Source organism: Gossypium hirsutum, chromosome D08 (genome assembly GCF_007990345.1).
Source record: "Gossypium hirsutum isolate 1008001.06 chromosome D08, Gossypium_hirsutum_v2.1, whole genome shotgun sequence".
In the NCBI taxonomy this organism is placed as follows: domain Eukaryota; kingdom Viridiplantae; phylum Streptophyta; class Magnoliopsida; order Malvales; family Malvaceae; genus Gossypium; species Gossypium hirsutum.
In genome coordinates this window covers 34,956,889-35,028,977 of record NC_053444.1, presented here as the reverse complement: position 1 = coordinate 35,028,977, position 72,089 = coordinate 34,956,889, and the positions used below count along the sequence as shown (strand labels likewise).

The following is a 72,089-nucleotide window of genomic DNA, read 5'->3' as shown; positions in this document are numbered from 1 at the left end:
CCTAGCTTAGTAAGAAATATTCACTATATTCAACACTTACAACAAGTGATTCTAAATATATCACACACTCGTGACAATTTCCTCACCTTTGTACCTCGAAAACTAATACTCTCACCTTTAAATTCACCCTTGTGAACTTCGCAAGTAAAATCACTATACAACTATTTTTACTAAATGCACTCATAAAATAGAGTTCCTCACTTGAAGAGATTAAAAGTTATATCTCTTTGTACCATATCATATACAAGTCTCTCAATTATATAGAATATTTTGAAACTTGCTAACTTAAAGGAGATCTATCGCAATCCCTATAAAATAGAAATAATATAAGTTGAATACAATAGAATAATAATAAACAAGGACTCTTGACAACTAAGAATACAACATTTCAATTTAATTCAGTCCAATATCCACTGTAATACCCAATTTTAGCCCGGGCTCACATATGGAAACATAATTTTCGAGGATATACAATCTTAGATATGATATGCAATCTTAGATATGATATATGCAATCTTAGATATGATATATACAATCTTAGAAGATATGATTTTGTAATCTTAAAGATTTAATTTGTAGATACCCTTTAATCTTAGCCGTTGATGTAATTGATCTGTACCGTTGGATTTTGGGAGGCTCAACTATAAATATAGGCCTCTCCCTTTATTGTTAAGAAAGAAAAGATGGAGAAATAAAAAAAGAGAACGATTGACAGTTTTTTAAAGGTGGCATACTTTTTTTTCTTTCGATTATTTTTTACTTATTTACGATTTTAAAAAAGGGAGAAGGTGATACCACTGCAAATTTTATTTATTTATTTATTTAGCCCCTCCGCCTTTTAATGTTTTTGTAATTAAGTTTTTTTATTTTTAAATTTACCCCTTTATTTATTTTCGATTTCAATTCGATCCTGATTGGACGACGCCGTTTAGGGAAATAGGGAAAATTTCCCTTCCGGTCCCTCCATGTAATATGCGCGTTCAATTTGGTCCTTCAGTTCCATTTATGTATAGATTTGCCTCAGAGTTTTTATTTACAGTTCAAATTAGTCTTTTTTCATTTTCTTTATTTTTTATTAATTAGTTTTTTTATTCTTTTTTTTATATTTTTTTATTTTTTAAAAAAATATATGTATATATATTTTTCATATACGCATATTTATTTTTTGTAGTATAATATAATTATTTTATTTTTTATTTATATGTAATTATTTTTTATAACCTATATGTATATATTTATTTTAGCATGTATACATATTAATATTTTTAACCAATATATATATGAATATATATTTATTTTTTTAAAATACAAATATATGTTTTTTTTTATACACTTTATAATTTATATTTTTCCTTTTATTTTCACAAATGCATCATATATGTATAAGTTTCATAGCCCAAAATTTATTTGTAAATTGTATGTATATTTTTAATCTTCATAATTTCCATGTGTATATTATATGTCTTCTGATTTTATTTATTTTGCTTTCCTTATTCATGGTATAATTGTGTTTACATTTAATCTTTTGCATGACATGGATTATTGCTTTTTATTTCGTTTATTTATTTGTTTATATTATTTTTATGCCATTAATGTATTTATTATTGTTGTATTTATTATAATAGCATTTGTATGTATAGTATAACATGACATCATCTTTTACTCAAATTTAAAAATAGAATATTTCCAAGATCGAGATAATGCTCGTATTTAGGATTTTCAAGGGAATCGAGCCCTAACGTGTTGGGTTCCGATTTTCTTCGTTAAATCTAAGAATCGAGCATTTCTCTTTAATCAAAAAAATAAGAACTCATTATTGGGAATTCAACACGTTGTGTCCTAACGTATTGGATGTGACGCATTGATTTCTCGAAATGAATATTATTTCTAAAAAAGAATAAAGGAAATATTCCGAGTTTGAGATTTTAAAGGAATTGTGCCCTAATGTATTGGGCCACGATTTTTTAAATCTTGGATAAATGGATATTCTTTTAATATTTTCATTGTACGAGTATTCTGACCTAATTCATTTTGGAGGAAATTAGAATGTTGTGCCCTAACGCATTGGGTGTGGCATTTTTCTTCTCTAAAATGAGAAGGGTCTTAATACGTAACGTTTTAAGTTTTTAAAGATTATATTTTTAAAATTTTCGACCTTAAGACACTAATTAATTAATTAGGTACCAATTTTGGGCGTTACGAGGGTGCTAATCCTTCCTCGTACGTAACTGACTCCCGGACTTGTTTTTTCTAAAATACGTAGACCAAAATCATTTTAGGTGACCCAATCACACCTTAATAAAAGATTGGTGGCGACTCCGAATTTTCATTTTTTAAAAGTCAACAACCTAAAAATTTTGTTTTTCAAAAAAAATAGTTTCAACAGCTTGGCGACTCCGCTGGGGACTTTTTTTTAAAAAAATAAGAGAGTCGAGCCACAAAGTTGATTAATTTTTGTCTTAGGGTCGAGAAAATATTTTTTAAAAAAACTCATGACATCCTTTTTCATTCATTATCCTCGTGGTTAAATATTGTTTGCATTCTACATTTCATGAGTTGAACAATTTTACCCTATTAAGTGGGAGTGAGAAGCTATGCAATCGTGAGGTTTTCACCTCCGTATCGGATAGTGGATCACTTTCGGGATACATCGGTATCTATGCCTTCATGAGATTTTCATCTCCGTATAGTCATAGGGAAAATGTGTCCCCCTGAACCGAACTTGATCTATATGAGCCTATAATGGGTGAGGTTCAAGGAATCTGCTGGTTCGAGTACCTTTTACTTTAGAGCCAAACCGCATATAATGAGCCTTAGAAGCTTGCCTTAGGTAGAACTACACTAAACCCCAGTAGATGTCCTAATAGACGTTTTACTCTTCCTTGATTGTATGCTTGTATTGGATATTGACTCTTGTGTTTTATTTTGTTTGCATGACATGACATTTCATTTCATCATAAAAGGCGTCAGTTCAGATTCGATTGCTAGATAGAAAGCTTGACATGGAAAAAGGGTTTCTTGATAAAGTGGAGGACAATGCGGCTGTCCGAACTTGGTTTGAAACAACGCAACAAGAAAAGGGTGATAGCTTGGCCAATGGGTATGTATCAGAATTATGGGATTTTACTCGCATCAGTGTAACTCAAAACAATTTGCAGGAGTTGAAAGAAATTTGGGATCAGTGGAATAATGAGGTTAGGCAGTTATTTTACAGCAATTATGGGGACTTGCCTTATTTGCTTGATGTGAAGGTAGACAAACATTTGTTTCGAGCCCTCGCCCAGTTTTGGAATCCTACTTACAGTTGCTTTACGTTTGGGAATGTCGATTTGGTACCTACGATAGAGGAGTATGTGGCTTTACTCCGATGTTCAAAGTTTCAAGTGGATAGAGTTTACTCGAGAGCGGTAAATGTGCCAACCTTCTCAAAGAAGCTGATAGGTATAACAGGGATGAGTGAGCAGTGGGCCGCTGCACGAGTTAAGCAAAAAGGGGACAACAAGTGCATTCCTTGGAGGAGCTTGAAGGATGCAATTCTCACCCACCCAGACGTAAAAAAGAGGTTAGATATCTTCGCTTTAAGTATATACGGCTTGGTTGTCTTCCCTAAAGCCTTGGGGCATGTGGACGAAGCAGTCACCGATTTATTCGATCGACTTAATAAGAAGGTTACACCGATTTCGGCAATTTTGGCAGAAACCTTCAGGTTATTGAGTGCATGTCGAAAGACGGGTGAGGGTAGATTTATCGGATGTGCGCAGCTTCTACTCGTATGGTTTCACAGTCACTTTTGGAAGGTGGATAAAGTTTCGTATCGGGTCTTTTTTGAAAATTATTCACCACTAAAAGAGATAGTTGCTACGCCGAGGAGGGATGACATCTCGGAGGAAAAATGGATGGCAATTCTTCAAAATCTTCAAGAGGAAGATGTTGAGTGGAGAGCTCCTTGGTTGCTTCCAGATGAGATCCTATATAGGTGTGGTAATTTCGATTGGGTACCTTTATTGGGTATTTGGGGAGCTGTCGGATATGCCCCATTATTGGTGCTAAGGCAATATAGGTCAAGGTAATTTATACCTGCGACCCAAGGGATAGCTGATTGTGAATTTTCATACAAAGATGATGGTTATAGAAAGAAGATTCAAGAAATGTCCAATGCGTGGAAACAGACTCGCCGAATGAAGAGGTTAGCCGTGGGGCTGATAACAACTCCTGAGTATTATGGATGGTGGGCTAGGAGGATTAATGATAACACACCTAAGTTAAATAATGAGGACGACCAGTCAATAGAAGAGCATTTGCGAGTCATCCCTTCGGAATTGGAAATTGTAAGACAAGATTTTGAGAGGAAGAACGCGGATTTGGAGAAAATGATAGAGCAAATGAAGGAGGAAAGACAAACTTGAGTTTGGACATAGACGTTCAGAAGCTTGAGAATGAGAGGTTGAAGAAAGAGAAAAACAAGGCTGATAAGGAACTGGGCAGTTTAAAGACGGATTATAAAAAGTTGCGTTTGTCAATAAGAACCGCTGGGCTGGGAAAGACGTCAGAACAGTGGCGAGCAGAAATCCAAGAAGAAAAGGACAAGGCCGATAGATGGGAACAGAGATTTCAAGAGATGCAAAGGCGAAATGAGGCTTTAGAAAAGAATTTGTCAGAAAGCCAGAAGGAAAAGGGCGAATTAAAGGATAGGGTGGTTGTGTTGGAAAGATCTCTTCGTCAGTATCGAAGTCGAAACTCTACGATAGAATTGAAAGCAAGCTTGAGCAAGATTGACGAAATGAAGAAAAGAATTGAAGAGCTAGAGACGGTGTTGCAAAATTGTGAGATTCAGATCAAGCACTTAAAAGCAAACGAAAGTCGTAATAATGGACAGCTTCACCACTTTCAGAGTCAAGTTAGGAGCAGAGATCATCTCATGGAGGAAGCTGTGGTCCAGATTCGAGAAGTAGCTGATTACGTTCAGACTTTAGCAGTACAGGCTGACATGCTGAGTGTGAAGTATGAATTAGAATCGGATCGGGGGCAAGAATTAGCTTTGTTACTTAGGAAGATTAGAGTTCTGGGTACTAGGGTAAAGTCTTATTTGTAATTCGCTTTATGTAAAGAAATTTTCTTTCTAGTAAGGTTTTCTTATATGGAATTGAATCAAAATTGATGTCTTTTTGCATTCATGCATTGCATTACTTCATATGCATTTAAAAACATTAAAAGATTCTAATTAATTTAAGTCACTCCTCAGTTAATCTGGAAACCAACCAATCAACCGAACACCGTTATAGTACCCGAGCAAAGTCAGGAGGCATAGACCAAAGATTGGAGAGAATAGAGCAAATGCAAATACAGATGCAAGAGCAATTGACTGAATTTCAACAAGAAATGAGGAATCAGATGCTAGAATTCCAAATAAATATGAGCCAGCTAACCCAGTTATGGGGTAAAGGGAAAAGCCCAGCGGCTCACTTTGGGGATGATAATGAAGACCCTATATATTCCCTAGATTTTACCTTGATAAGTGTTCAGGCCCAACCAGACACATGTCCACAAGAGGCACTCTTTCCTATAAGATCCCGACAATATTTGACTGGTACATCGACACCAGTGTATCGCCTGACAGACTCAAAATCCAATCCTGTTGCTCTTGACAATTCATTAGAAATAAAACAGGCGAAGGTAGAGCACCCAGGTACTATAAAAGCCTCAAGGAAGAAAGGGAATAAGGGGACAAATGAAGGCAGATATAACAAGGGCCACTCAAGACCAATCGCTGTGGGCTGGCTAAAGACAGAAACTACCAGACATCAAGGCCATTTAAAGCAAGAATCATATATGAAGCCAGGTACTGAAAAACTCCAGTTCATGCCAATTCCAATGCCGTACAAGGAGTTGTATCAAAGCATATTCGATGCACATGTTGTTCCTCCTTTACATGTGAAGCCTCCACAGCCTCTGTATCCTAAATGGTACGACGCAGGTGCACAATACGATTATCATGCGGGAATTACGGGGCACTCAATAGAGAATTGCATTGCCTTCAAAAAGCTAATTGAAAAATTCATTAACATGGGTATTGTCAAGTTTGATGACTCATCTAATGTAGGAAATTTGCTACCCAATCATGATTGATAATGGTATGAATGCAATATATAAATAGGTGTTGAGAAGTGTTCACATACGAAGACACAATTGAAAAGGGACCTTATTAGATGTCTGCCCTTATAAAATATGGGAGTGTTCTAAGTAATTGGATTGCGGAAGAAGTCTCTGTAGTCTTTAGAGCTTGTTTAGAGTAATGTTCAGAACATTCTTGTTGTTTTTCGCCTAAAAACGATAGGAATTCCTTTGTGAAATAGGCTCATGTCTGAACATCATTATTCTAATAAAATACATCTTTGCATTTGAGCCAATATTCTTTCATTCTTTGCGAGTAATTATTCTTTCATTCTTTTGGATTTTCTTCCACATCATTCTTTCGTTCATAATTATATTGTACAAATAATCATTCGTAAATTCACACATTCTTTTGTACATTCTTTTACAATTACTATGGGTCCTCAGATATCAATGACATGAGTGACACTGCTACTGACTCAGAATCTCCTTCTGAGCGAGACATGTGTTTATAGGGATCTCATAACTTTGAAGATGTCATAGATCGTAGCCTATTTCTGGACCTGTTAAGGATGGTAGAACAAGTCGGAAAATGGATCTCACCCTACAAAGAATTATCAGGATACTTGACTTCTCCTTATGTGGGGCATGAAGGTCATTTGGTCAATCTCGCCAAAAGAATCTGACGGTCATCATTTCATCTTCGTGATCGTCAATTACTTTACTAAATGTGTGGAAGCTACTTCGTATGTCAATTCTTGAAGAATCATATGGAACGGCAAAAGGATCATATCTAACAATGTACTAAATTTGAACAACAGTACAATATCAAAAGTTTGTAGTCTGTTCACGATTAATGCCATATTGCCCAAAGAAAAGATGGCAAAAAAAAACTCTACCGGGGCAATAACTTTCTCTTGGGCCCATCGTGGTTTTGCCTATTGAAGACAAGATTCTTTCACTCTGAGTTTTTAGATCTAATTGAAGAGGAATGTTCAAAGTTATCCATCATGGTCAAATGCGCCAAAAGAAAATGATGCGAGCTCACAAAAAAGGTCCGCCCTAGAGAACTCCTTGAGAAGGACCTGGTATTGACGAGGATCTTTCCCATACAAAAAGAATTTTATCCAAGATGGGAAGGGCCTTATGTTGAAGGCCTTATCTGGAAAAATGTCAATTTTGATCAGAAGGGATAACAAGGACATGCCTAATCCTATGAGTTCAGATTCAATCAAAATTATTTTAAAAAGAAAAAGAAAAAGAAAAGAAGAAAGAAAATGGAGAGGCCAAGGTGAAAACCCGCAAAGGGCGCCTTGAGACCAAAGGGGATTTGAGTTGAAAACCCGAAAAGGGCGACTCAAATATTGATTAGAATGGGGCAAGAGGTGATCAGAGCAGTTCAAATTTTGACCAGATGGGGGCATGTGGTGATCTAGTTATACCCGAACCAACGGAAAAGAGTAGACAACATCTTGAGGCATCGACAGAGTACTGTAGATCTCTCAAACACATGTCAAACTCAGAAGGGTCTTCAGAAAGTTTGTACAGAGAAATTCAAGCTGCGATATCTGGGGCACCCAATTTTCATAATATTTATATTGAATACTTCATTCATTTCTAATATACATATTCCCAATTGATTTCTTTGTTATCCTTCTTAATTATTGTTGATAATTTATTCCTTTCGAGCTATGCTCAGAACCAACTTTATTCTTATCCATTGTTATGACCTTTTTGCAAGCATGTTGCATCGGAATAATGATTAATGGACTAATAAAACTTTCACAATGGAAGTTTTGCATATTACTCTGGAAGTTTCCAGATAATATAGGAACCTGAAACAGGACTATTGTTTAGAACGCACCATGTTTAAGGTTGAAAATCTGAAAAAGGAGGAGTCTAAATTAGGACTTTCTCTTTGGATTTTGTTGTCAAAAACATTGAACAAAATGACAAGATGTCATGTGGATAAATAAGCAAATAATGATCACCAGACAATAGGAAAAGGTTTCCTCGAGGAAGAAAGCCTTCATTTGTGCATGAGCCTTTGGTATGATACCCTGGGAATGGTGTAAAAGACTAGAAAGATTTAGATCCTGTATCCTTGAATTGTGACAGGAGAGGATTGAAGAAAAGCTATATATATCCACCCTCGGGTTACAGTGGGAAAATGATGGTACAAATTTTGCGTCCTAGTGGATTGAACTTTGAGGTTTACAGTGGGGGCAATCTGACTAAATAAAGACGTCAGCTGAGCGAAGGCATTATAGCGCGTCAGTGATAAAACCTTAATAAATGTCGAGCAATGATAACTTAAGCGATAAAGAAAGATCGTTATATAAAAGAAATGAAAAAATGACATTTTGCATTCATGCAAACATCATTCATACATACTTAGTTAGGAGCATTTGACTCATTCTGATCATAACATCCTAATCACTAGGCATAATTAGGTTTATAAAATGAATTATACAGGTCATGTTTCCCAAAGAACAAACCGGTGAAACACTAAGCCTTGTCTCCCTGAGCAACAGCGGAGTAGGTTGAGATCGTAGATCTTATCTCCCTAAGCAGTAGTGGAGTAGATCGAGGACGGTAAATCTTATCTTTCCAAGATAGTGGGAAGCAAATTTAAGCCACCAAGCCTTGTCTCCCTGAGTAGCAGCGGAGTAGGTTGAAGATTGTAGATCTTATCTCCCTAAGCAGTAGTGGAGCAGAACAAAGATGGCAAATCTTATCTTTCCAAGATAGTGGGAAGCAGATTTAAGCCACCAAGCCTTGTCTCCATGAGCAGCAGCGGAGTAGGTTGAAGATTGTAGATCTTATCTCCCTAAGCAGTAGTGGAGCAGATCGAAGACGGCAAATCTTATCTTTCCTAGATAGTGGGAAGCAGATTTAAGCCAACAAGTCTTATCCTCCTGAAGTGGTAGTGGAGCAGATTAAAGCTACAAGTCTTATCTCCCTGAAGTTGCAGTGGAGTAGATTGAAGCACGAATTCCTATACCTCTGAAGATGCAGTAGGATGGATGTGGCTGCTTGAAGAAGAAGAGCAACAAGATCCAGCGTGACCGAGCAAAAATTGGCCATTTCTAAAGTCTTTGCTCCGTTCCTGTTACACGATAACGAGCAAAGAGGGGCAGCTGTAATACCCAATTTTAGCCCGGGCTCACATATGGAAACATAATTTTCGAGGATATACAATCTTAGATATGATATGCAATCTTAGATATGATATATGCAATCTTAGATATGATATATACAATCTTAGAAGATATGATTTTGTAATCTTAAAGATTTAATTTGTAGATACCCTTTAATCTTAGCCGTTGATGTAATTGATCTGTACCGTTGGATTTTGGGAGGCTCAACTATAAATATAAGCCTCTCCCTTCATTGTTAAGAAAGAAAAGATGGAGAAATAAAAAAAGAGAACGATTGACAGTTTTTTAAAGGTGGCATACTTTTTTTTCTTTCGATTATTTTTTACTTATTTACGATTTTAAAAAAGAGAGAAGGTGATACCACTGCAAATTTTATTTATTTATTTATTTAGCCCCTCCGCCTTTTAATGTTTTTGTAATTAAGTTTTTTTATTTTTAAATTTACCCCTTTATTTATTTTCGATTTCAATTCGATCCTGATTGGACGACGCCGTTTAGGGAAATAGGGAAAATTTCCCTTCCGGTCCCTCCATGTAATATGCGCGTTCAATTTGGTCCTTCAATTCCATTTATGTATAGATTTGCCTCAGAGTTTTTATTTACAGTTCAAATTAGTCTTTTTTCATTTTCTTTATTTTTTATTAATTAGTTTTTTTATTCTTTTTTTTATATTTTGTTTTTTTTTTTAAAAATATATGTATATATATTTTTCATATACGCATATTTATTTTTTGTAGTATAATATAATTATTTTATTTTTTTATTTATATGTAATTATTTTTTATAACCTATATGTATATATTTATTTTAGTATGTATACATATTAATATTTTTAACCAATATATATATGAATATATATTTATTTTTTTAAAATGCAAATATTTGTTTTTTTATACACTTTATAATTTATATTTTTCCTTTTATTTTCACAAATGCATCATATATGTATAAGTTTCATAGCCCAAAATTTATTTGTAAATTGTATGTATATTTTTAATCTTCATAATTTCCATGTGTATATTATATGTCTTCTGATTTTTATTTATTTTGCTTTCCTTATTCATGGTATAATTGTGTTTACATTTAATATTTTGCATGACATGGATTATTACTTTTTATTTCGTTTATTTATTTGTTTATATTATTTTTATGCCATTAATGTATTTATTATTATAGCATTTGTATGTATAGTATAACATGACATCATCTTTTACTCAAATTTAAAAATAGAATATTTCCAAGATCGAGATAATGCTCGTATTTAGGATTTTCAAGGGAATCGAGCCCTAACATGTTGGGTTCCTATTTTCTTCGTTAAATCTAAGAATCGAGCATTTCTCTTTAATCAAAAAAATAAGAACTCATTATTGGGAATTCAACACGTTGTGTCCTAACGTATTGGATGTGACGCATTGATTTCTCGAAATGAATATTTTTTCTAAAAAAGAATAAATGAAATATTCCGAGTTTGGGATTTTAAAGGAATTGTGCCCTAACGTATTGGGACGCGATTTCTTAAATCTTTGATAAATGGATATTCTTTTAATATTTTCATTATACGAGTATTCTGACCTAATTCATTTTGGAGAAAATTAGAATATTGTGCCCTAACGCATTGGGTGTGGCATTTTTCTTCTCTGAAATGAGAAGGGTCTTAATACGTAACGTTTTAAGTTTTTAAAGATTATATTTTTAAAATTTTCGACCTTAAGACACTAATTAATTAATTAGGTACCAATTTTGGGCGTTACGAGGGTGCTAATCCTTCCTCGTACGTAACTGACTCCCGGACCCGTTTTTTCTAAAATTCGTAAACCAAAATCATTTTAGGTGACCCAATCACACCTTAATAAAAGATTGGTGGCGACTCCCAATTTTTATTTTTTAAAAGTCGACAACCTAAAAATTTTGTTTTTCAAAAATAATAGTTTCGACATCCACAATCCAAGGACTTAAATAAAACTGATCTGATCTGATCTGATCCGATCCGATCTTCCAATTATGTTTCCCTTAGTGATATAATCTTCATTGATAGATTAGATGCAATTCATATAATCAACATACCTCATATTCTATTTTAATAAATTGTCAACAGTACAAATATACAAATTGCATAAACTATCGTAATTATTCAGGAAACGAGCACTCCCTCAAGCACTCTTTTATACTATCCATATTTTTCAACTTATATATTCATTGCATAACTAAATTGATTAGACTTAAAATAATGATATAAATATTAAAAGGTAAAGCACTAGCATTGTTTTTTCAGATTTGAACTTTGGATTAAGATGAACAACATTTATTATATCCATGTTCATTATTTATCATTGACTTTGAAAAGTTTAACGGTGAATTAGCAAGGATTACATGCCCTTTTTCACCTTTTGATTGTGGTTGACAACCTGTAATCAGAGGGCGACCATGCCATAATATCACATTCAAAGTTGTGGGTCATCTTCTGTCCTATGGCTCCATCTTCATGGGTATTTTATGTCATCTGGTTTTACAAAATCGTTAGTATGATTCACTGCCTTTAGTTTTCAAAATTGGAGTTTTCGTTTAGGTAACGTTGAATCAAATCAAGTGAAAACATTTTAAGTTAATCGAATTGGTGAGTCATATTTTATCATCCTAACTCAATTTGAATTCTTTTTGAATCAAGTGAAATGAAATTTAAGTCAAGTCGAGTTGAATCGAGTGAAATTAAAAAATTAAACATGTCAAATTAAAATCTTCTTACAGTGTAACTAATTACATATTATAGCATATAAATTTGAAACAATATATATTTGAAAACTTTTAAAAGCAAAATAAAAAAAAATACTTCCTAAATCATTAATTAACTTAGGTAAGTTCCCAAAATTATTATTCTAGAAAATTTTACTTTTTAACCCTTTTTATATATTTTTTGAAATTTTTATAATTTCTTTAAAAAAATATAAAATTTTATAAATATTTTGAATTTTGAAAATTTGAAAATTATTTTGAATTTTTTTAAAAATTTTTATTGATAGATACAGATTTGCTCATTGATGGGCGTTGAAACCACCAAATATAAATTCCTACAACAAATAACAATAATTAGCAGTATAAAGCAGTAGGGTTGAATCCACAGGGACTGCTTATCTAATTTCGTCTTTTTTCATGACCAGAATCGTTGTCGCGGTCACAGTCGTGCCCACGACTTATGTGTAGAAATGCTGAAAATAAAAAATGGGGGTTTAAATTGATTAAGATAATAAAATAAGGAAATACGAAAAATAAAATAAAAATATGTTCAAAAATGCAAAAATAAATTTAAGAAAATAAAATAAAAGGATAAATAATTTTTTTTAGCTTAACCTTATCCTCGGTGTACTCCAATCTTGAATCAATTCTGGAAATAGATTTTCCCTTTCAAGCAATAAGCTGGTTATAGCGACCAAGAACGTCCCGACCGCCATTTTTTTCCTTATATATTTAATCTCAGTACGACCTACAAACTGACTTTTGCCAAATTTCTAACTGCGATACACATGTTTGCAATTTAAAATTTAAACAGTTTTGCGATCTAAAAAGCCCAACTCGAATCAACAACCTCAACCGCGTGGGTAGTTTAAATCTGATCTCTATCTCTCTTGACAGAATCGAACTGGCTTTTCCCACCTAGACACACCAATTTTTTCACGAGAATTCAAACATAGCACGACCAATTCATCTTCCCAACTGTACACCAAACAACTCCAACCCAACGTGCACTTTTTGAATCAAAGCTGAATCAACTTTAAGGGGCGAATTTGTATTATCCCATATATCGGAGAGATAGAAAATATTGCGCTGAGAGGCTTTTTGAGTGGGTTCGTATCTTCTGATTGTTTTTTTAGAGCAATTTTTGGACTAAAGCTAAAAAGGGTTTAGTTAATCATGAAGAAAATCATGCTTTGAAAATGGATTTGTTGAATTGTGGAAGATGGAAAGGGAAAGGGCCTTGAAAAGTAATTAAACTAAGAGAAGGTTAAAAGTAAAAAAAAATGAAAGAATAGAATAAAGGAGTGACACAGGAAAGGGAAAGAAAATAAGGAATTTGATTATTCCAAAAGCCAAGTATGTTCAATTGGTTGTAGCCACTAGGTATTTATACACACTTTTAGTGGTCAAATTTAGCTAGATTTTTCCTAAATATTATCACTAAATAATTCTAAATTTAAAAATCAAATTTAAACTAGAATTTAAACTAATTACAGAGTTGTAACAATATAAAAAATCTTTCAATCTTTATCCAACCACTTTTAAAAAAAATCTTCAACCCTTCAATCTTTATCCAGTCATCTTTAAATCTTCAATTTTTCAATCAAGCCCTACTTTTTGCTTTTGTTCCAATTTAGCCCCTATTAGTAAGACTTTGAATTCAGCACACCAACTTCATTCCTGATAAGAAAAATCTAAATTTAATAACATTTTATTTGATAATTAGCCAAAAATAAATATATAAAAAAATACGAATTTATCTTGCTATCAAATTCCCCATACTTAGCCGATGCTTGTCCTCGAGCATGATATCCACTAAAAATAATTTGTCAATCCACTTCAAAATCAAAACCTCCTTTCCTAGTCAAGCATACATCAAACAATTAGGTGAATGAAAAATAAACAATTGCTAATCTCAATAATAAGCATGGTATAAAATCTCAAGCAGTATGTCAAACTCAACTATTTCACTAAATTTAGGCTCAATCAAACATGCGGAACGGTCATACCCAATATATATTTTTATTTATATCTATATACATTTTTTTTTCAAACGTAGTCAAGTCTTTTGACGCGAAGTGAGATAACAACCAAGCACCTCACCTTGGTTACTCAACCCGACACATTCTCTTTATTTATTTTTAACGAATTCAAGACATAATCAAACCTTTTGACGCGAAATGAGATGGCAACCCAAGCACCTCATCCCGGTTACTCAATTTCATATGCCCTAATTGATTTATTTTAAGGTAGCTCAATTAGCGGAATGTTACAAGCTTCGGCTTGTCACCAAACCTTTTAACGCGAAATGAGATGACAACCCAAGCACCTCATCCCGGTTACTCAACTTGGTCACATTTCCGAATCTTCACTCTTAACCAAGCTATTAGCAAACTTTTTTTTAACTGAGTACTTTCATTAGGCAAGTTCAACAAAACCAACAATTTTCATGAAATATTGACTAAGGCATCACATTTTCAATTCTACAAAATATTCATTGATCAAGCTAGCAATAGTTATTCATGATTCACCACTTATTTAAATAAACTAAACATAAGAATTAGAGGTTTATTTCTGAAACGAATTAAGAAATTATTCTTAGCAAAACACATGCAAAAAGAAAGTATGGCACGATCCTACGAACCCCCTACTTAGCCCGCATTGCCCAATGTACAAATTAAAATAATGATAAATAGAAGGGTCAAGTGTACTCCCCGTGTATATTCAATGGGTCGGAAGACGATGGGAGGGATCACTTTGTAGCATGTTGAGAATGCTTGAGATGTTGGCTTTCATTGTTTCGAGGCGAGCTTCAATGCGATGAAGTCGTTCATCTACAGTAGAAGGTGGTTTCCCCTCGTTTTCTCTAGTAGCCGGATCGTGTCTTCGTCAAAAGACTTTATTGCTTCGAGCAATTCGTGTACCTGAAATATAAAGCGAGAAAATGTATTAAAAAATTCAAAATTAAATTAAGTAAATAAAGATAAATATGGGTTACGTTTTGTTTAACATCATTTTAAAAAAGGTTTAGTTAATCATGAAGAAAATCATGTTTTGAAAATGGATTTGTTGAATTGTGGAAGATGGAAAAGGGAAGGGCCTTGAAAAGTAATTAAACCAAGAGAAGGTTGAAAGTAAATAACAAAAATTGAAAGAACAGAATAGAGGAGTGACGCGGGAAGGGGAAAGAAAATAAGGAGTTTGATTATTCCAAAAGCTAAGAGCATGTTTGGTTGGGTGTAATGGCTAATCCATTACACCCCGATTCGGTGGCCCCACCCAATACGCTGTTTGGTTCACCGTTTACCAAATCGGAGGTTTTGCTATTCCTTGCCTATTCCCTCAGCAGCTGTAATAGGTATTCCTGACTTTTAGTTTGTAAAAGCTATTCACCGTTTTGTTCTTTAATTTTGAGACCAAAATAGCCTGCCTTCTTCTCCCCAAAAATTTCCCGTCGATTTCATATCCTCAAATCAAGCCAAATCGATTCACCTTCACGTTTTCACATCTTCTTCCAGCTAAAGGGCTTCACCATTCTTCCGCTTCTTGCAGCGACTGAGAAACAGTAGCGGGAAGAGAGGTAATCTTTTTCTGCCCTCCCTTCCCGCTACTGTTTCTCAGTCGCTGCAAGAGGTAAACTTAAAACTGATTTTTGCCCTCAACTCCATCTTCTCATACGTTTTTGCTCTTTATTTTATCAGGACCCAAAAATTTCATCACTTTCACAGATTTGAACTTCCAGCACCGCCGCCTGCGCCTCTACTACCAGTGAGAATACCTTGTCTCCTTTCCTTTAATTTCTACTCTTCAGATGTTTATCTATGTTTCCCGATTAGTGTTTTTAATTTATTTAGTTTAAAATTTCGATTTAGTTCATTCCATTATTTGAAATTGAGTTAGAATTTTCTTCTAAAGGCTGGGACTGATCTAATTTGCTTTTCGTCACCTGATCAAAAGAGCAAAATTCTCTGAGGGACAAGGTTTTAGTAACATAAAAGTAGAAATAATGTTAAAATTCCTGGCATGCATAGTCATATATCATTTAAGTTTCATCTTAGGCCCTAAAGAATGTTAGGTCCTCTCCTCTGACATGCTAAATTATTTCCATTTGATCAACTAGCATAGATGATAAATGCTAAATTATTTCCATTTAAGTTTGAATGAATTGCTTCTATTTTGCTTGTTTGTATTCATGTTACTTTGGTTATCATTTGTTTTGCTTATCCTTTGTTATATTTGTAACACCCCGAACCCGAAACCGACACCGGAGTCGAACACGAGGTGTTAACTGACTTTAACCCCTTATAAAATTTATTTTCTAGACACTGCCCAATCTGTGTACTAGTCGTTTTAGAAATCATATCTTGAGTTTCGTAACTCGAAAATCAGTTTCGTAATTTTTCCTAGAAACTAGACTCATGTGCCCATCTATGTATTTTTTTCTAGAATTTTTGGTCGGGCCAATTAGTACAGTTTATTAGTCAAAGTCTCCCATGTTGCAGGGGTCGACTACACTGACCTTTGCCCATTACGACTTGGATATCTCCCTGCACGGGGCTTCAATACTGATTCCGTTTGTTTCTATGAAAACTAGACTCAGAGAGGAATCTGTACATATATGGTACGACCCCTAATTATCTCTGGTTAATTTATAATGAATTTCCAAAGTCGGAGCAGGGAATCCAGAAACCGTTCTGGCCCTGTCCCACAAAAATCTGATTATCTCTTAATATACTGCCCATATGATCTTTTCGTTACTTCCTCATGAAAACAGACTCATCGAGCTTCGATTACATAATTTATTCATCAATTAATTCCACTCCTACTATTTTTAGTGATTTTTCAATCTCATGACACTGCTGCTGCCAGCATCTGTTACGAAAGTAACTAGGTCCATTTCATGCCTACCCTTGATCCAACTCAATCGAACATTCGTGCCATTTTCGCATGGCTTAAAGTTTACATGCCAAAGTTCAAACACAACGTAATAGCCTATACATGCCAAAATGTTCTTCTAAGCCAACTAAGAAGAAAGTACCAAAACTTGCTATCCGGTGTGATGACTTCGATGACGGCCTGACCCCGCAAAAATAGATGAGTCCAAGCAACCTATAATGGGTGACAAGGAAACACCGAGTGAGTTTATAACTCAGTAAGTCATAAGCAATGCACTACCATCCATCAATAACATTATCACAAGAGGAAACAAAATGGAACGAGGCAATTTACTCCATCCATACCGAACCATACCATAGTTTCTCCAACCTATCGATTCAGTTTCATATCAATTCATGCATTCACATTCCATATACTCATCAATAGGACATTGAAGCATTTTCATAAATCAATTTATTTTCGTTACAATCAAATGACTAAACGGCCTTTCACCCATCCTACGATAAATTTTATGTACGACTTCAAGTATATTTGTCACATAGGTTCAAACTTACCGAGCTCAACACCAAGTATAAGCATAGCACCTATTAGCCATGTACTCAAGACACTTACCCGATCCGCTGTCCGCGATCGACTCAATAGTGTCGCACACATAGTGTCCATAATGATTCACGAATGTATATTGAGTCTGCACACTCAGTGCTATATAATCAACTCGCACACTTAGTGCTACGTAATCAAATCGCACACTTAGTGCTACATAGTCAAACTCGCACACTTAGTGCCGCATGGTCAATTCGCACACTTAGTGCATCATATTCATTTCGCACACTTAGTGCAACATAGTCAAATCGCACACTTAGTGCTGTACAATTTAATCCCGCGCACTTAGCGCCAATCTCATGGTCATAAATGGTTATACCCGCACGTTTAGTGCCGAGATCAACAACTCAGTACATCTTACCTCTTTTCTTTTCATTCAACAATTTCATCATCACATACGTACATGCATATATATATGTATATTTATTCATTCCATTCAGCATCAATACATAAACATTATGACCATTTGAAATAATACCAACTACATGCTTAATGACTTACCTTGTGTTGGGTAAGACGGTTCCAACTCGGCTACTCAGTGATCTTTTCTTTGCCTTTGCTTGATTCTCCTCCTTTAGCTCCTTGAGCTTAATCAATAATTCACTAGTTTAACCATCTTGTTAAACATTCATAATTCAATTACACATGCTTATGTATGTTTGTATATTCGGCAACCATCCTCACTAATTACTCATGTTGATGGCCGAATGGATGTATGTGTGTACAATGTCAACTATAGCATCATGTAATTCCACATATGACTACATTTCTTAAGTTCCACATCTTAATGCCCATTATACATAATCAAATTTAACATCATATATATATTTACTCATGTGGCCGAATATACATACTCCCATATAATATCAAGTACTCACTTTAAGTATATTGCCGAATATACTTAATCATACACACACCTAACCAAAATAATTTCTAAAATCTTTATATCATTTATAATACATCTAATTATCCTTTTTCACATTATCAACTCAAATCACATACATTATTTACTATAACATCTTTACATTCGGCATTGGTGTCAACCATAGTAGCCGATTCTTCCTACTTTGTACCCATGCATCTATTAATCCTTAGTTGGTTCAAACACTTCACACACTAGGATTCATCAAATTTTTAACAAGAAATAAAATCTCTAATCCTCAAACTACCATGGCCGAACCTTCATGGAGTTGCTAAGACTCCTCATTTCTACTTCTCACACACTCTCACATCCAAACCCTTTTATTAAACACCCAAAGTCAACCATCTCCTTACCTCATCACCAAAGACATCAAAATACCAACCAAGAACGTAACATTCATGGCCGAATGTCATCTCCATCATTTAACAAAGTTTGAACCATGGCTAGGTAGATTTTGAACTTACAACTTAAAATATACATGAATCTCAAAGAATAACATTAAACATACCTCAATCTAGTTACATGCATGGCCAAACTTCCTCCTAATCCTCTTCCTTAGGATTTTCGGTCAAAAGAGGTTGAAAAAGGATGAACAAAACCTTTCTTTTCCTTCCTTTAGCTCACGGCAATGGGGTGTATGCATGAGACCATTATTATTTTTTTTCTTTTTTTTTTCATCACCCTTCCTTTCATTATTTAATTATCATGCTTATTATTTTATTTTCCTTACCATACATCACTAACACAACATGTTGGTGACATGTTTCCACCCATAGCATGGCCGGCCACTACATATTAGGGAGGGGGAATTTGACATGCAAGTCCCATTTTTCTTCCACATGCACTAATAGGTCATCATGCATTGACCTATCACATTTTAAAATTTTCTCATATAAGTCCTATTGACTAAATTCACATGCAATCGACTAAATCGAAGCTTGAAATTTTCACACATTTATGATTACATATTCTAGACAATAAACATCACATTCAAACCTTTCGGTGACTCGGTTTAGCGGTCCCAAAACCACTTCCCGACTAGGGTCAATTTTGGGCTGTCACAATATTGTATCATAATTCATACATTATGTCGTTTACGTCGATTCGATATATGCCTTACATGTTCATTGCAAGACAGAATCTGTTCCCCGTTTACTATTCGGTTTTGTTTGAAACATATTTGTACCATGGGGTTGCAACGAATATTCTATTTTCGTGTTTAAACCGTTTGCAACAATGCTTTCATTAGAGCAAGTTTTCATGTCTGCTGATAGAGAACAATTTGTAATGCTTTCACTTGATGACTTGTTTATACCGTTGCTCGTACAAATCGTATATCGGTTTTATCTTATCATCTAGTATAGGTTTCAGCTTCTTCTATTGCAGCTTTTAGTTGCATGACCTTAGTCTAGGCCTATAGGGTTCTCACTTTTGTGGCATATTAGGCATGTTTTTTTCAATAGGCTGTTAATTTTCGAACCCAGATGAAGTTGGAAGCTATGAAGCTTTCTACATGTTCACTATGACACTGCACTATGGTCAATTAGAACCCAATTCTGCTTCTTTGCTTGCTTTATATGCAGCTTGAAATCGCAATCAAGTTTTTGTCGTAAAGCTGCACCATGTTCATTCTTGTAGAATCAAACCTCTGTTCAATAGGCCTAGATGATTATCCTTTGTTGCAATGTTATGTCTTAAGGTTTATGTATGCTATCTGGTTTGCTTATCCCATGCAAAAACATGGCCTTATTACATTTCGCAGCATGGGATTCACATTCTGTTGCTTGTTCATGGATTATACTACCTGTTTTTCAACCCGATTCTTATCATTTTCGTTCTTGCATCAATAATCAAATCAATCTGTTAACATGCTCAGAACCTTTTCAATGCCTCACTATGGGGTTGAAATTAATGCATAGATATCTTCTGCCTTAGCTTGATGAATACAAGGTTTGCTTAGGTCAATATATTCCCTAATGACGCAATAAATATTGCGTAACTAAGCTCTGCATGATTATTTAATTGGTTATTATTAATTAACAGCCGACTCTCTCTTTTTCTTGTAAATGTTTAATGGCAGTTGGTTAAGAACATCAAATTGGCATTAAAAATGCGGTAGAAATTTGCTTAAAAAAATCAGGTTATGGTGGTCAGACCAAACTAGTGTTCCACAAGAAGGTAATTCCTCTTCACTTATCTTTTATATCTTGCTCGGTGTTTAGTTATATAACCAAAATATCTAGAATTCTTATGTTGAATCTTCTGATACTAGTTAGTAAAGGATGTTTAGTTATTGCTATTTCTCGATACACCGAGAGAGGATCTAATATCTTATGCTGCATCTTCTGGTACTAGTTAGTAAGGAGTGTTAACTCATTTTTTCATTCTGATCATTGCTATTTCTCAAGACTCCTAGCATGTTATATAATATTAATGGCATTGTATGGTTTGAATAGGCCAAGACCACCAAGAAGATTGTGCTGAGGCTGCAATGCCAGGGTTGCAAGCATGTATCCCAGCATCCAATCAAGGTTTGTGCATTAAGAAAAACCCTTTGTTGACCAATGTGTTTGCTTGATGAGCTAATGTGTTGGTGTTTGTGTCTTGTGTTGTTGCAGAGGTGCAAGCATTTTGAAATTGGTGGCGACAAGAAAGGGAAGGGATCATCTCTTTTCTAAATGGTGTTTATTCATTTCATGTCATGTCATGTTGTTGGGAACTTTTTAAGACAGTATGGAATTCTAGTTTTTCTAATGTATTGTTTTCTGAGGGATATGGTGTTCTTTAAGCACTTAATAGGTAATGGCATCGTTTGATCTATTGTCGCCATTTGTTTTAAATACTGTATTTTAATTTAATTGTTTTTGGTAACTTCAGTAATCTCTGCTATACTTTTCATGAACGAGGAATTCAATTCAGCACTCTTGATCCATTTTAGCTCTGGAAATTGAAAGATAAATAAGATCTCAACGCAAAGCAATCTGATTAATTAAGTAAAACAGTTGGATATTTTATTTCTTTTTGTAGAGTTAGATCTTTTTGGAATTTTTTTCTCATTAAAGTTTTATTTTTTTTTTGGTTTAATTAAGTAAAATCGACGTTCAAACTTTTTGATGTTGTAAAACTATATAACATATGGATTATGATGTAGAATTTCATTTTCATCTAACATTTTCTTAATATAAGTTAATTATGTTTATGCAGAATATAATTCTCAAGTTATATTTTGATTTTAGTAAATTCATATAAGAACATTTTATTATTAAGAATTTTATGAAATTATATATCATTATTAAATTATATTTAATATTAATTATTTTAAATTGTATAAATTCATATAAGAAAAATTATTATCAATAATTTTATGAAATTAATATTATTATTAAATTATATGTAATAATAATTATTTTAAATTATACAAATTCATATAAGATAATTTATTAGTTATAATTATTTTAAATTTTATTAAATCATATATTTTAATTAAAATAGATTTAATATTAATCATTTCAAATTATCTTTTATAGTATCATATATTATGATTTGAGTAAATTCATATAAGAATATTAATTATTAAGAATTTTATTAAATTATATATTTTAATTATAATATATTTAATATATTTAATAATAATTATGTTTAAATATGATTAAATTATTTATTATTGATAATAATAATCTTATTAAAATTTAAATAACAATAACAATAATCATTTACCAAAATAAATTTATGCTAAGGGTATTCTAGTCATTTTAGTTTTTTCCATTATGCTATTACACCTCTATTCCATTCAACCAAACACAAGATTACTATTACGCCTCTATTTCATTACATTCAACCAAACAGTTGATTTGCTATTACACCTCTATTCCATTACACCTCTAATCCAATACACCTCTAATCCAAACAGTAGAAGGTGGTTTCCCCTCGTTTTCTCTAGTAGCCGGATCGTGTCTTTGTCAAAAGACTTTATTGCTTCGAGCAATTCGTGTACCTGAAATATAAAGTGAGAAAATGTATTAAAAAATTCAAAATTAAATTAAGTAAATAAAGATAAATATGGGTTACGTTTTGTTTAACGTCATTTTAAAAAAGGTTTAGTTAATCATGAAGAAAATCATGTTTTGAAAATGGATTTGTTGAATTGTGGAAGATGGAAAAGGGAAGGGCCTTGAAAAGTAATTAAACCAAGAGAAGGTTGAAAGTAAATAACAAAAATTGAAAGAACAGAATAGAGGAGTGACGCGGGAAGGGGAAAGAAAATAAGGAGTTTGATTATTCCAAAAGCTAAGTGTGTTCAATTAGTTGTAACCACTAGGTATTTATACACACTTTTAGTACTAAAATTTAGTTAAATTTTTCCTAAATGTTATCACTAAATAATTTTAAATTTAAAAATCAAATTTAAACTAGAATTTAAACTAATTATAGAGTTGTTATAATATAAAAAAATTTTCAATCTTTATCCAGTCACTTTTAAAAAAAATCTTCAACCCTTCAATTTTTATTTAGTCATTTTTGAATTTTCAATCTTTCAATCAAGCCTTCCTTTTTACTTTTTGTTCCAATTTAACCCCTTTTTGTAAGAATTTTCATTCCTCATAAGAAAAATTCAAATTTAATAACATTTTATTTGATAATTAATCAAAAATAAATATATAAAAAATACGAATTTATCTTGCTATCACTCGTTTTCAAACTTGACAGGACCAAAAGAGTATCCACACTAATTTGTTATTTGAATTGCACAATTCAACTTGATATGATCTCAAAACTCGAATTATTTATTCGATTTAACTCGAATAATTCGAATAACCCAATTCGATTAACTCAAAATTATTTTTTTTTTTTCAAATCATATCAAATTTTGCTCACCCCTAGTTTCACTTTCACTTTCGCTTGTTAGCTTCGCTTTGATTTGTTGTGGATGATAAAAGGAATGTTCTTGCTGTTCAAAATCCATATCACCATGTTATGTAGCCACTTCAGACAAGAACAAGGAGGCCATTGAGAGAAGCTGCTAATGGGTGGATATATTTAAACCCCGTGAATGCACTGTGGGAACTGAAGCTCTTTTTCATTTATTTTCAAAATAATTTCGACTTGAAAGTGATCCCATAACAGACATAATGACAAAACCATGCCAAATTGTAAAAATATTAAGACACGAACCAATCATCTGGATTAAGTTAAGAGTTCTGCTTCACAACTATATAATACAAAAATGCAATCTAAATTCACGGAGTGGGAACTGAACTGCAAAGCTTAACATGTTCAGCAAACGGCAGTCGTGTCATGCTGTTTCGGACCTGTAGACCACTGTAGATCTAAGTTCGTAACATCACAGTAAGTTAATTACAGCCCTAGCACAGCACAGCAGTGCCTAATCACACACGAGGAAATAAAAAGGGAGGTCATTGCCCTTGGTGGGCACCAGCAAGCTTATTCAAGCAATCAGATGCTAGATTATACCTGTACCTATAATCAACATGTTGAGCCGAATCTCTTTCTGAATCCCACAACCCCTGAAAGGTTCTTCTGTTAGAACCATACTTGTCAAACTCTAGTCTCTGCCTTGGGGCACTCTGAGACCGGTACTTAGCCCGGAATGATTCCGTATTAGCCATGTAATTTGGGTGACCAGAAAATCCACTTAAATAGCCCCATGAGCATTCTCTCTTTGCGAAAGGACTTCTTCTAGCACTACTTCCAGGTCTTGATGATGATGCAGAAAGTACTTGTGGGTTGTTGTCAATATCAGCAGTCCTTAAAATTGCTTTATCTTTCCTTCCAGGATGTTTCAGAGAGCTTAATGGTAAAACTTCTGCCGAAAAGTTATCTGGTATCTGATTCGAACCTTTTCCTGACTGTTTTCTAGGGGAGCCATATGCCATGTAGCTCTGGTTATAATCAAAAGCTGAGCCATGCTGAGATGTCCTAAAGTTCCGATTACATGGTGGGCAGTTCAAGTTTGGTTTCCAAGTATCTACTTCAAGGATTTTATCACTCTTCGCATCATCAGCATGCCTATGTATAAGCGGAGAATCTCTATGGTTATTCCTTAAGCTTTCTTCCATCCAATTGTCCAACCAATTCGAACCCATCCGTGCTTTCTCTAGATTGATGGTGTCCATTAGGTTTGAATTTGAACCACATCTCTGCATGAGAAAGAAGGAAAATTCGAGACTGATACGACTATCCAATTTTATAGCCAGTGCACTTAAATTCGTTATGGAGTAAGGTCCAGTGCTCAACTGATCAGGGAACCATACCTATGACTTTCAACTCATGTCTGAATCTAGTTTACCCTAACAACCCTAGCATCAAAAAGCTGAAGAATTTTGGAATCTGCAGTGCCAAACTGCTAATTAAGTAATACCTTAAGGATTGAGGACCCATCATATTTAGTACTACAAACATGAAGCTGGCATTCATCTTTTAAAGAATGTGCATGGACCTGCAAGTATATGTAGGAAAAAGTACGAAACGAACAGAGTGAACATACAGAAAAGTTATTCTCAGTAAGTTCACATACTATTCCTCCCTACTGTAAGTTATACTACACTGAAATGGTAACTTCCTTTCTATTCAAATTATAGACTCAGCTCGGTAAATTTTGTCTAGACCAGAACGACAGTCATCCATTTGACCACAACTAATCAAATTTTGTAGACTAATAGCAATCGAACTCCACTTAAAGATTTTCAAGTTAGATCAGCATAAGGCTAGGGTTGATCCTTATGCTTGAAACTCAAGCCTTTGGTCAATGACATGCCATGTTCATTCTCAAATTTTCTTTATGAAGAAGCAATTTGGAAGCCAAAAAAAAAGAAAAAAAGTTTATGTGGGTTTAATCGTGTCCTTTAAACAGTGCCTTTAGTCAATGCAATAAAGTTCAAAATAAAGTCCTCCATAAAGATACCATAACTTTAAGTTTTGGTAAAACAAGTGGTCCCTCAATATTTTAATCCATTAGTGCTTTAGAAATCATGTGAGCTTAAAGAAAGCAGACGAAATGCCATGTTTTTAGCCTAACACAAACCGCCTTCAAAATCATGTTTATATGGGAATAGAGAAATTAAAATTGTGACTGAACATCAACAAGAGTAGAGGTCTGCTTACAGCATGCCGTGAATGGGATATCTTGCAGGTTGAATAGAAAGATTTTGTCATGTAAGAACGACTAGCACGGGCTCGAGCTTGAAGTCTGACCAATGTTTGCATGCGTCTGAGCATGTCTGCTGTTTGCTTCCTCACAACGTGACCTCTCACCAGTGCTTGAAGCTTCACCAATGCTTTCAATGCCCTCAGTGCCCTCCGTGCCTAGACCAAGTGCCAGCAAAAGTAAAAGATCCAGCATCATTTCCATAAGAGACTATCCAAAACCATTCAATACCAACCAATTGACTGAATGATAACCCTTGTAAGATCTTTGCACAAGAAAAACAAAAGAAAGAAAAACAACAGACTGACATTTCTTTAGTCCTGCCAGAAGCTAAAGCATGTAATGATGCATTAGCCCAGAGATTCTAAAAAATTATTCATACCAGACCGACATCAATCCGGAAAAGAAACAGACAAATTGATAAAATCATTATCTATAGTGAAGTAACAGAAAAGAGAACAGCCTCTCCCACCTAGAGATCATACTAAATATTTCTTTTTAGTATTAACCAAGACTTTACAGCTTTCCAAAAAAGTTTAACCCTATTGTTTAATGAATAGGCATCTCAACAAAGTAACTTTGTCAATTAATTATTGCAAGCTGTGTTCATCTCATATCTTCTCCTCTAAGAACACTCCAGTTATATGGAAAACGTGAAGGAGGCCAAATGCAGTGAATAGTCATGCATGTAACACCGGGAATGCACAAGGCATGGAAAAGAAACTTTAGCTGTTCTCTTTTCTTCATGACTTTTCATTTTTTTCCCTATATCTGTGAAAATAAGGGTATGATGGCATGACCCTACTTATTAAAATGAGCATATTCGTCTCGCATAACTTTAATGTATGAGTTCAAACCTCAATAAACATTGAACCGGTGACAAATTTAAAATACAGGAATAGAATCTAAAAGAAATTCCAAAACTAACTAGCTTTCAAAGGAAAATTAATAATGAGTGATAAAGTTAATGTTATAACATATAAAAAGTAGCCATCTGAGTTGGAAGCATTATTTCAGTTTTGGTGGAATATGAAGATAAACATTATCTAGCCTGCATGTTAATAGTGAGAGATGTCTCAGAAAGCGAGCAACCAACTTTGGCCGAAAATTTCTATAGAACAACCATTTGGGCAGAAATATTTTTGTCTGAATTCTTCTAAATCTTTTAACTGCTAGTCTTTAAAAACCAGTAGGAGACATGAGGGGAAAGACCAGATGAATTTAGTCAAACAAGTCTGTTGAGTATTTCAAATGGGTTAAACTGTGTATTTATATGATATAGTTATTATTCATGGATGTGATATTGTAGATAGATGCATGTATTTTCTAGATGTGAGTTCACTTATATAGTCGTGCAAACCCACATGCGGTCTCATAGAAGAGTACCAGCATCTTATATGCAAACCCAAAGCGCACTAGGAAGCACATGACGTCACACATACTCAATATGAAGTAGAACACACGTGTGGAAGACTTCCACGTACGGCATTACAATTTTGAAGGAATAAATGGACTTTTTTTTCTTTTAAATAATAAAAATAAAGAGAGAGAGAGAAATGACGAATAAGACAGTGAAGATGGTTAGAATGGTTTTAGAGGATAACGGGGAATCGCTTCTCATCCCTGGTGAGTTGCTACTTGTGAAAGAAAAGCCTGATGGCGAAATGACCACCTTTCGTTGTCGGCGTTCGTTACTGGCCCTTTTCAACACAGCTTTTTTTTTCTTTGTTCTTGTTTCCTTCTTCTTCTTATGGGACCATCCATTCCCAGTTGAAGCCTTTGTCAAGATGGGTGTACCAAATACACTCTCAAAGCAACCTTCTAAGCATCTTTAAGCTCTAAAAATATTTTTTTTAAAAAAAGGGGGCTTTTCGAGGTGTTTTTGAAATTTATAAAGGTGCAAGAGGGCTCAAAAGAATACCAACCACAGCTCTGTTTCCAGTTGAAAAAACTAAGGAAAATAACTAACAAGAATTCTTAGCCATCATCGGCAATAAATGAACCTAAAGCCCCAATTTAGACAACGTAATAAAAAAGTTCAAGCAAGAATAAAATAAAATTTAGAACAGAAGAAAATACTAACCAGATAACCTCGAAAAGCGGACTGTATCTTAACAGCCGCTAGTTCTTGTGGGAGGCGTCGGTTGCTCCCATCGGCGCTGCCAACACCACCACTTGTCAGCCTAACAACCTCAGCCGCCGCATGCGCTGCAGCCAGAGCAGCCTCAGCTACAGCAGCAGTGGCGGCTGCTACTGCTATGGCGCGCTTGTTGGCATCCAATGTGCCATTGCATGGACCAGAAAGGGCATCAAGATGAGAAGTCGAAGACGTGGGATGGGAAGATCTGGTAAAGCTCCAACGCCTCCTGTCTTTGTCGGGGCGTTGTTGGGCAGGCTTCTTGGCGCCAAAGAGTCGCCGGAAAAGGCCCATGATTCATTGCCTGTGAACTAGACGAGCACTTGAAGGCATGGTTAATTGTAGTATAAGCATATTTTTCTTTTGTGGGTGAAAAAGAACGAGAGGAACAGAAAGGAGTTAAAAGGGAAGAGCCGGAGAAACTTGGGATTTTGTACCCAATGAAACGAACCACAATTCACAACACCCAAACGATACGCGTCCCTAAGATACCATGTATTACACGCGCCTGGGTTTGCTCAAAATTAGGGGTGAAATAGGAAAAAGTCAAAAAAAAATATTCTAATTTTAAATTATTTGAATCGAGTTAATCGAGTTATTTAAATTAATTTAATATTTTTAAATTTCAAATTTAAGTTGAGTTGAATTTTTGAATTTGATTAACTCAAATAATTCGAATAAATCGAATATCATAATATATTATTTTAAATTTTAAATTTATATTATTTAGTTTAATTAATAATTATTTTACATTTTTCTCCCCATATCCTTTTACTTCCTCTGGTCAACCGCACCATTTTCATCCTTCTTTAGTTCTTCTTCATCAGTTTATGAGGTTAGGCAAATCCCTCACCCGTTTTCGGTTTCCGTCCCTCACCACAGCTATTGCTACTGGGTGTTGTTGATATCATTGTTGTAAAATTTGTTGTTGTGGCAAAGGTTGTTGATGTTGCTGTTGTAAAACGAACTGCCCTTGGATCTTCGAAACTAGTGTTCCTTCTAGCTGCTCCGTTCTCTTCAGTCTTCACCTCGACTTTTTTGCATCTCCTTAACCTCATACCCAGCAGTCCAGGTTTGGTTATAAAACACTTTTACTTTTATTTTAGATTTGTGGGATTGTTATAGGTTCAGCTTATTACCTCTTTCACTCACGAACTAACAAATTGCAAATTTGCTCAGAAGAGCAGCAATTGACTTCTTTGTTCATTGCATTAATTTTTTTTCTTATATTTTATTATGGAAATCAAGACTTAAAGTTTAGTAATTTTTTTAATTTACTAGTTTAGCATATTGTTTTTGCTAGTCAATTTATGTAAATTCGAAGACCCTAGTTGAATCGAGGAAATCCCGATCGTCTTCTTCAATTTTCAGAATGAAAGGTAACCCCATAATTCTTTTTACTATTGTAGTTTGTTGATAAGTATCAATGTCTTTACTTTTTGCTTATTATTTAAGTTGGAATAACAACTTGGATTTGGATCCTGTTTTGAGTAAATTTTAGAATTGTGCTTAAAATAATTAATTAACTACTTTTAAGATGTTTCATCCCTAATTGATTTTGAAACAACACGAAAGTCATTTTTTAATTTAACTCAAACAAATATATTCGGTCTGATTTAAATTTCATCTCACTCGATTTGATTCGAGAAAATTTCAAATAGAGTTAGGATTATAAAATAAGATTCGTCAACTCAATCATCTCGAAATTTTTTCATTCGATTCGATTCAATCGAACACTTACCCCTACTCAACATTATGGTAAAACATGCATATTTTCCATAAACTTAGGTGTGTGCGTTTATTTTACAAAAGCTTTTGAAATCTTTTTATAATTTCCTTTTAAAAGGTAAATTGCATAAATAATCATTATAAAATTATCTTTCAATGTTTTTTTTCAATTACGGAATCATCCTTAATGTTATTAGATTGTTATAAAATAATCGTTCAATCATTAATTATTGTTAATGGAGTAATGACAAATTAGTATAATTAATTAAATTTGTCATATATTTTTCATGTATTTTGTTTCATAATTAATTTATATTTATTATATTTTATTAACAAATAAATTTGTTCTTACTCTTACAAGCCCTAACTTCATCCATTTTTATACCTATTTGTTTTTTTCCCGACATTGAAGCCATGAAAAAAGAAGAAGAAGAAAAGAAAGTAATGGAGCTATCCATTGTGATTCTAGAATGCTATTGTGGAAACCCAACTGCTTTTAAGAACTTCTTGGTCTAATAAAAATCTATGTATATTCTATTTTTGCAAAAACTATGGTTATGGGTATCACAAGCTCTATATTTCTTAGATGGTATAATCCACCTTTGACGGCTTATACAAAAGTTTATTTCATTGGGTTACTAAGAAAAGCGAAAACAATAGAGGAAAAAATGAGGAAAGAGAGAATAACGAGTGTAATGCCCTGGATTTTTTGGGAATCAAAAGAATTAGTTTTGATCCGATTTTTTAAATCGAGCTATGTATCGATATGGTACAAATGGATGGTGCTACCAAATCACTAACAAGGAAAATACCTTTAATTTATTCAAGAAATTTTAAACTTGAAAACATTTTCATAAAACTATAGAAAATATTTAAATTCTATTCAAAATGAGTTTTATGTTTTCCAAAACAAAGTTAAAAAAATCTTACAGTGTCAATTAAAGCAAAAGAACTAAGTAATTTGTAAAATATAAGAATGTTACTTAATGTCTTAAAGGTTACTTAGATCCTTAAAGAATTTTATAAGAAATTAAATAAAACCAAAAGAGTAAAGATATGTTCAACCACCACCCAGGTGGCCAAAGCTCCCGCCTAGGTGGAATTGGAGTTATTAGTTGTATTTTTGATAAAGAGTCGCTCAGGCAGCTTGAGCTATCGCTCAAGTGATAATGTAATTAATATTAATTTCGTTAAGTTATCGCTTAGACAGTAATATAACCATTTATAATTTCATACTTCCATAAACATTGTCATATCATCTCAATGGTTTACGAAAAATTATAAATCAATTTCTAGGCTCATTTAAACTCAAAATACATGGTACACCTGCACTTGAGATGAATGGCGAAGTGGAACAACTCTAAGAAAACTGAAAGGAATTTGAGTTACAAATCAATTTTACAAATATTATTCAAAACTAAGTCCTTATGTACATGCCAAAATTCCCATACCATAATAAGATTTATAGATACATAATAGCCTCTAACGAAGGATGATTCGAAGCTCCCAAGCTTTGACCTTAAATTTATTGTCGAATCTTTTACCTACTCATTTTAAATAATTGTAATACCCCTTACCGGACCCGGTCGTTGGGTCTAAGCTACGGGATGCCACATTCGTTGCCAGAGCAACTACAATCAAATATATCCAGTATTTGACCATAAACATCCAAATACGATCCTTCCATGCATAAAACATGTTATATAAATATTTTCGGGTCAAATACGAGCTTATGAAAGCTCAATACCATTTCGGGATCAACCAAGGACTAAACTGTAAAGTTTTCAAAATATCTCAGGTGGATGTCGCTGGGAACACGAAAATATACACACTTTTTCAGGCTTTTTTTAACTTAAATTCATGCAATTTCATTGTAATTCTTGTTGAAAAATATATAATAATTATAAAATAATTAAGTTGTACTTAAATTATTAACATGTTAAATTTTAATTAATTTTATAATAAATTTTGATTTATTTTCGACAGATTCGCACAAAGGGCAAAAATTGGCTCGGCAGACACTTCTAGAAGTGCCAAACCGAGAAGTGATTTTTGAAGCATCGAGGCGAATTAATTTTTCAGCCTAAGACGGTCCAAATTATGAATATCAATTCATAATATAATTAATTTTAATTTTAATCCAATTTATTTTGGGTTAAATAATTATTAATTAATTATGAAAAGAGGTCTAATTATGCTAAACTGAGAGATTGATCCAATTGAACAACTGGGCTACCCAAAACAGTCCCACATATTGACCCAATCAGCTTATTTTGCTTATTATTTGGCTTGTAAAATAGCCCTTGAAGCTTCCTTGAAATTGCATTCAAACCCCCTCCACTTATCAAGCTTTTGTAGATTTGTCCCTAACTAAATTTAGCAAGTTTGAAAGCTTCAAACTTGGCACATGTGTGGCCGGCCATGGGGGGAGTCAATGGCTGCTGATTTTTTTCTATTTTTAGTAGCCTACTTAACCTATAAATACCCCCTTTAGCTGCTTATTTGAAACACACCTCTCATCCTTTCATTCTTCACTTCTCTCTCATTTTCTCTCTTAAAAACTCTTCATTTGTTCTTCATTTTCCTTTCCTTTCCCTTGCCAATTTCCCCTCTCTGAAAAAAATACCTTCAACCACCATTGGTAGAAGCATTCAAGTGCTTGTAGAAGCCTCGGTTCAATAAGAACAAGTGGAGAACGAGGAACAGAGCAAACTAGTTAAGCTTCGGAGAAACACCAGATTTGATTCTAGTTCCCTATCCTTTAATTTTTATTGTTGTTGTTATGAACATGTTTATGAGTACTTGTTATACTGATATGTTTAATTTAATTAATATGACTTAAATTTAATTCGTGTTAGGTTGATTGCATTTCGTCCACTTAAGTTATTAAAATTGTGTTTGTGTTGTTATAGGCTTTAGTAAGTTGTTTGATTAAGTAAAATCATGATTAAGTTATTCTTGCATTATAATTGTAAGGTAACTAATGAATTAATTATTTAATCGTGTTGAAATTGTAATTAATTGACACAATACTTAATCAATGCATTTTAATATTCTAAGGTAGCTAAGGGTTAAATTAGCGACGGTATTAAACGGTATATTAGTCTTGCATAACTTGCAAGATTATTTTGATTAAACTGTTTCAAGGTAGGAATACATTGTTACTTCACTTAATCTTTTATGTGCTTATGAAGATTGATTAATTGTTTGAATTGGCATTGGAAAATGTTTAAGAGATTAGTTAATTTAATAAGTATGTATGAACAGTAGTTAGCAAATTACCAAGTTGCCGTGAATTTATTCGTAACAACATGAAAATGAGTTTAGTAATTCTAAGTTAACAAATGTAATTAATCTAACACAATTATGTCATCTTGATTAAAATCATCTTTTAAAATAGTACATTGGAACTTTTATTTTTATTTTATTTTACTTAGTTAAATTTTAGTTTTTATCACTTCCTCAAAATCAAAATATTTTTCTTCACCAAAGTGTTTTTAATTGCATTCATAAATAATTTTTTTCACAGTCCCTTTGGGTACAATAACTCGACATTTACTTGTCACTTTATTACTTTTTGCGATTGTGTACACTTGCACATTCCCATCGTTCCAATTTTTTGGCGCCGTTGACAGGGACTGTTTTAAAAGTCAATATTTGTGAATTTGTTAATTTTGCATTTTGGTTTATTTTTCTGTTCCATTTTAACTTAGTTAATTTTTTGTGTTGTTTCAGGTGTTTATGAGCATTGATCGAATCATTGATTTACTCCTTTTAGACCCTGAGATTGAAAGAACTTTTAGACAACGAAGGAGACAATCAGTTCAAAGAAGGACTGAAGAGATGAACTATGAAAATCTGAATCAAGGAAACGGAGCAAACCCTGCTCAAAATCCTATCCTTATTGCTGATGATAGGGATAGAGCTCTAAGACAGAATGCCATGCCAGTATTTCATGATCTTAATCTGGGTATTAGGAGACTCAAAATTGAGGCACAAGAATTTAAACTGAAGCCAGTCATGTTCCAGATGCTTCAGACAGTGGGCCAATTCATTGGAATGCATACTGAAGATCCTCACATTCACTTAAGATTGTTTATGGAGGTGAACGATTCTTTAAAGTTAGCCGGAGTACCCGAAGATGCACTACGATTAAAGCTGTTCCCATATTCGCTAAGGGACAGAGCTTGAGCCTGGTTGAACTCATTACTACCAAATTATATTTCCACATGGCAAGAGTTAGCAGAAAGATTCCTCATGAAGTATTTCTCGCCTAGCAAGAATGCTAAGTTGAGGAACGAGATCACTGCTTTCCAACAAATGGATGATTAGTCCTTGTATGAGGCATGGGAATGGTATAAAGATTATTACGGAAGTGCCCTCATCACGGAATCCCTCATTGCATCCAACTTGAGACATTTTATAACAGTCTCAATGCTCACACGAGGATGGTAATGGATGCTTCTGCTAAAGGTGCTCTCCTTTTTAAGTCTTATAACGAGGCTTATGAAATCATTTAGAGGATTACCAACAACAATTATTAATGGTCAACTAATCGAGTAGTGTTAGGAAGATGAGTCGCTAGAGTATATGAATTGGACGCTCTCACTTCACTTGCATCTCAGGTATCCTTAATAACACTGATGCTTAAAAATTTTACAACTAATGGGTTTAATAATTTTATAGCTCAGCCACCCAATCAATTTGAAAATATAACCTGTGTTTATTGTGAAGGACATTTGTTCGAAGAATGTCCATCAAACCCAGAATCTGTGTATTACATGGGTAATCAGAACCAAAACTGAGGAAGGCAAGGACTGCAATGCAATTTCTACAACCCATCTTGGCAAAACCACCCTAATTTCTCTTGGAGTACCCAAGGGGCTAGACCCAATAACACTTATGCCCAACCTAGATCGACCCAACCATTTGTTTTTACCCAACAAGTTTAGAAGCAACCTCAAGATGAATCCTCTAATGGCTTAGAAAACTCGTTGAAGGCATAGGTACCAAAAAAAATGATGCATTGATCCAAAGCTAAGCAGCCACATTGAAAAATTTGGAGAACTAAATGGGCCACTTTGCAACTGAGTTTAGGAACCGACCACAAGGTACTTTGCCTAGTGATACGAAAAATTTGAGAAATATGGGGAAGAGCATTGAAAAGCATTGATATTGAGGAGCGGAAAGACATTAGAGCCCAACACTGTCGAAGTTGAAGAGGAGCTAGCTGATACTCAAGACTCAATGGAAGTTCAACCGATTGTTGAAATTCTAATTTCATCAGAACTAGAATCTGCAAAATCGATAAAGTAACTTCTGAACTAGTTAATTCTGATAAACTAACAACTTCGTTAGATACAGAATTGCCACAGAAGATGAATTAACCAGTTCCAATAAAGAATCCTCCACCACCCTACCCTCAAAGACTTTAGAAGCAGAAGTAGGAAGTCCAATTCAGGAAGTTCCTAGTCATACTCAAGAAACTTCATATCAACATTCCATTGGTAGAAGAACTTGAAAAAATGTCAAATTACATTAAATTCATGAAGGATATCTTGTCTAAGAAACGAAGACTAGGAGAATTTGAGACGGTAGCCCTGGCAAAGGAATACAGTGCATATCTCCAAGACAAACTACCCTCAAAGTTGAAAGATCTGGATGTTTTACCATACCTTGCAACATTGGAGCAATATATTGTGGTAAAGCACTATGTGATTTGGGTGTAAGTATTAACTTAATGCCTATGTCCAATGCCTATGTCCATATTTAGAAAGTTGGGGATAGATGAAGTTAAACCTACTATGGTTACACTTCAATTAGCAGATCGATCCTTAGCACATCCAAAACGAAAAATCGATGATGTATTAGTACGTGTAGATAAATTTATTTTCCCTACTCACTTTATTATTCTAGACATTGAAGTAGATAAAGAGGTACCAATCATCCTAGGAAAGTCTTTCCTAGCAACTGGAAGGACCCTTATCGATGTGTGGAAGGGCGAGCTTACTATGTGTGTTCAGGACGATTAGGTAACATTTAATGTTTTTAAGTCTATGCAATTTCCTGACACACTTGATGATTTTTCTGCAGTGTTCAATTTAGAGGAATTAGTCTTGGAAAAGGAACTCAACTATGTTGAGGACCTGTTGGAGCAAATTTTGACATCAGACCCTCCAAGTGATGAGAAGGGAGAGGAATACTTAGCTTTGCTAGAAGCTAATCAAAGGGGATTTAATCTATAATCTCACTTTGAATCTTTGGATTTAGCAAGTAGAGATTACATCTAGTCGAAAGTGTCAATTGAGGAGCCACCTAAATTAGAACTGAAGGTACTTCCCTCACATTTAAAATATGTTTATTTAGGTAACGCTTCTACTTTACCTGTGATTGTTTCAGCAGAATTGATTGAAGAGCAAGAAAAGAAACTCATCCTAGTGTTGAAAAAATTCAAGAAGGCCATCGGATGGACCATAGCCGATATTCGTGGCATTAGTCTGTTTGTATGCATGCATAAGATCATCTTAGAAGATGGTGAGAATGGGACGATTGATGGAAAATGAAGATTGAACCCCATCATGAAGGACGTGGTAAAGAAAAAAATCATTAGGTGGTTAGATGCGGGTATAATTTACCCCATCTTAGACAGTTCGTGGGTAAGTTCGATCCAGTGTGTGCAAAGAAAGGAGGTATGACAATCATTGAGAATGAGAATAACAAATTAATACCGACTAGAACGGTTACGGGATAGAGACTTTGCATCGATTACCAGAAGCTGAACAAGGCGACTAGGAAAGATCACTTTCCTTTGTCGCTCTTAGACCAAATGTTGGATAGACTCACGGGGTGAAACTATTATTGTTTTCTTGATGGATACTCGGGGTATAATTAGATTATAGTAGCGCGAGAAGATCAACACAAGGCAACATTCACATGCTCGTATGGTACATTTGCATTTAAACGCATGCCATTTGGTTTATGTAATACACTTGCTACATTTCAAAGATGTATGATGTATATTTTTAGTACATGGTTAAAAAGTATTTGGAAGTATTTATAGATGATTTTTTAGTGTTTGGAGACAGTTATGATGATTGCTTAGCCAATCTAGCCAAGGTATTAAGATGATGCAAAGAAACAAACCTCGTACTCAACTGGGAAAAATGCCATTTCATGGTACGAGAAGGTATTGTTCTAGGGCATCGAATAACGAGACATGGAATCGAGATAGATAAAGCAAAGGTAGATGTTATTGAGAAACTCCCACCTCCAAGATCTATAAAGGGTGTTGGGAGCTTCTTAGGTCATGCCGGTTTCTATCGGTGATTTATTAAGGACTTCTCCAAAATTGTTAAACCATTATGCAAATTATTGGAGAAGGATTCGATGTTTAACTTTGATGAGAAGTGCTTAAGAGCTTTTAATGATATAAAGAATTGGTTAGTTTTGGCACCAATTATCGTCACACCGGATTGAGATTTTCCATTTGAACTGATGTGTGACACTAGTAACTTTGCAATAAGAGCTGTGATGGGCTAGCTAAGGAACAAAGTTTTTCATCCTATCTACTATACAAGTTGGACTCTGATTGGAGCTTAATTGAATTATACAGTAACAGAGAAAGAGTTACTTGCTATTGTGTTTTCTTTTGATAAGTTTTAATCTTATATTGTAGGTACCAAAGTGATTGTCTATACGGATCATTGGGAAATCAAGTATTTACTTGCTAAGAAAAATGCTAAGTCGAGATTGATCCGATGGGTACTTCTACCCCAGCAATTTGATCTAGAAATTCAAGATCGAAAAGGGGTAGAAAACCAAAGAGCAAATCACTTATCCAAATTAGAGCCGCAGGAAGAAAATTCTCCACTTATACCTATTTAAGAAACATTCCCAGATGAACACATACTGAAGGTAAATCATGTCCATCATACCCATTGGTTTGCTGATTTTGCTAACTATTTAGCTTATCTTTTGATGCTAATTGATAAGACATATCATCAAAAGAAAAAGTTTATTCATGATGTGAAATACTATTTTTGGGAAGAGCCATATTTGTTTAAAACATGTGCAGATCAAATGATCAAGAGATACGTGGTAGAAGATGATGTACATAAGATTTTATATCATTGTCACACAGCTCCAAGTGGGGGACACTTTGGAGGTACACGTACTGTAGCCAAAGTATTACAAGCCAGATTCTTTCGGCCAATGCTATTAAAAAATGTGTATGCTTACATAAAGAGTTGTGATCGATGCAAGAGGGTTGGAAACATTACCAACAGAAATGAGATCCTCCGAACAAACATCATTGAAGTAAAATTATTTGATGTTTGGGGTATTAATTTCTCAGTCCTTTCCCTCCGTCTTTCGGTCACAAGTACATATTGGTAGCAGTAGACTATGTGCCTAAGTGGGTTGAGGCTGAGTCATATCTGACGAACAATGCCAAGGTTGTGATGAAGTTCTTGCAGAAACATGTGTTTTCAAGGTTTAGAACCCTGAAAGCTATCATCAGTGATGAAGGGTCCCATTTTTTGAACAAATGGTTGAAATGGTTACTCGACAAACATGGAGTGAAGCACAAGGTTGCCACAGCTTACCATCAGCAGACGAATGGGCAAGCTGAAGTGGCAAACAAAGAAATCAAAGGCATACTTGAGAAAGTAGTTTGCCCGAACCAATGAGATTGGTCCAAAAGATTGGAAAATACTTTATGGGCCTACAGGACAACATACAAGACACCTTTAGGGATGTCACCTTATAGGTTGGTCATTGGGAAAGCCTGTCATCTGCCCTTGGAGTTAGAACACAAAGCTTACTGGGATCTCCAACAACTCAACTTGGATCTTAAGCTTGCTAAAGAGAAACAGATGCTTCAACTAAATGAGTTAGAAGAGTTCTGAATGTTTTCATACGAGAATGCCAAACTATTAAATGAAAGACTTAAAAGATGGCATGACAAGAACATTCGAGTTCGAGAATTTGAAGCAGGTCAGCAAGTCTTGTTATTCAATTCCAGATTAAGGTTCTTTCCAGGTAATTTGAAATCACGTTGGTCCGATCCATTTACGATTCACCAAGTTTTCCATATGGAGTTATCGAACTTCAAGGTAAGGGAAGTAATTTTTGAGTCAATGCACAATGCTTAAAACATTACTGGGGGATAAAATTGAGCGGGATGCAATCTCGTTTCATTTTATCATATATTTAACTTTTCTCATATTTCTTTTTAAATAAATGATTTAGGGTATATTTTTGGGATTAGTATGTTTAAATAAATTTTGTCTAGGAGATTGGAACTTAAGCGAGACCGCTTGTAACCCCTCTAATCTTTCCTTGGAATTGATTTTAACATAATCTTCTGAGAAATTATTCCCTAAATGGAAAAATAAATTTTTAGTTTTTCGAATAAAAGGTTCGGTTTTGATCTAAGTATTAATTGCAACTCAATTTTCTAATTTCCTTTAAGTCTAGGTACTTAAGTGAATTATTTTCAAAATTTGGTTGCTCTTTTTGTAAATATTAAAAATTAGATGTCTCTTTTTATAAATATTTTCAAAGGCATCTGAAATAAATTTTTTAATTTAATTTTAATAAATAAGATGATAATAACTAGTATATAATTATATTTATTATAATATATATTGATTATTATCAGCTTTGTATAGAATTAGGATTTGTTTAAATTTTACCATATTTTAATTAATAGTTTTTATTTCAATAAATTAATAGAAAATAATAATTTAATATGCATTATATTAATTATTAACTGTTATTAACTTTGTGTAGGATTAGAACTTAGAATATTTTAACTATTAATTTAATTCTAAGAATTCTAATTGAACTCCTACCTCTTCACTATAAATTCCAATCACCTTCTACACTTTTTCACATCACCTAAACCAATCTCCATCCTTCCCTCCAATACCCACCATCGGAACCCTTAGTAGCCTCGTCGCCTAGCAGCTACCTTCGCACGTACCTTGCAACTTGCCCCATCGCGCACGTCGCTAGCCAGCTCCAAAGCCGCTCACGCCCGCACTTGTTCCAACCGTCCATCGTGCGCGCCAACACTTGCACACCAGCCCTGCTGTTTGCTCGACCTTGCTGCCTGCTACCTGCGCATCCACTCACGCCAAGGCCGCGTGCTGCTACCATTCCTTCCTTGTGCTGTGTGCACCCTTGCACAACCCAAACACCCCTTGTCAAATCTGCACAACACTTCCACCACATTTAGCCGATAACCCTTCTAACCATCCCTCAATTAAATTATTTTGCTTCTAATTTTATCTATTGAGTTCTTAATTTTTATATAAAGGTGGTAAGACAAATTTTTCTCCTAAATTTCAATTTTATTTAATTTTTAAATTTATTGAATTGTTAATATTTTATACTAATTAAATTTTAGAGAAAATATTTGTTTAAATCTTATGTTCAAGTTAATCATGCCTCGCAAAAGAACTCGTGCTTCTGTCCAAATTGATGAATCCCTAAATAAAATTCGCTGTGGAAAAGCCAAAGAAAGATATGAAAGCATTTTCAAGAATGAACAAATGCACCCTGAAAAAGGCTTTGCATTGAAAGAAAGCAATTATATTGATTTTATGGTGCACATTCGACAAATTGCTAAAGCTCTCAATTGGGAGTTGTTTTGTGAGAAAAGACCAATTGCAGATGAGGAATTAGTTCGTGAATTTTATGCAAATTTGACCTCAAGCGAATTGACGGAAGTCTTTGTCCGAGGAATCAAGGTGCCAATAAACTCAAATGCTATTAATGAATTCTTTGAATTACCTGATTTCGAAGACGATGAATATTCTTCCTTGATGAGAAATATTAAGACTGAAAATCTGTGACAAATTTTTGAGGAACTAACAGTTTCAGGTTCTAAGTGGATTGTGTCAAAGCAATGAATTCACACTTGTCGTAGAGAATATTTGACACCACTAGTGAATGTATGGTTCTATTTCATTCGGTTCATCCTTATGCCTATTTCATATGAGACTACAATTTCATTAGAGCGAATGGTCATATTATACTCACTTTTAACTACAAAGATCATTGATGTGGGAAAAATTGTTCTAAGAGAAATGCGAAATTGTACCGCTAGACATTCTGGTCTAGCTTACTTTCCCTTTACGATAACAATTTTGTGCCTCAAAGTTAAAATTCTTGCAAACATAAAGAAGAAAGGTTATAGGTAGGGCACAATCATAGATTAGGACCTTTATCGAATAGTTGGAGATTTTGTTCTGTAGCAATGAGTTGAAGAGAGTGAGGATCCCGAAGAAGAAGAAGAAGATCCGACAGAGATTGAACCAATGCAATCAGCTGAAATCCCTGATAAGAAAGAACTAATGGAACCAGTAACCGAACCTGACATGACAACCTCATGTTCAGAACTCAACCACCTCGTCCAGATCTTCGGGATGAGCTGTCAAAGTTGATGGACATAATGCAACATATGCAGTTGTAGCAACAAGCTTATTGGAGATATTCAAAAATACGGGATGACTCAATGAGAAGCGCTCTTACGAAAATACTCAATGACCCATTTATTTTTGTGCCTGAGTTTCCAGATTTTATATTTGAACCATAGAGTCCACTATCAAAGAGGGAACGAAGCGATTCATGCAAAAACAAAGATGACGGAGCAAAAGATGAATCAGATTCTAAGAGATTTGTAAATAAATAAGAAATAGGGGATCTTTATCGTATGTTATTTTCCTTCCTAGGTTATTTTAGGATTAGGATTTATTAGGATTTTTATTTTTCACATAATAAAATAAGAGGTGAAAATCATAAATAAAAATGAACAAGTTTTAAAACAAGAAGTGTAGGAATAGATATATACATGTCTAGGATTGGATCTAGAGAGAGCTTGGTACTTAAGCAGTCAAATTGACTCACCTCCCTTTTTCTAGAGTCCTACCTGGTGTATAGTATCTATTCACTTCTAACAATGATGACACTGTTCATCTTAAGTAGGGGGACCGAAAAATTGAAATTATTTCCTCCCAGAATAAAATTTTCTTTTAATTATGATTAGGATATATTTTGTTCAAGAATTTGAAATTTTGTTAAGTGTGCTAAACTTCAGTATGAATAAAGTTCTATTATTTCAATAATTGCTACGTTAGTTGAATTATGACATAAATGTACTCTTAAGAAAGTATGCAAATCATACCATAAAATTTTAGTTCCTTAGGAAAGCTAGGCATGCATGAAAGTTTAAGTCTCTAGAATTGACTTAGTAACTTCTTGAGGCGAAATCCTAGGAAGTATGGAATGTTGAAAATGATTTAGGCAAACTTTTGTTTGGACCGTTTGAGCCTTTCAAGTCGACCTTGATGAAAATTTATCCCTTGAAACCCAAATTTGAGATTATATGGCCTAATTTTATTTGAACCTTTGCAATATTTAGCCATCACTTTTCTCTTAATTATCTTTAATTGTCCCAAACACTAGACTCAGTACTATTCAAAATATTCTTTGAAAATAAGTATGGAGAGTTAAAAAGAAGTATTAAATGCTTAAAAAATTATAGTACATATAGCAAAGTGCTCGTAAAAAAATAGAGAGAAGAGCATATGTACTTGAAAGAAAATAGATGTACAAAAGAGCATGTGAAAGCAAAATAAGTTGGTGTATTGAAGGTAAATATTCTGAACGTTCAATTGAAGCTGAGTCTAGGGTTTTTAGCCTACATTTATCTATCTTTTACCTATTCCTAGCCTAGTCACGTTACAACCTCTGTAAAAGACCTATTGGTTCAAGTTCCTGTGCTACCTACATTCGTAGAGAGAAATTGCTATGTTCAACATATGAAGGCATAAATTAAACTTGATGATTGCAGCTTAGTCTTAAATAAGGGAATAAAATAAAATTGGTAGGGATTTAACATGTCTTTATTGTGTAAGAATTTAGTCTATTTTTGCTATCATAATAATAATTGAGATTAATTTGAATGATATGTATACTTAAGTAGCATAAATATCAAATTTCTTATTCTTGAGCATAAGTATACTAAATTCATAATTTTTGGAAGAATGTTGTTCTGAAGGAATTTTTCAAAGGTGTTTTCGAGAAATTATTTTCAATTTGTACATTACTCGGGACGAGCAATGAATTACATTTGGGGGTGTGGAAACACGAAAATATACACACTTTTTCATGCCATTTTTAACTCAAATTCATGCAATTTCATAGTAATTCTTGTCGAAAAATATATAATAATTATAAAATAATTAAATTATACTTAAATTATTAACATATTTAATTTTAATTAATTTTATAATAAATTTTGATTAATTTTGATTTATTTTCGACAGATTCGCACAAAAGACGAAAATTGGCTCGGCAGACACTACTAGAAACGCAAAATCGAGAAGCGATTTTTGAAGCATTGAGGTGAATTAATTTTTCAGCCTAAGACGGTCCAAATTATGAATATTAATTCATAATATAATTAATTTTAAATTTAATCCAATTTATTTTGAGTTAAAGAATTATTATTAATTAATTATGAAAAGGGGCCCAATTATGCTAAACCGAGAGACTGATCCAATTGGACAACTGGGCTAACCAAAACCGTCCCACATGCTGACCCAATCAACTTATTTAGCTGATTATTTGGCTTGCAAAACAACCCTTGAAGCTTCCTTGAATTTGCATTCAAACCCCTCCACTTATCAAGCTTTTGTAGATTTTCCCCTAGCTAAATTTAGCAAGTTTGAAAGCTTCAAACTTGCCACATGTGTGGCAGACAATGAAGGGAGTCAATGGCTGCTTATTTTTTCTATTTTTAGCAGCCTACTCAACCTATAAATATCCCCTTGGTTGCTCATTTGAAACACACCTCTCATCCTTTCATTCTTCACTTCTCTCTCACTTTCTCTCTTAAAAACCCTTCATTTGTTCTTTATTTTCCTTTCCATTCGCTTGCCGATTTCCCCTCTTCGAAAAGAGACCTTCAACCAGCATTGGTCCAACATTCAAGTGCTTGTAGAAGCCTCAGTTCAACAAGAATAAGTGGGGAAGAAGGAGCGGAGCAAACTAGTCAAGCTTCATTGATTCTAGTTCTTTATCCTTTAATTTTTATTATTTTTGTTATGAACATGTCTATGAATACTTGTTATGCTGATATATTTAATTTAATTAATATGAATTAAATTTAATTCATGTTAGGTTGATTGCATTTCGTCCATTTAAGTTATTGAAATTGTGTTTGTGTTGTTATAGGCCTTGGTAAGTTGTTTGATTAAGTAAAATCATGATTAAGTTATTCTTGCATTGTAATTGTAAGGTAACTAATGAATTAATTTTTTAATCATGTTGAAATTGTAATTAATTGACACAATACTTAATCAATGCATGTTTAATCTTCTAAGGTAGCTGAGGGTTAAATTAGCGACGGTATTAAACGGTACATTAGCCTTGCATAACTTGCAAGATTAGTTTGATTAAACTGTTTCAAGGTAGAAATACATTGTTACTTCACTTAATCTTTTATGTGCTTATGAAGATTGATTAATTGTTTGAATTGGAATTGGAAAATGTTTAAGAGATTAGTTAATTTAATAAGTATGTATGAACAGTAGTTAGCAAATTACCAAGTCTTGGTGTCGCGACATTGTAGTAGCCAAACTTTCTAAACTGAGGACCAAATTGTAACATTTTCAAAATAAAACAAAGTCGGCGTCATAACATCAACAAGGAACGTCACGATGAGGTAGCCTAATGTTGCGACATTCAGGGTGTGAAGTGGAAACTTTTCAAATAGTCCACTAACTTCAAATTTTCATTTTTTTTCCTAGCCTAAGCCAACCATGCTTGGCCTCAAGGCTTCAAATGCTAAATTAACACATATACATGTTTAACAACTATTTCCTAAACATCAACACCATTCTCAATCATAACTATTGACTATTTCATTCATTTACAATACCATTACCAAAAATTGACCATTTAATATTTGAAACTAGCTAGTCCTAAGTACATGCCATTTGACAAAACGAAAGGAACTTTATAAACTTTTTTGAGTTGGAGGTTGTGATCTGGATGCTAGATTTACCTCTCGAAATTCAAGAATTACCCATACTTATGCACTGTCACATCCCAAAAAGCGAGTTAGAAGAAATTGAGTTTGTAACACCTATAACCCGTATCTGTCGCTGAAATTGGGTTATAGAGCATTACCGTAAAACCATAACATAAAAAAATACATTGCCAAACATTGATATAAACATAGCATAATCCATTGATATACATGCATATTGTCCCTTAATTGAGCCCTCGAGGCCTTAGAAACTCTTTAGAAACGATTCAGGACAAAATCAAAAACATTAGAAACATTGAGGAAAAAGTTAGAAATTTTAAACTGCATGGGTCACACGGCTCTGTGGCCAGCCATGTGACTCACACGGCTAAGACACACGCCCGTGTCTCAGGCCATGTAACAATCGAAATAGAGACACAAGGCCGTGTCCCAGCCCGTGCCCGTGCTCGTGTAACTCTTTGAATTGGGTTACATGGCCAAGCCACATGCCCGTGTGCTAGGCCGTGTAACACTCGAAATGGCCTCACACTCCCATGTGCCAGGCCGTGTGCTAGGCCGTGTAACTTGTAACACCCCGAACCCGAGACCGTCGCCGGAGTCGAACACGAGGTGTTAACAGACTTCAAACCACTTATTTGACATTTCCCAGACAAGCTGCCAATCTGCGTACTAGTCGCTTTAAAAATCATATATTGAGTTCTAAAACTCGAAATCCAGTTCCGTAAATTTTCCCTGGAACTAGACTCATATACCTATATGGTAGAATTTTTGTAGAATTTTTGGTCGGGCCAATTAGTACAGTTTATTAGTCAAAGTCTACCATGTTACAGGGATCGACTACACTGACCTTTGTGCATTACGACTTGGATATCTCCCTGCACAGAGCTTCAATACTGATGTCGTTTGTTTCTATAGAAACTACACTCAGAGAGGAATATTTACGTATATGGCATGACTCCTAATTATCTCTGGTTAATTTATAATGAATTTCCAAAGTCGGAACAGGGAATCCAGAAACCGTTCTGGCCCTGTCTCACGAGAACCTGAATATCTCTTAACATACTGTCCATATGATCGTTTCGTTACTTCTATATGAAAATAGACTCATCGAGCTTCGATTAAATAATTTATTCATCAATTAATTTCACTCCTACTATTTTAAGTGATTTTTCAATCTCACGTCACTGCTGCTGCCAGCATCTGTTACGAAAGCAACTATGCCCATTTCGTGATTTCTCCTTGATCTAACTAGTAATTCATCAAACATATCACAAATTATGATCACGACTAGCCATGCCAAAGGCTAATCATTGTCAAACATCTCCCTACTACACTATTGCCATATCATGAATTTTAACACCAAAAATAATCAACCATGACATATGGCATATAAAAAAAGAAGGGGTCGAATTACCAAGGCTTACGACCTAACGTTATAAACCAAACCCAACCGACATTTATGCCATTTTCGCATGGGTAAAAGTTTACATCCCAAAGTTCAAACACAACATAATAGCCTATACATGCCGAAATGTTCTCCTAAGTTGACTAAGAAGAAAGTACCAAAACTTGCTAGCCGGTGTGATGACTTCGATGACGGCCCGACCACACAACAAGAGACGAGTCCAAGAAACCTAAAATAGGTGACAAGGAAACACCGAGTGAGTATATAACTCAGTAAGTCATAAGCAATGCACTACCATCCATTAATAACATTATCACAAGAGGAAGCAAAATGGAACGAGGCTGGTTACTCCATCCATACCGAACCATACCATAGTTCCTCAAACCTATCGGTTCAATCTCATACCAAGTCATGCATTCACATTCCATATACTAATCAATAGGATATTTGAGGCATTTTCATACATCATTTTATTTTCGTTACAATCATACAACTAAACGACCTTTCACCTATTCCACGATAAATCTTATGTACGTGACTTCAATTATAATTGTCACATAGGTTCAAACTTACCAAGCTCAACTTCAAATATAAACATAGCGCCTAGTAGTCACAAACTCAAGGTACTTACCCGATCCGCTGTCCGTGATTAACTCAATAATGTCGCACACTTAGTGCCCATAGTGATTCAAAAATATATATTAAGTCCGCACACTTAGTGCTATATAATCAACTCGCACACTTAGTGCTATATAATCAAACTCGCACACTTAGTGCTGTACAATTTAAACCCGCACACTTAGTGCCAATCTCATGATCATAAATGTTTATACCCGCACACTTAGTGCCGAGATCAACAACTCAGTACATCTCACCTCTTTTCTTTTCATTCAACACTTTCATCACCACATGCGTACATGTATATAATTTTATCATTCCATTCGGCATAATTACATAGACATTATGTCTATTTAGATCAATACAAAATATATGCTTGATGACTTACTTTGTGTTGGGTAGGACGGTTCCAACTCGGCTGCTCGATGATCTTTTCTTTGCCTTTGCTTGATTCTCCTCCTTTAACTCCTTGAGCTTAATCAATAAATCAACTAGTTTAACCATCTTGCTAAACATTCATAATTCAATTACACATGCATATGTATGTTTGTATATTCAGCAACCATCCTCACTAATTACCCATTTAGTCGATTATACACATAATTAAAGGTAACATCACGAATGGGCATACTTATGTATATATACATATATATGTATATATATATACTTCGGAATGGGCATCACAATTAGATTTAACACCACCTTCATACTCAATTAGATGGCCGAATGCATGTATATATGCACAATGTCAACTATAACATTATTTAAACACCTAATTTCATCTCATGAACACTCGACCCATTTTTACCCCATATGGCCGAATGTGTAAGATTACATTCAACACCACCGATGTACTTAATTAGGTGGCCAAATATACCAAGTTAGACTTGACATTATACGTCACAAGAACTCTAATTTAATTTGTCAATTGCTTGGCCAAAGACTCACAAGTGCCTTATCTATAACCTATTCGGCCTTACTACTTAAACTTAGCCTTTCATACATTTATATCTAATGTCATAGAGATGCCAAATCCTTAAGTGTTCCAACCTCTAACTTACTCAATTCAACACATCGAACAACATTTATACCGATTTTGCTAGCACACAAGCCTTTGGCCGAATGTCATTAACCTCTAGTCACCTAAATTTTTATTCTTTAAAACTCATCCAACACTACATTCGGCACCTCCAACCTATAATTTAGATATTCTCAAGTTCATTCACAAGTACATTTATATGACACATATATCATTAACATTTTTCAACATGAATCTATAACATGACCGAATACTCATGCACATACATACATAAAGAGAACTCAAACAACACCCAAAAATCTCCTTTCCAAAGTGCATATATACCCATACATACGGCAACTTCCATTCTTATCTCCCAACAATGAATTCATGAATTTAGCTATGGGTTAACTAGACTATACACTTATCAACTTAATCTCAACATCAATTAGAATAAAATCACAATGCATACCTTTCCTTTGAACTAGCCATGGCCGAATGCCTTGGTTTCTTTTTTTCAATCTTTCCTTTCTCAATTTCGGCAATGAAGGAGATGAAAGATGAGCCTTCCTTCCTCTTTGTTTTCTTTACTTTATTTCACTAATATTACTTTTTTCTCACATAATGCCATTTCTTATTTTAATAACTAATTAAACATATATATTTGCCCATCAACACCCATCTTGGCCGGCCACTATAAAGAAAATTGGGCAATTTGACATGCAAGTCCACCCTTGTGTTGACATGCACTAATAAACCATTTAAAATTAGTCTATCATATTTCACCATGTCTCATATTGATCCCTATTTAATAATTTCTCATGCAATTGGCAAAATTAGGGAATGAAACGTCGACATATGCATGTACGCACATAATAAGCATAGAATATAACAATTAATTATTTTTACGACTCGGTTTTGTGGTCCCGAAACCACTTCCCGACTAGGGTCAATTTTGGGCTGTCACAACTCTCCCCCACTCAAGAAATTTTCGTCCCCGAAAATCTTACCGGTAAATAGGTTTGGGTATCGTTCTTTCATCGAGCTCTCGGTTTCCCAAGTAGCTTCCTCGATCCCGTGTTTGAGCCATAACACCTTTACTAACGGAACCCTTTTGTTTCGCAACCCCTTCACTTCACGAGCTAGGATACGCATCGACTCTTCTTCATAACTCATATCGGTTTGAATTTCAACCTCCGACGGACTAATTATGTGCAAAGGATCAGATCTATAGCGTCGAAGCATCGAAACATGAAAGACGTCGTGAATCCTTTTCAAGTTCAGGGGGTAAAATCAATCGATACGCAACTGGACCGACTCGTTCGGATATTTCGTATGGCCCAATGAATCTCGGACTCAACTTGCCCTTTCGGCCAAATCTGAGTACCTTTTTCCAAGGCGAAACTTTAAGAAACACTTTATCTCCCACCTGATATTCAATGTCTTTTCGTTTCAAATCCGCATACGATTTCTGACGATCCGTGGCTGCCTTTTGACTTTCACGGATTACCCTTACTTTCAGTTCGGCATCTTTAATCAAATCGACTCTGAAAATTTTACTTTCACCGAGCTCGGTCCAAAACAATGGTGTACGTCATTTACGACCGTACAAAGCCTCGTAAGGTGCCATCTTAATACTTGATTGAAAACTATTGTTGTAAGCGAATTCAATCAAAGGTAAATACCGTTCCCATGAACCACTAAACTCGAGGATGCAACATCTCAACATATCCTCAAGTATCTAAATTATCCGCTCGGATTGACCATCGGTTTGTGGATGAAAAGCGGTGCTAAAATGCAGCTTGGTACCCAAAGCTTCTTGCAATTTCTTCCAAAATTGCGAGGTGAATCTCGGATCTCTATCCGACACGATAGAAATAGGTACTCCATGTAATCTCACAATCTGAGAAACATACAATTCGGCTAGTTTATCCAATGAAAAATCCGTACGCACGGGGATAAAGTGAGCCGACTTAGTCAGTCTATCAACAACAACCCAAATCGCATCCTTCTTACTTGCTGACAATGGCAGTCCGGACACAAAGTCCATTGTGACTCGATCCCATTTCCACTCGGGTATCATGATCGGCTGAAGTAATCCTGAAGGCACTTGATGTTCCGCTTTCACTTGTTGACATATTAAACATCTCGAAACAAAGTCGGAGATGTCCCGTTTCATACCATGCCACCAAAACCGACGTTTCAAATCGTTGTACACTTTCATTCTCCCCGGGTGAATTGACATTCGGCTACAATGAGCTTCGTTCAGAATCATCGAAATGAGTTCTGAATTTCTTGGAACACACAACTGACTTCTGAACCTCAAACAATCGTCATCATCAATTTGAAATTCGGATTCCATATTCGGAATACATTCAGCCCGTTTTGCAACCAATTCATCGTCGACTTTCTGAGCTTCACGAATTTGATGAATCAATGATGGTTTGGCCTTTAATTCAGCTACTAACACATTGTCGGGTAGAACAGACAAGTGCACATTCATCGCTCGTAAAGCAAACAGTGATTTCCGGCTTAAGGCGTCCGCAACCACATTAGCCTTTCCCGGGTGGAAATCAATGACAAGCTCGTAATCTTTCAACAACTCAAGCCAACGTCTTTGTCGCAGATTTAAGTCTCTTTGAGTCATCAAATATTTGAGACTTTTGTGGTCCGAATAAATATGACACCTTTCCCCAAACAAGTAATGCCGCCATATTTTCAGGGCGAACACTATGGTCGCCAATTCAAGATCATGGGTTGGATAGTTTCTCTCATGCGGCTTTAATTGTCTCGACGCGTAAGCCACAACTCGATCTTCTTGCATCAATATGCAACCCAACCCGAGTAGGGATGCGTCACTATAAATGACAAACTCTTTGCCTGATTCGGGTTGCACTAAAATTGGAGCTTCAGTCAAATGAGTTTTCAGTTGATCGAAGCTTTTCTGACATTTCTCCGTCCATTCGAACTTAGCATCCTTTTGAAGTAGCTTCGTCATTGGTGTGGCTATCATCGAGAAACCTTTTACAAATCGTCGGTAATAACCGGCGAGCCCCAGGAAGCTCCGAACTTCGGTAACATTTCTTGGAGGCTTTCAGTTAAGTATGGCTGAAATTTTGTTCGGGTCAACTCGAATACCCGATGTGGATACCACATGACCCAAGAAACTAACCTCTCTTAACCAGAACTCACACTTACTGAACTTAGCATATAACTTCTTATCCCGCAAAATTTGCAACACTAACCTCAGGTGCTCAGCATGTTCGATCTCATCTCCTGAATAGACTAAGATGTCATCAATGAACACAACTACGAACCGGTCCAAATACTGTCTGAAGATCGGATTCATCAAATCCATAAATACCGCAGGGGCATTAGTGAGCCCGAACGGCATCACTAAGAACTCGTAGTGACCGTACCTCGTTCTGAAAGCAGTTTTGGGTACGTCCGAATCTCGAATCCGCAACAGATAATAACCCGATCTCAAATCGATCTTTGAAAACACTGAGGCTCCCTTTAGTTGATCAAACAAATCATTAATACGCGGTAATGGATATTTATTCTTTATCGTCACTTTATTCAGTTGACGATAGTCAATGCACAACCTCATGGTTCCGTCCTTCTTTTTCACGAACAATACTAGTGCACCCCAAGGTGAGAAACTTGGTCGAGCGAAACCTCTATCCGTCAACTCTTGCAATTGAGCTTTCAATTCCTTTAACTCGGTCAGTGCCATACGATACGGAGCTATCGAAATTGGCGTAGTTCAAGGTACAAGCTCAATACCAAACTCTATCTCCCGAACAGGTGGCAAACCCGGTAACTCTTCAGGAAAAACATCCGGGTATTCACAAACCACCAGCACAGATTCGGGTTTCTTTTCTAATTCTTTGTCATCAAGTACATACGCAAGGCATGCTTCGCACCCTTTTCTTACATATTTTTGGGCCAACATTGCTGATATTACAGCTGGCAACCCCCTTAAGTCCGTAGACTCAACTCGGATTATCTCGTTATTTGCGCACCTCAAATCAATAGTCTTGCTTTTGCAATTCACAACCGCATCATGCGCGGTCAACCAATCCAAACCAAGAATAACATCAAATTCGTCAAACGGCAAAAGCATCAAATCGGCCGGAAAACAGGATTCTCGGATTATTAGAGGGCATCTCTTACACACTTTATCAACAAGTACGCATTGACCCAAAGGGTTTGACACTCGAATTACGAACTCAGTAGACTCAACAGGTAGAGTCTTACTGGATGCTAAGGTTTCGCATACATATGAATGAGTAGAGCCAGGGTCAATCAATGCAATCACATTAGCATCAAAGAGAGTGAAGGTACCAGTGATGACGTCGGGGGAGGATGCCTCCTCTCGTGCGTGAATGGCATATGCTCTAGCAGGAGTACGGTTCTCGGCTCGAACAGCCGTATCAGAGGCCCCTCTCTGACTACCACCCCTACCTCCTAAAATTCTCGGTGGTCTACCTCTAGTTGTCACTCCACTAGGTCTTGCACCTTGAATCTTATTCTTCTCATCAAGCTCCGTGCAATCTCTAATGAAGTGGTCCTTCGAACCGCATCCGTAACAGGCCCTGTTAGTAGACTTACCCCAACATTCACCTAGGTGTCGTCTTCCGCATTGGGGACATTCAGGTTTCTCTTGACGATTATTGCCCACACTAGCTACCGAAGTAGCTCGGGAGTCCGTCGATGGTCGTGCTCTAATGGAAATTCCCGCAGTCGTCCTCGACTTATTAGTGTCCTCCCTGAACTTCTTTACAGCTGAGAACGGAGCTTTACCCATCGATCTTTTACGATAGTCTCTAGCTTCAAATTCAGCCTTCTTCTTCTCCTTTCCAAGTTCTTCCGCCCTGCAGGCTCGTTCGACTAGTGTTACGAATTCTTTTATCTCCAAAATACCCACTAGTAGCTTTAAATCTTCATTCAATCCTTCTTCGAATCTTTTGCACATAGCAACCTCATCAGCTACACACTCCCGGGCATACCTACTGAGTCTTACGAATTCATGTTCGTATTCAGATACTGTCATACGGCCTTGCTTGAGTTCCAAGAACTCCTTGCGCTTTTGATCAATGAACCGTTGACTAATATATTTCTTTCGGAATTCCGTTTGAAAGAAGTCCCAAGTAACTCGTTCGTTTGGGACTATGGAAATCAGGGTCCTCCACCAATAGTAGGCTGAGTCCTGCAACAAGGATATAGCACACTTTAGACATTCATCGGGTGTGCATGACAGTTCATCAAACACCCGAATGGTGTTATCAAGCCAGAACTCGGCCCTTTCAGCATCATCAGTAACTATGACCCTGAACTCCTCAGCCCCGCGCTTCCGAATCAAGTCTACAGGTGGCTTACTCAGCCTCACAGGATCAGTGACTGAAGGCATTACGGGCTCTTGGGGTGGATTATTCAAATTCGGGAATTGTTAGACAGCCGGATTGGTTCGGGCATATTGCGCGACCCACTCATTCATCATGGTGAAGAAGGCTTGTTTAGCCCCATCACCTTGATTATTCACAGATGACTGAGGTTCAACAGGCGGTGTCCCTTGTGCAGGAGCAGCCGCTACACTTTCAATGTCATCCGCCAAGGTTCTCTCTACACCGGGATCCATTTACTAATCAAAACATAAATTTTAACCGTCAGAAGTCATCACACATTTAAACATTAACATTCGGCATGTATAGCTAGACTCATACGTGCTATGGTAGTCCTAGAACCGACTAAACCATAGCTCTGATACCAATTAAATTGTAACACCCCGAACCCGAGACCGTCGCCGGAGTCGAACACGAGGTGTTAACAGACTTCAAACCACTTATTTGACATTTCCCAGACAAGCTGCCAATCTGCGTACTAGTCACTTTAAAAATCATATATTGAGTTCTAAAACTCGAAATCCAGTTCCGTAAATTTTCCCTGGAACTAGACTCATATACCTATATGGTAGAATTTTTGTAGAATTTTTGGTTGGGCCAATTAGTACAGTTTATTAGTCAAAGTCTCCCATGTTACAGGGATCGACTACACTGACCTTTGTGCATTACGACTTGGATATCTCCCTGCACAGAGCTTCAATGCTGATGTCGTTTCTTTCTATAGAAACTAGACTCAGAGAGGAATCTGTACGTATATGGCATGACTCCTAATTATCTCTGGTTAATTTATAATGAATTTCCAAAGTTGGAACAGGAAATCCAGAAACCGTTCTGGCCCTGTCTCACGAGAACCTGAATATCTCTTAACATACTGTCCATATGATCGTTTCGTTACTTCTATATGAAAATAGACTCATCGAGATTCGATTACATAATTTATTCATCAATTAATTCCACTCCTACTATTTTTAGTGATTTTTCAATCTCACGTCACTGCTGCTGCCAGCATCTGTTACGAAAGCAACTATGCCCATTTCGTGATTTCTCCTTGATCTAACTAGTAATTCATCAAACATATCACAAATTATGATCACGACTAGCCATGCCAAAGGCTAATCATTGTCAAACATCTCCCTACTACACTATTGTCATATCATGAATTTTAACACCAAAAATAATCAACCATGACATATGGCATATAAAAAAAAAAGGGGTCGAATTACCAAGGCTTACGACCTAACGTTATAAACCAAACCCAACCGACATTTATGCCATTTTCGCATGGCTAAAAGTTTACATCCCAAAGTTCAAACACAACATAATAGCCTATACATGCCGAAATGTTCTCCTAAGTTGACTAAGAAGAAAGTACCAAAACTTGCTAGCCGGTGTGATGACTTCGATGACGGCCCGACCACGCAACAAGAGACGAGTCCAAGAAACCTAAAATAGGTGACAAGGAAACACCGAGTGAGTATATAACTCAGTAAGTCATAAGCAATGCACTACCATCCATTAATAACATTATCACAAGAGGAAGCAAAATGGAACGAGGCTGGTTACTCCATCCATACCGAACCATACCATAGTTCCTCAAACCTATCGGTTCAATCTCATACCAAGTCATGCATTCACATTCCATATACTAATCAATAGGATATTTGAGGCATTTTCATACATCATTTTATTTTCGTTACAATCATACAACTAAACGACCTTTCACCTATTCCACGATAAATCTTATGTACGTGACTTCAATTATAATTGTCACATAAGTTCAAACTTACCAAGCTCAACTTCAAATATAAACATAGCGCCTAGTAATCACGAACTCAAGGTACTTACCCGATCCGTTGTCCGTGATTAACTCAATAATGTCGCACACTTAGTGCCCATAGTGATTCAAAAATATATATTAAGTCCGCACACTTAGTGCTATATAATCAACTCGCACACTTAGTGCTATATAATCAAACTCGCACACTTAGTGCTGTACAATTTAAACCCGCACACTTAGTGCCAATCTCATGATCATAAATGTTTATACCCGCACACTTAGTGCCGAGATCAACAACTCAGTACATCTCACCTCTTTTCTTTTCATTCAACACTTTCATCACCACATGCATACATGTATATAATTTTATCATTCCATTCGGCATAATTACATAGACATTATGTCTATTTAGATCAATACAAAATATATGCTTGATGACTTACTTTGTGTTGGGTAGGACGGTTCCAACTCGGCTGCTCGATGATCTTTTCTTTGCCTTTGCTTGATTCTCCTCCTTTAACTCCTTGAGCTTAATCAATAAATCAACTAGTTTAACCATCTTGCTAAACATTCATAATTCAATTACACATGCATATGTATGTTTGTATATTCAGCAACCATCCTCACTAATTACCCATTTAGTCGATTATACACATAATTAAAGGTAACATCACGAATGGGCATACTTATGTATATATACATATATATGTATATATATATACTTCGGAATGGGCATCACAATTAGATTTAACACCACCTTCATACTCAATTAGATGGCCGAATGCATGTATATATGCACAATGTCAACTATAACATTATTTAAACACCTAATTTCATCTCATGAACACTCGACCCATTTTTACCCCATATGGCCGAATGTGTAAGATTACATTCAACACCACCGATGTACTTAATTAGGTGGCCAAATATACCAAGTTAGACTTGACATTATACGTCACAAGAACTCTAATTTAATTTGTCAATTGCTTGGCCAAAGACTCACAAGTGCCTTATCTATAACCTATTCGGCCTTACTACTTAAACTTAGCCTTTCATACATTTATATCTAATGTCATAGAGATGCCAAATCCTTAAGTGTTCCAACCTCTAACTTACTCAATTCAACACATCGAACAACATTTATACCGATTTTGCTAGCACACAAGCCTTTGGCCGAATGTCATTAACCTCTAGTCACCTAAATTTTTATTCTTTAAAACTCATCCAACACTACATTCGGCACCTCCAACCTATAATTTAGATATTCTCAAGTTCATTCACAAGTACATTTATATGACACATATATCATTAACATTTTTCAACATGAATCTATAACATGACCGAATACTCATGCACATACATACATAAAGAGAACTCAAACAACACCCAAAAATCTCCTTTCCAAAGTGCATATATACCCATACATACGGCAACTTCCATTCTTATCTCCCAACAATGAATTCATGAATTTAGCTATGGGTTAACTAGACTATACACTTATCAACTTAATCTCAACATCAATTAGAATAAAATCACAATGCATACCTTTCCTTTGAACTAGCCATGGCCGAATGCCTTGGTTTCTTTTTTTCAATCTTTCCTTTCTCAATTTCGGCAATGAAGGAGATGAAAGATGAGCCTTCCTTCCTCTTTGTTTTCTTTACTTTATTTCACTAATATTACTTTTTTCTCACATAATGCCATTTCTTATTTTAATAACTAATTAAACATATATATTTGCCCATCAACACCCATCTTGGCCGGCCACTATAAAGAAAATTGGGCAATTTGACATGCAAGTCCACCCTTGTGTTGACATGCACTAATAAACCATTTAAAATTAGTCTATCATATTTCACCATGTCTCATATTGATCCCTATTTAATAATTTCTCATGCAATTGGCAAAATTAGGGAATGAAACGTCGACATATGCATGTACGCACATAATAAGCATAGAATATAACAATTAATTATTTTTACGACTCGGTTTTGTGGTCCCGAAACCACTTCCCGACTAGGGTCAATTTTGGGCTGTCACATAACTATTTGACTTGCAACCTTTAAAATCTACAGGAGACACACGATTGTGTCACATGGCCGTGTGTCATACATGGCTGAGACACACGCCTATGTCTTAGGCCGCGTAGACAAGAAATTGGCCAAAATCAAGTCATTTCCTTCACCCAATTCAAGCATGTAACTAAACACAATTTGCACTTATGACCAAGACATTATAACATGCCCAAAACATGCATAAAATGACCAATTCACTATATTAATCCATACAACAGATATGCCAATAAGGCACCTCAATCACAAACCATCAAACATATCTAAACATATGCATATTTGGCCATATATCAACCACACACATCTAACTTATTTCCATACCAAAACATACCACAATTGACGACCTTTCAAGCATACCATCACTTACCACTTTGATCATAAAAACATGCATCAACTTGACCAAATTATCACCTAACCACAAAGTATCAAAAGTACCAAAAGTACCACAAATTCAAAGCAACATTTACATGCCATAAACATCAACTAGCCATTAAACATAAGTCCACCTATACATGCCATTATAACCTTAATTAAAACATCAAAACTACCGATATAATCACCGGATAGTGTGATGCGTCTCCGATAAGCTTCCAAACTGATCGAACTTCCAATAATCTATAAAACATAGGAAAGAAAACTACGTAAGCATATAATGCTTAGTGAGTTCGTATAACATGAACATAACTTACCATTTTAATGCATAACTTTAAAATTAAACATGATACAATCCAACCAATAGCTTGGAACAAGCCTAAGCACCATCAACAACAATTGCTAGTGCTTTAACGCATAATTAAATAGAATTCTGACATGGTAAGGTAAATTCACATGAATATAATGCCATTGGGTTCATACTTTCCATAAACTTATATATACATTCATATATCATTTTATACCTTTCCATAGGTTTATAACATAGCCATTGGAACACTTACTGTTCCTTCCCTTTTCATGCCCATTAAACCACTTAGAATAGTATCGGATACGCATGAAAGCTCACATAAAGTGTGCTAAACATATGGTCGAAACTATTCCTTTTCCTTTTCCTTTACATCATTGCTCACTCGACCATAAAATGGGTCTGCTTACACAAGCTAACGGTCAGAATGTAAGACACACGATGCCGCTCACACAAGTTGATGAGTATCCACAAAAAATGCCGAAACTCAGCCATCGATAGGAAATTCAGGACCAACACCTGAAACATGGTAACCCTAATGACATGTAATTTGTATCCTATATATTCCTAAGGTTAAAACAGGACTCGATAATCGTCGAAACATCATTGGGTTTCCATCGTTTCATGACATGATAAATAACACAATAACATATATATCAAAATAACATTAAAGCATTATTTAAACATACGAACTTACCTAAGTTATGAATATGTTGAAACAAAATCAACTAATTCGAGGCTTTAACTTTTCCTCGATTTAGATCCGTACGAGGTTTATCTTGATCTAAATTATCAAATTCAATCCATTTAGTATTCATACTATTCAATTCAGTCCAAAATTCATAATTTTGCAAAATTACACATTTGCCCCTAATATTTATCTTCTTTACAATTTAGTCCTTAAGCTCGTAAATTGACATTTATACAAATTCATCCACATTTCAAGCTAGCCGAATTACCTAGGGACTTATGCAACCTCATAAAATTTAACATTTCACAAATTTATGATGGTATTTTACTACTTTTACAAATAAGTCCCTAAATGATAATTTCATCAAAACTCACTTTACAAAACTTGTTTATTTAACAACAATGACTCATAATCTTTCATTAAATTTCAAGAATCATGCAAACATGCTCATGGAAAAACCCTAATCCTTTAAAAATTTTGAAAATTAGTCCCTTGGCTAGCTAGATTAAACTACAACGATCTCGAAAACATAAAATTCATTACAAACGAACTTAAAATCACTTACATGCAAGGTAATCAAGTAACCGAAGCTTTCAAACCCTAACCATGACTTCTTTCTTCTTTAATTTGGGTGCTATATGGCAATTAGGAAGATGACACTTTTGTTTTTATTATTTTAACATTAACTTACTAATTGAATTAATTAATTAACCTTATATTTTAACATAAAAATCATCTAATTTATGTCCATAAATATACACTAATAATAATGATCTATTTACCATCCAAGTCCTCTTACATCAAAGTTTCATAGCCATTTAATACCTTTAAATTATAGAACCCTATTTTTGCATATTTTATGATTTAGTCCTTTTCACTTAATTAAGCATGCAAATATAAAAATTCCTTAACGAAATTTTTATACAACCTTACTATCATACCCTAGACATTAAAATAATAATAAAATAAATATTTACCATTTTAGTTTCATATTATAAAATTTTGATCAAGCACGATTTTCTATTTCTATTTTTAATTCTTATCACATTTTAAAAGTTGATGCCCATTGCAATATGGGTAAAAACAAGACTCGAACAGTACGAGACTCTACATACACTAGTAAGCATAAAGCCTAATGCTAGAAGGCAACAGAACTCCAATGTATCACATATGCCCAATGGTCAGTAATATATGCTCGACCAAATGTATCATAATAGAACTCCAAAAATCAAACCTCTCAACTCCAAACCCCACATAACACCAAAACAGAACTCCAATGAAATCATACACATAATACCCTAACTGGCATGCCAATCGTGTCTTAACATTTCTACTAAGTTCCATATGTCCTTACCATTCCCCACAAGGGACCATATTGTTTCATTTCACATTAGAAGGGCCATCAAACCTCACATAATCAAAGTCATCATTTTTTTATATAACCAAAATCATATTCCCATACCATGCTACACATCATTCACATATTCATTAACTACATATAGTAATTTTTAAGTTTTTACTTTTGATTTTATCAACAATTTTCAAAAACTAGCAATTCACATACACGGACATGAGAAAATTAGTAATAATTTTATCTCATCAATATAATTCATTCATGTTTTTGTACATCCAATTATACTCATAGCAACCAAAATATTTGTAACACATAATTGATTTATAACATCTCATTGTTAAGCATTTTCACCATAACAAATTAATGACTTATTTCATATTTTTTAAGCTATAAAATTCACACATTTTACTAAAAAAAATCAAACTCATTCACACAATCTTATTATCCTAATCTTCTAAGTTCCAAAGCATAAGAAAAGTATGAGTATCCATGAAACTTACCTTTGGATGCTCTTGCACACATAATCTAGCTTCCAAATACTTATTCCATCATCAACTAAGCTTGGAAGCCCTATTTCAATATTTCTTTATTTTTCCATACACATAAAAAAACATGTCCAAAATTAATATACTGACTTTTACGTAACAACTAAAATCAAATAACAAGCTAGGAAAGATGGAAATAACAATTACTAACCTTAATGAAGCTTTCTCTCTCAAGCTCCCATTTTCTCTTTCACAAAGCCATAAAAAATCTTTCTGAAAATGACTTTGTTAAACTAAGCTTGATTTGATAAAATATTTTGATATAACAAATTAAAGTATTTTTGAATAAAAGTTAAAATTGAACAAAATTGATAAAATGATTCTTCAAATTGAAGTCTAAAAGATGAACTTTTGAATCTCTACTTTGCAATCTTAGAAATTTTTTGAAACAACTTTAAAATCAAGTTAAAATGATTTTAACCAAGTTAAAAGTCTTTTAACAAATCAAACTAATTTTCAAACAAGTTAGAATTGTTCCAGGCTAAAAAGTATCCATACATTTTTGGCCAAGTATCGATATTTTTGAAATATCGATACCTTTTAGATAAATAATACAAAATTGGCATTCTAGTTTTCACAAAATCAACTAAGTATCGATCCGATATCAATGCCTTTTTATAAGGTATTAATATTTAAACTTCAACGGTCACTTAATTTAGCATTTATTGCAAAAAAAATATCAATACTTTTTATCTGATATTGATACTCGCTGTTGTAGGTGTATTAAATGCTCTGGTTTTCACATCCCCAATTGCTCTATTAACTACAACAACAACCCCAACGGTTGGAAATCAATTAGGGGGTATAAATGCCAACTTCTAAAGATCCTATAACAATAAAAAAGCATATTCAAGCAAAAATCATCAATCAAACAACTCTAAGGTAACTTCTAACTTATTTAATTCAACTTCTTATTATTTGATGAGTTACAAGATGCCTATGATAAGTTGGGTTTGGAGTTTGAATTAATGGTTTCAAAATATAGATAAACTATTTCAAAAATAAAAGGTGAAAATAATTCACTCTCCAAAGTCAAGCATGAACTTGAAAGTAAAATAAATTATATGCAAGCTAGTATAAATGATTTTGAGAAAAAAAGAATTTTGACTTGATTAATTTGCTTTCTAAAGCTCATGATGATCATCAAAAGCAACTTGAGTTTCTTAAGAGTGAAAAAGCTCACTCTAACAAAGTTTTAGCAAAAAGATTATTTTAAGAGGAGAAAGCTAAAAACAAAACTTTGTCAAAGCTAACTTTAATTTCTATAAACATAGAGGTCCCAAAAATTTTTACAAATAAGAACTTATTAATAGTATATGGGTTCCTAAAGGACTCATAAGTTCTCAAGATAAAGACATCCTTTCAAAATGGATACCTAAAGGGACTAAAATTTTAAGAACTAATGCTTATGGACCCAAAAGAATTTGGGTACCAAAAATCAAAGCTTAATTCTATGTTTGTAGGAAAATGAGCATTACTTCAAGGTGAAGAATTCACTCTATTGGTAAAAACTCTTTAATTCTTATTGAAAATGTTCTTTATATCAACGATCTTAAGCATAATCAACTTAATATTAGCCAATTGTGTGATAGCGATCTTAATGTTCTTTTTGAGTCTAATGGTTGTAAAATAGTTGACATTGTGTCTAATAAGATAAAGCTTGTAGGACATAGGATAAGAAATGTTTATATGGTGCATTTTGAAGTTTTGCATGATTCACTCATACGACTTAAAAATGAAAATAATTCTTTATTATGGCATAGAAAATTAAGACATGCTAGCATGATCATATTGCATAAACTAGTTAAAATTGACTTGTGAGAGGATTGCCTAAAATTGATTTTGAATTAGATAAAGGTTGTGATGCATGTGTTAAGGGTAAACATAAAAGAGTTTCTTTTAAACCTATTAATGATGTGTCAACTAGTAGAGCTCTTCAACTAATTCATATAGACTTATTTGGTCCTATTAGGACAACTAGATTGGGTGGAAAAATATGCTTTCGTGTTTGTTGATGACTATTCTAGATTTACTTGAGTTATTTTCTTAAGTAATAAAGATGAAGCTTTAGAAAAATTCATCACATTTAAAAAAATGAATTAAAATGAAAAAGGTTACTCTATCACCAGTGTTAGAAGTGATCATTGAACCAAATTTCAAAATCTTGGTTTTGAAAATTTTTGCAACTCAAATGGAATTAGACATAATTGTTCTACACCTAGAACCCTTCAACAAAATGGAGTTGTTGAGAGGAAAAATATAACTTTAGAAGAAATGGCTAGCACCATGCTTTGTGAAAATAATTTACCAAAATAGTTTTGGACGGAAGCCAAAAACATCGCTTGCTATATTGTTAATACAGTAATGATTAGGCTTATTTTAAAGAAAACTCCATATGAACTTTTCAAAACTAAAAAGCCTAACATTAGCTATTTTAATCCATTTGAATGCAAGTGTTTTGTTTTAAACAATGACAAAGGTAATCTTGGTAAAATTGATTCAAAAATAGATGAAGGAATTTTTCTTGGTTATTCTAAAGCTTTTTGAGTATTTAACAAAAGAACTTTACTAGTAGAAGAGTCTATACATGTTATTTTTTATAACTCTAACCCTTCTCCTAGAAAGGATTCTTGTGTTGATGATAATTATGTAAAAAAATTTTAATAACAATGATAAATAGGATCAATCATCAAGTGAGAAGATTCAAGAACAAATACAAGATATGAAATGCCAAGCGAAGATACGAAATGCCACACTACCATCTCGCTTCATGTACATTAATTGTGAAACTAGATCCAAGCAACTCAATCATCTTTAGTTGACCCGTTACAAGTGTTAAGTTGTCCAAATAGTTAATTAATGTTTTTCCATGCAAATCATTCTTTAATCGGTCCTGCACTCAGCCAGAATCATGCATAAGGGCTAATTCAAAAAATTCCATAAAAATGTCCGTAGTATCGATACTGATATCTAGGTACTGATAATTCCCTTGAATGGTATCGATACCACTTGGAAAAATGATACCAAATAAGCATATTTTTTCTTGATTAAAAACCCAACTATCGGAAATATCGATACCACCGAAAAAAGTATTGGCATTTATTCCTTGAGTATCGATACTCGAGCAAAGGTATCAATACCAAATCTCTATTCTGTTTCTTGTACGTTATAATTCATAAAGGTATCGACTTTCAAAGCCTAGTATCGATAACTCTGCTACGTGAGCTAAAAATGCAGTATAGGAAAACAAATAATTCATCTCAAATAGTTCTTAAACAACATCCATCAAGTACTAAGTTAAATAACCAATCATACGACTTAAGCAATAGTACAAAATACAAAAAATGAGTTCGAACAAATATCAACGTGCCAACTTTAATGTCTACAATCCTAAGCAATAAAAATAACACGATATTCTTAGAAACCAAAACATTTGTTTAGAAATAACGTAACTATAATAAGTCTATCACATTGTCAGTTTCCCCAAAAAAATAAAAAATAATAAAGCACTTACCAAGAATAACTAGACTTCCTTGGATCACTCCCTCGGAAACCACATCGCCCACACTGCGGCGTCACTTATCTGCTTGTGTTGAAATGAGTGGGTGAGCTTTAACAAGCTTAGTGAATTCAAGAATTTCCACAACGCAAACTTGTCATCATGCAACACAACCAATCAATTATTCACAAGCACCTTATTTATAAGTCTAACATCATATAGTATTAAGTCATGCATCATCTATAGTTCATTCTCACAACGCATACATACTCACTTAAGCATACATCACATAACACATAGATACTTATTTCCACAGTTATGAAACATATAGTGAGCTCTACCATCACTTATCGGATACAAGGATCTCCAACACACCAAACATAGAGCTTATCTCACATTCCCTTATCCCTCCAACCTGTCCCAAGGCCTCAACACCCTAAATCACTTACATATGGGTGAGTACTCACAATCCTATGGCATGCCAATTATATCCAATGGTTCCAAAATCACAAGGATAAAATATCTTAAAAACAATACATATTACTTACCAATTAACCATGTACTATCACTGCATATTAGCATCTTTCGTAAAACACTAGCAAAGTCATACAACATATATATTACACATTTATTTCATGTATATGGTTGCACTTTACACAATAGCTACTATATTCACATACCACTTTTCATGCACAACACATAATCATAGAATCACAAGATAATTATGGATTTCAAGGAAACTTACACTCGAAACTTAGAGTAGGGGATTAGGCTACATCTAAATTCCCAAATAACACATTACTCGTGTTTACGAGTAGCAATTCCATCCACTCACCATTTTATACTTTTCCTGAAAGCTCACTAATGCTTCCTAGCTCGTAGCAAGCTCTAACAAATCCGAAGCTTTGCACACAAAAATCATGCAATAACCACATTCAAATAACAACAAAGAATTCACTCAAACCAACTAAAACACAAGCTTTAAGCTAAGTACCCATGTAACTTAAACTATTAACACATCAAACTTTAAATTCTAATATCTCGGTCTATACTCAATGTTTTTGCCTAAAATCAGTTCCATTCATGTAGTTAATCATCTACACCTAATGTGCAACCTTTAAACTAGTCAAATTGAGTCAGTTCATGGCATCGACATTTTTCGACGTCTTTTAGGCAATTTTCACAAAATACATTAAAACATGAGAAATCTTTAACGAAACTTCAAGATAAGTTTAAAAACATTCTAATCATGCTAAAGCAAGTTGAAAAACACTTTGAAACCAAGTTTTGACCCAAAATCCTGAAATCCACCATTAATGGTTCGAATTTCATCTTTTATTTAAAACATGCGATTTGAAGGCTAATAATTCAATTTTAGAGTCTAAATAACATTAAAAACTAGTTAAATTGCTACATAAATGCTCATTGTTTTGGCTTTGTTACAAATAAGTCATTTTCCAAAATTAAGGGTTTTTTGTAGACTTTTTCAAAAATTGATTTAACACTAAGACGTTATAGTCAAATGCAATCTTAGTTTACCATGCTATGAAATTCCAAGCACTCTACAACTAAAATTCCTGAAATACCTCTAAAAATTTTAGGCTCTATTTTGGGGTATTAAAATTCTCCCCCTCTAAAAAAGAATTTTGTCCTCGAAATTACTTGAGCTAAACAAATATGGATATTTGTGTCTCATTGCTTCCTCGGTTTCCCAAGTAGCCCCTTCCACTTTGTGGTTGCGCCTTAAAACTTTAACCAACAGAACTCTTTTGTTTTGCAACACTTTCACTTCATGATCTAAAATCTCCATTGGTTCCTCATTAAAAGTGAGATTACTGGCACAATATGTGATGGATCTAAACGATACTTCTTTAACATAGATACATGGAAAACATCATGGATTCACTCAAGCTCCAGTGGCAACTTGAGATGATAAGCTACTGAACCAATATTCTCAATAACCTCATAAGGTCCAATATATCTTGGACTTAACTTACCCTTCCTACCAAATCTCAACACTTTCTTCCACAATGAAACCTTCAAAGAATACCTAATCGCCAACTTGAAACTCGATACGTCAACGTTTCAAATCCACATACGATTTTTTCGTGTCAAACACTGCTTTCAAACAATCACAAATCAGCTTAATCTTCTCTTCAGTCTCAAGTTCTAAATCCAATCCAACAACTCGCCTCTCATCTAATTCTATCCAATACAAAGGAGTTCTACACTTCCTTCCATACAATGCCTCAAACAGTGCCATGTAAATACTCGCTTGGAAATTGTTATTGTAAGCAAACTCTACTAAAGCCAGATATCGCTCCTAACTACCACTAAACTCAATCACACAACTTTGCAACATATCTCTAAAACTTGAATTACCCTTTCAGATTGGCCATCAGTTTGGGGGTGATAAGCAGTACCGAAAGTAAGCTTCGATCCCAAAGCTTCTTGCAAACTCTTCTAAAACATTGAAGTAAAACTTGTATCCCTAATCGAAATTGGGACCCCATGAAGATGAACAGTCTCAGCAATATACAACTCCGCTAACTTCTGCAATTAATAATCGGTTCGTAAAGATGAGAAATGTTCACTCTTCGAAAATCGATCAACTATAACCCATATCGAATCTTTCCTCAAAAGTGTCAATGGAAAACCCAAAACAAAATCCATAGTAATCCTTTCCCACTTCCATTTAGGAATCACAATAGGTTGCAACAACCCCGAAGGAAATTGATGTTCAGCTTTCACCTTTTGACAAACCAAACATCGAGCCACGAAATCCGTAACATCACGCTTTAAACCAGGCCACCAATAAACTTCCCAAAGATCATGATACGTCTTTCCACTACAGGGATGCATAGTGTAAAGGCTACTATGCTCCTCGATAAAAACTGCTTCCTTAAATCCACATCTTGCGGCACACACAACCTACTTCAGAAATTTAAGATGCCATCACCATCAACATCAAAGTCCCCCTAATACCTTGCTAAACCTATCGATTCCTCTTCATTAATTCCCCATCTAAAAGCTGCTTTTCCTTAATTTGTTGCGATAAAATTGGCCTCACTTGCAGCTCGACTAGCAATCTGCCATCACTACCCAAACTTATTTATGTAAACATAACTCTGAACTTTGTCATCGACTTCCTACTTAAAGCATTAGCTGCTACTTTTGCCTTGCCAAGATGATACTCTATCACACAATCATAATCCTTTAAAAGCTTAATCCAACGCCTTTGCCTTAAATTCAACTCCTTTTGGGTGATGAGGTACTTAAGGCTCTTATGACCAATGTAGATAACACACCTCTCTCCATAAAGATAATGATGCCAAATTTTAAGTGCAAACACCATAACAGCTAACTCCAAAACATGAGTAGGATAATTTCGTTCATGCATCTTCAACTGCCTTGGAGCATAAGCCACAACTTTACCCTCTTGCATCAAAACGCAACCAAGACACGAATATGAAGCATCACTATAAACTACAAAATCTTTCCCAAGCTCGGGTTGAACTAACACTAGCGCTTTAGTCAAAATTGCCTTCAGCTCATCAAAACTCTTCTGCCTTTCATCGGTCCATTCGAACACCACATCCTTCTGTAGTAGTTTCGTTAAGGGGCAGCAATAAAAGAAAACCCTTCAATGAATCTACGATAGTAACCAACTAAGCCTAAGAAATTCAAAACTTTAGTAACACTTTTAAGCAGCTTCCATTCCAAAATTGCCTCGATCTTCTTGGGATCCACTCGAATCCCTTCTGTCGTTATGACATGACCTAATAATGCCACTTCCCTAAGCCAAAATTCACACTTAACTTTGCATACAACTTCTTATCTCAAATAGTCTGCAAAACAACCCTTAAGTGCTCGTTGTGATCCTCCTTAGAACTAGAATACACCAAGATATCATCTATGAAGACAACTACAAATTGATCCAAATACGAATGGAATACACGATTCATCAAATCCATGAATGCGGCAGAAGCATTAGTTAACCCACAAGATATCACCAAAATTTCATAATGCCTATACCGAGTCTTAAAACTAGTTTTCAACACATCTGACTCCTTCACCTTTAATTGGTAACACCCAGATCTAAGATCAATCTTCGAAAACACCGTTGCACCTCTAAACTGATCAAACAAGTCATCAATTCAAGGTAAGGGATACTTATTCTTAATCGTCAACATATTCAACTGCCTATAATAAATACACATCCTTATTGTTCCATCCTTCTTCTTTACAAACAAAACTGGTGCACCCCATGGAAATACACTCGGTCAAATAAACCCCCTATCTAATAACTCTTACAACTAAATCTTTAACTTCTTAAGCTTTTTTAGTGTCATGCGATAGGGCATAATGGACACCAATGCAGTACCACGATAAAGCTCAATTCCAAACTCCATTTCCCAATCCGGTGACAAACTCGGTAACCCTTCTAGAAACACTTTAGGAAAATCCCTAATAGTATGAATATCCTAAACTCTTAACTCCTTACTAACTAAATTCATCACTTAAGCCAAGTAAGCCTCACAACCTTTACCCATCAACTTCTTAGCCTTCAAAGCTGAAACCACATTAGACATGAAACCCAGTCTTTCACCTACTACAACTATTTCCATCCCATCATTATTCCTTAAAGTAATCTGCTTAGTCTCAAAATCTACTCTAGCCTTATGTTCAATTAACCAATCCATACCAAGTATCACATCAAATCCATAAAACGGCAATGCCATAAGGTCAACAGAGAAAACATGTCATTGGATCATAAAAGGACATCTACGATAAACTTTATTCACTACTACACTATCACCAAAACAACAAATGGCTATCATACCCAAACCAGTAGTCCTAAAAAGAATCGCTAATTTACATGCTAATTCACTCAAGATATAAGAATGCGTTGATCCAGAATCAACTAGAGAAAACAACAGAGTAACATGTAAAGTAAAAGCACCTACGATAACATCAGTCGAATCTTGATCCTCCAGTTCTCTAATGGCATAAACTCGAGCTGGACCTCCAGACTCAACCGATGTAGCAATAGTATGAGCAACAATCCACTGCCCACTAGGTCTCCCAGGATCTCTACAATGACCACGACCTCTAGCAGGCGCGATAACATGTGTCAAACTCTGAGTCTATGAAATGTCAACCCTAAGTGGAAAATCCCTCAGAAAATTTTCCTTCGACCCACATTTAAAACATCCTCAAGTCAACTTATGAAACCCTTCAGAATGCCTACGCTTAGAATGTACACAATGCGACCATCCAGAACTACCCACTGAACCAGTAGCATTGACCACAATACTACTCTACTACTTAGACTGACTCAGTTGAGTCCTACGTCTCGTACCTCTACCAGAGACATGACTATCACGCCCTCTCTTAAATGGTCGACCTAATGCACTATCAGAAGCTCTCTTGCTAGAATTAGTAACCATAGAACAAGGTGGCTCAGCTAAGGTCTCCTCCATAACCTTAGCTCTCTCAACTAGCTCGTCAAACATCTCTATAGGCTGGGCTACCAAATAAACCTGAATCTTGCAATTTTATCCAAAATGGAACCTCTTACAATTGTCTCTCTCAAAAGAAACCACTTTAGGTGTGTGCTGACTAAGTCACACAAACTCAGCCTCATAGTCAGCCACAAATAAATCACCTTAAATTAGGTCCAAAAATTCACGCTTACGAGCCTCCATATACTGCTCACCCATATACTTCCTCTTAAAAGCCTCGAGAAAGTAGTTTCGAGTCAATCTATCAATAACAATACCTCTCCTAACTATATTCCACAAACGATGAGCCTCACCGTCGAGTAAGGACACAACACAACCTAACTTTCCTCATCAGAATAGGACATCTGCTCGAGCATCCTTTCAACTACCTCCAACCAGTACTCAACTGTGGTTAGATCAGTACCGTTCACTCCAGAAAACTCTTTACCCCCTAACGCCTGAAGATGTTCAAGCGACAAACCTCGATTAACCGGTGTAGGATTGACAGGTGCAGGTGCAGCAATCCATTGAAATGCTTCTATCATAGCTTCCATCAGAGGGCTTACACCCTTATTAGGTATGTTCACTCTACGTGGCGGCACAGGAGGTTGACCACTAAAGTTGGCAAAAAAATTAAATAAAAAGATGAAAAGTGTGGAGACTTGAACCTAGGACCTTTAGGAAACTAATTAAGCACTTAACCACTAGACCAACTTACTTGCTTATTATTGTTTTAATAGAAAATATTTAAAAACATGGGTTGGCCTTTGCTAAGGGTTTGAAACAAAATTGCACCAAATAGAAATTAATGAGAGGGAAGGGATACGAACATAGATCATCAGGGACAACTCCATCACTGCTCAATCACTATAATTGGTATCTATTTATTATAAATTTCACGAAGATAACCTTAAAAAAGTCAGGTGTGACTGCTCTCGGTTCATTAACCCAAATTTTACTATCCCAATTTTTAGGATGTTACTATTTTCCCCTGCTTCAAAAGAATTTTGTCCTCGAAATTCCTATTGTCACGCCAATACACTTATCCACCAAATTGGTAACTCTTCTTTCCCAGTCAACCACCATGCTCTGATTGTGCAACTCTAATTCAATGTTGTTTCAATCCATCACCTTAAGTCTCCAACAAACTTCCTTTATTGACGCGAAATGTGTCTCGATCCTCTCGACATCTAGCAGTATAGTCTAATCTCTTATTTTGTTTCTGATTCGAAGCTTGCATTTAACTAAAAGAATGACGTGAACAATTTTTAACACGATGCTCAACGGACCTTTATCTGAAGCATGCACCATAATTTCCAACATTTTCCCTAATGATGCTTACTACAGTATTTACAAATAAAATTCTTGTTTGAACTAATAGAACCTCTAGTACTAGCTTTTACAACATTCTATTATGGTCTATCCTCTTTGGCCCGCTCCAATGGTCATGAATTTAGACCCATAAAACTAGACTTCCTCTTATTTCGTACTTTATTTTTTTCCTTTCTTTCACGTACGAACCACTTACTCCCTTTAATATCTTGTTTTTCTCAACCGTAGTCTTGAAAACCCTTTCTAAAACTCCTAACATTTCTTGGGATATTGCATCAAATCTAGACTTGATTTCTGCTTTTAGCGATAGACGCATTAACAATGCCATTTGTCTCAGGGTCAAGCACAAGTTCTTGAAAGAGCTAACGAATAATCTTTAGCTACTCGACATTGCGCTCCTCAAAAATCACATACCAAGAGTTTGCATACCTCGGGTTTTCATATCGCTTTCTTGAGTCTGAAGTTTTATGTTAATCTATAGTGCAAAACAAAGCATCAAACTATTTCCTAAGTGTTTACAGTTCTAATCTATAATTTTAAACAACATAATCTTAATATTTTTTTTACAGTTTAGCAGTGATAATACTAACTTCGAAACAACATCGGAGTTCTTGAATTTTAAATTTTTTGAAAATCTCATGAAGATTTTCGTGTGGCATACTTCCCAAAATACCCTTTCAAATATGTATGCAAACTAAAAAAATCCACGGTCTGAGTTTTGAACCGGGCTTTGATACCACTAAATGTAACACTTCAAATTCGACCCAGTCATTATGAATGATTTTGAAAAGCTACATTGGCGACCAGAATGACCCAAAAAAACTTTCGCAACTTTAAACGTACTTTTTAAACCATTTACGCAGTTTGTTCAAAACTAAAAATTGGATGTTCAACTTAATTTTCACATCTCATTTCAAAACCATTTGTCCACGAACATAGTTGAAATAAACTATTGGAATTTTTGAAAAAAAATATTTTAAAACTATTGTCTTAACAATTAGAAAAAAATGAAATAAAAAATTTATTTTAATTTCGTAAAAATCGTGCAAATTTCAAGAATTGAAAAAAATAATATCTCAATGGTAAACATTCAATTATTTATTCAAAACTATTTCAGATTTTCAATAATACTTCTGTGAAAAATAAAAAGTCGATAATGACAATGTATCACAAAGAAAAGAGAAAGAAAAATAAAGAACACACAAATTTTTACGTGGAAACCCTTTCGGGAAAAAAAACCACAGGTAGAGGAAAAGATAATTCACTATGTCAAATTCGAATGATTACAAGAGGAGTAGACTATGTCTATTTATAGGCTTGTAAAACCATATTCTAATAGAATGAGTTTAGTAAGGATGAAACATCTTATTCTAATCAATATCAAATAGATGAAGTGTAATAAGGTTGAAAAACCTTATTCTAAAATAAAATAAAAGAAGTGTAGTTCTATATGGATTTTACTTTTATTTTATTTTACCATTGTATTTTATTTTAACAAGGATTCGAGTCAATCAATTCTAACAAACTCCACCTTGAAATGAATTCTCAATGAATAAGTTCTTCACCACGAACTCTCAACGAAAAAGTTCTCCACCTCTTCCATGAAACTCCTTAAGGGGTATTTTTCAACAATGAACACCAACCAAGTCTAAGTAATGCTCAAACTTGGTTATGGG

At 34.8% G+C, this 72,089-nt stretch overlaps 1 protein-coding gene, 1 long non-coding RNA gene and 1 other non-coding gene across 5 annotated transcripts; 1 reads left to right on the top strand and 2 right to left on the bottom strand.

Moving 5' to 3' along the window:
* Window positions 1-23,474: 23,474 nt before the first annotated feature.
* LOC107962679 (protein IQ-DOMAIN 14) lies at window positions 23,475-28,268 on the bottom strand. 2 transcript variants are annotated; one of them, XM_016899153.2, is made up of 4 exons: window positions 27,672-28,213; window positions 25,546-25,746; window positions 24,803-24,880; window positions 23,475-24,581 (listed from the first exon to the last, which is right to left on the bottom strand). In XM_016899153.2, the coding sequence occupies exons 1-4, from the start codon at window positions 28,017-28,019 to the stop codon at window positions 23,838-23,840; spliced, it is 1,371 nt and encodes a 456-aa protein (XP_016754642.1). In that variant the 5' UTR covers window positions 28,020-28,213; the 3' UTR covers window positions 23,475-23,837. The 2 variants fall into 2 exon arrangements, with proteins under 2 accessions (XP_016754642.1, XP_016754643.1); XM_016899154.2 differs by lacking the exon at window positions 24,803-24,880 and having other exon boundaries at window positions 27,672-28,268.
* Window positions 28,269-28,465: 197 nt separating this feature from the next.
* On the top strand, window positions 28,466-30,202 carry LOC107963547 (uncharacterized). 2 transcript variants are annotated; one of them, XR_001701966.2, is made up of 3 exons: window positions 28,466-28,797; window positions 29,029-29,104; window positions 29,866-30,202. It is a non-coding gene; the product is annotated as an uncharacterized lncRNA (long non-coding RNA). The 2 variants fall into 2 exon arrangements; XR_005917222.1 differs by having other exon boundaries at window positions 28,482-28,797; window positions 29,029-30,202.
* A 3,538-nt stretch (window positions 30,203-33,740) lies between these two features.
* Window positions 33,741-33,846, bottom strand: LOC121220485 (small nucleolar RNA R71). Its single transcript, XR_005917686.1, has one exon. It is a non-coding gene; the product is annotated as a small nucleolar RNA R71 (small nucleolar RNA).
* Between the last annotated feature and the right edge of the window lie 38,243 nt (window positions 33,847-72,089).

What these genes read in the sequence shown, in the direction of transcription:
- LOC107962679 (XM_016899153.2), bottom strand. Translation starts at nt 28,019, where the DNA reads ATGGGCCTTTTCCGGCGACTCTTTGGCGCCAAGAAGCCTGCCCAACAA. An exon ending in CCGCTTTTCGAGGTTATCTG is followed by an intron (nt 25,747 to 27,671) that starts GTTAGTATTTTC and finishes CACTTGGTCTAG; the next exon opens with GCACGGAGGGCACTGAGGGC. An exon ending in TATCCCATTCACGGCATGCT is followed by an intron (nt 24,881 to 25,545) that starts GTAAGCAGACCT and finishes ATATACTTGCAG; the next exon opens with GTCCATGCACATTCTTTAAA.